At 44.0% G+C, this 72,089-nt stretch overlaps 1 non-coding gene and 1 pseudogene across 1 annotated transcript; one reads left to right on the top strand and one right to left on the bottom strand.

Moving 5' to 3' along the window:
* Nucleotides 1-30,936: 30,936 nt before the first annotated feature.
* Nucleotides 30,937-31,552, bottom strand: LOC131766877 (large ribosomal subunit protein eL18 pseudogene; annotated as a pseudogene).
* A 14,155-nt stretch (nucleotides 31,553-45,707) lies between these two features.
* LOC131746726 (U6 spliceosomal RNA) lies at nucleotides 45,708-45,813 on the top strand. The gene has a single exon (XR_009332625.1). It is a non-coding gene; the product is annotated as a U6 spliceosomal RNA (small nuclear RNA).
* The last annotated feature ends 26,276 nt before the right edge of the window (nucleotides 45,814-72,089 follow it).

Raw genomic sequence — 72,089 nt, 5'->3', positions numbered from 1 at the left:
AAAGAGGTTGATTTGATCATAGCCAAGGTGCTGATGCCTTTGACCTAGACTCTCCTGGGCTCCTAGACTCTCATTGCCTGGCCCCACCCCCCCCAGGTCACAAGAGTGAAGAGCTTTACAGAGTTACCTCATTTCGACTGCGCAACACTTTGAAGTGTTATTATTATTTATAATCATCATTTTACAGATGAGGAAAATGAGGAACAGAGGTGTTAGGTAACTTACCTGATATCACACAGTAAGTAGTGACTGTGCTGGAATTTGAATGAGTTCAGATTAACTCCAACGCCTTTGCTTTACACTCATATTCCCTGAACTAAGCTCAAATTTGCTACAGTGTAGGACTCAGGGCCTTAGATGGTGACTGTCCCTCCAGAGCCTGCCTTTCCAGGGCCCCGCGTCCCTCCATGTGCACTGACTCTGTGGAAGGGGCCCTGGCAAGTCTCTGGCTCAAGACTGGGGATGCTTCACCTGTCTCCCCAAAGGGGTCTGGGCTCCCCGTCTTGTCCCCTCAGCCCGTGTCCCTCCCCAGCTCTGAGCAGGCACGGTGGACAGCTGTTCATGGTGTCTTCTTGGATGATCCTTCAGCAGCCACAGAGCTCTTCAATCTTCCTCTCGATGTCACTGCACTTTCTCAGCACTGGCAGTGTCACCTTGGACTGTGAAGGCGCAAACAGTCCTACAGTCATAGGGAAAAATAGGCAAAGAAATTACATTTCCTCCGAGACCATTGTGAAACGTGTGACTTACCACTTTTGTGTTGAATTGCTTCAGCTGTGACTTGCAGGACCCAGATTCCATTTGTGTTGAAAAAATGAAGGCAATTGGTACAGGGAAAGGAGCTGACTGGGAGAAAGGACACCTGGGTTCCAGTTCCAGCTTGGTCGTCAGCCTGTTTTAAAACCTTCAGTGGCTTCTTTTGCCCCTAAGATGATTCCCAAACTCCTTGAAGTGGGGAACAAGGTCCTGCACCATCAGGGCCTAGACATTTCTTGTGTATCTTCCCATGGATGCCCCACTGTTCCTCTGAAGGCTGTGCTCTCTCTCCTACTTCTGACCCTCATAGTTGTCCCTGGAGCTGTCATTTTGCTCCCTCTTTGCCCAGAAAATCCTTACTCGTCCTTCAGCTTAAATGTCACCTCCTCCAGGAAGTATTCTATGATCATCACTGCTAAACGAGGTCAAATTGTTAATACTCCCATATCACCGTGAATGTCTTTCAATGTAGTATGTATTGCAATTTCATGTATTTTTTCCTGTCCATTTGTCTGACCCTCTGCAGTGGAAGCTTCCAGAGGGCCACTTCATCTGTCTTGTTTACCACTGTTTCCCTAGTGCCTAGCATAATGCCTGACACAGTAAGTGTCGAAAAACATAGACTGCATTAGTGAGTGACTAAACAGATCAGTCAGGATTCTTAGCTGCAAGCAACAAAACCATACATGCCACATTTAAGGAGAAAATAAATTTATTATATGGGGCTGTTGGGTAGCTCAGCAAATCACAGCACTTTCTGGAGAACCGGGCTCAGGATCACACAGCAGAACAATGGCCAACCACAGTGTAGGACTTGTTTGGTGAAGACACCACTGCCACCTTCCGTGAGAGCAAACCCCCGTAGCTGAGACCACCACCATCCCCAACCATGGATCCTGATCTCTCCAGCAAGAATTGTTCCCTGGATCCTCTGGGAACTTGAACTTGCTGAGACACCCCCCCTCCCTCTTCTTTATGTTATTAACTCCTGATTAAGGGACTGAGGCTGGTGGCCTGATGCGCAGAGCCAGGGTCATGTGCCCACATCCTAGCTGCAAGGGAAAGGGAGCACTTGGCATTTGCATGTTCTTGGGCGGGGGATGGGCTCGGTTTCCCAGCAAGAGTCAGTGGGAGGGGAATTCCTAGGAATGGAGCACACGTGCTGGGTAGTTCACAAGAATGGGAAACCATTACAGCAATGGTCCAGTGAATGAGTCAATAAGCAAAAGGCCTTAGGCAATTTCTGTCCCTTGTCACGACCTCAGTTTCTTCATCTGCAAAAGGAAAACTTACTAGTCATTCAGTTCCCTTCTGGCATTAACATTCTATGGTTCTAGCTTTGAGTTGTTTATTCTTCTACCACCTGATGGCACAGAGGGTACAACCTGATCCAGGGAGAGGGGAATCTCCCCAAAGTCCTTCTATCAGACAGGACAGCCTGGGTTATACCACAGTAGCAGACTAACCCCCAAATCCTGGGATGCAACGCACCAGAGGAGAGTGCTACAGTAAAGAAGGGGCTTTGCTCTCTAGAAAGCGGAGGGGCTTTCCCCCCACTTCTGTTGGCACTTTCTTCGGCTCATAGGAAGCAGTGTTACCTTGAACTCTTCTGAAGGAGCATGGGATCAGAAAGGCTAAAGAAGAAACTAGCTATTCCACCAAAGAGGTCAAATTCAAAGGCAAGTAGCTTCACAGAGGAGGGGGGTTTGTGAGCAGTAATACTGATGACGATTTGTTCTTTGATTCATCCCTTCCTTGAGGAAATATTTATGGAGCCTCCCCTATGTATCAGGTACTATGCTAACCACAGGGGATATGATAGTGAACGGGACAGAAAAGGTCTGTAAAAGCTCTTTGAGATTATGTTCTAGTGGGGAGGAAAGAGAAAAAATAGGTAAATAAGTAATTAACAAAGATGCTTTCAGATGTTGATCAGTGTTATAAAGGCATTAATCAGAGTGGAACAACACAGAAGGAAGTGTAGAGGCAAAAGGCACTTTAGCGCGAAGGTCAGAGAAGACCACCCCCTGAGATGACATTTAAGCTGAAACCTGGTTAATAAAAAGAGGGAAGAACAAGCCAGGCAGAGAGAACAGCCAGATGAGAAGACTCAAAAATAAGAACAAACATGGCTGGAAGACTGTAGAAGACAAGGTCAAGGAAGTGGGTAGGATCTTTAAGCAAGGACTCTACATTGATTCTAAGTATAACGTTTTGAGGGGAGGGTGAATGGACTGGCTTTAAGCAAGAGAGTGACACGATCTGACTTGATTTTGTGTTTTTTCAAAAGATCACTTTGGCTGCTGGGCGGAGAATGCATTGTAGGGGAGCAAGGTAATGACACAGCACATACAATCCCTAGTTCAGTAGGAATGAAATAGCCAGCAGAGAGTCTTGGCTTTAGTTGCTGTTGCAGACAGTAGATGCTGCTGGTACTATAAAGAGTTATCATGACCAGGGGCAGGGAGGAGGTTTTTGTCTGTGAATCCCTAGAGGAAAGTCATCTAAAAGTCCTTGTAATAGTCAGAATAGCATAGGCTACACTGCAGTCTCCAATTAAGCCCCAAGCCTCAGAAATTGCATGAACAATGTTTTATCACTCGCTCACACCTCATGCTCATTGTGGGTTGGCCTGAGGTCTCTGCATCTCGCACTCACTCAGGGGATCCAGGCTGACTAAGGTGCCACCCTCTGTAGCCTGGTCTTTGTCACTGAGGCAAGCAGGGGAAGAGCACGTGGAGAGATCGCACACATACCCTTCTGTATTTTGTCACCATGTCTCACATCCCATTGCTCAGAACCAGCTCCATGTCTCCACGTAACTACAATGAAGCTAGAAAGTGTGGTCTTCTGTGTCCTCGGGAGGAAAGGAGGACTGGATGTGTATTGGCACCAGCAATGTCTGCTATGGGCCTGAAATCAGAAGTGAGTTGTCTTCTGGTAAAAAGAAAAAACAATAATTAATAAATAAAGCAGGGAGGAAGGAGGTGGGTGGAATCCATATAAGAGAGCCACAGAAAGATGGATGGGAGACCAAAGAACTGCTCAAAGGAAAAATAGAGCTGCTTTTCTTCTGGGATCTCCAATGTGAGTTGGGAACAAAAAACCCACTTGTTTTCGGATGGATATGGATCTGGCTGTTACACGATGGGAGGGGCCAGGCACTCAGTGCTGGAAGGTCATTCAGTACAGAGTCTCCAGTCGCCAGAAAAGTGCACTTACCTCCATGGCCTCCCTCACCAAGCTTCAGTTTCCTTGCTTCTTTCTGAGGTTTGCATAGGTGCGTGCACACATGCTGGAGACTTTTGTAAACCTTTTTGCAGTATTATGTGATCTTTCTGTTTGACACTTGCTCTGTATTATCAACAATACCATTTTTCGGTAATAATCATGGCTGCATTTTTATCACTACCTTCAGAGCATTTCACATGTCATAGCTAATTTAATCCTCAAACAATCCTATAAGGTAGGTACTATCATCATCACCATTTTACACATGGGGAAACTGAGGCACGGAGAGAGTAAATAACTTGCCTAAGTATAACAGCTAAAGGTGGAAGAGCTGGGAATGAAACCCAGAGGGCCTGGCTCTGGAGCCCCTGCTCTCAAGCTGTAGACCACACTGTCTTTGATACAGAATGTGCCACATGAGACACCCCAAGACCCATGCTTGCTCCAAAGAGCACTTTCCCCAGGAGGAGTGGAGGAGAGCAGAAAAGCCTCTTCAGCCACATTCCTGAATTGGTGACTTGTGATTTCATAGGAGAATGAGCCATCCCCATGTATATCCACGCAGAAACCAGCCTGAACACCATACGTAAATAGCAGGCCTCTGCGTACTTGAAAAACAGCCAATAATAAAATAAGTAGAGAGAAACAAAGGAAACAGCTTAGAAAGTCTTCTCCCTTTTCACTTTTTCTACTTCATATTGTTTTTTTTTCCCAAAAAGTTATTTTCAAACATCTCCTACAAGGAAGACACTCAATTAATGTTATAAAGGAAAATAAGGACAGGAAATTAGGAGTATATATCATCATCTCTTCCCTCCAAGAATTCGCCATCTGCTCAGGGAGACCAGACAGAATCACATGGCAAATGTAATCATTTTAAAAGAAGAGATAGCTGTACAATTAATTCTAAACAAAACAGTGTGATTTATTGTTGAATAAGTGGTCCAGATGATGAGAATTACGGAGGGCAGGGCTGGAAGCAGACTGGAGGTGGTAGCCCTGAGCTGCGCGATCAACGAAGACTTGGAGCAGGAAGAGGAATCTGAATCAGGTTTTAAAGGATGTGGCAAGGACCAAATTAAGCTGATGCTGGAGCTGGCTGCGCTGGGGCACTGAGACTGGAAGGACTCTGTCAGCTCTATCTAGGGTTGGAGGCCACTGGACAAAATTTTCACCATACACGGGCTGGGCAAGGGTCCCTGGACAGACCCTGCCCTCAAGGAAGCTCCCACCATGCGCCGAAAGCTCTCAGAATAGCAAGTTAAGAAAATAAGCAGGAGCAGGCCAAAGACAGGAAAGAGAGAAAGATGAGTTTTATGAGTCCACAGGCTCTGCTGAGCCCCTGTTAAGTCCTAAGGCTGCCAGATTCTATGCTTTGGAAAATTTGTTTCCAACACACACACACACACACACACACACACAAATAAGAAAAAACAACAATAACAAAAACCTACACATTTCCCTGTTGCATGAGTCAGAACCCTCATCCCTCTCTAATTGGTTTTAGAAAGAAAATAAATGTATCAGAAGTTATTAGACAGTTCATAGAATTTCAGAGAAGGCCAGAGAGCTGGTCTTCTACCCTGCCTAGCCCACTTGAGGACAGGGCCCCTGTGTTCAGGACCCAAGCGCTGAAGCTTGCTTCGTAGACCTGAGGCATGGAATCCCATTCCCAGAACCTCTGTCACTGCTGCCTCTGAAACCCTGATGGCCCTCCACCGCTCTCCACCTCTTGCTAATAGCATGGTTTCCCCGTGGCGCCTCCTTCCTCTCTTCCGAACTGCTTCTCTTAGAAGCAGCTGATTGCAGGATCCTAGGTCACATGCCTACTCAGTAGCTAGGACAGGGGTTGGGAAAGTGAGTTCTGATTTCTGTCTTGGGAAAGCAGGGTTCATAATGGGGGTAATTACCAGGAGGGCCACACATCCTGTTTTCTTAGGAGTCTCAGCTTTTGCCTGTTGTCCCAATATAAGTATGAATAATACCCTTTTTACTCTCAAAAGTGCTTCGGCTTGGATCATAAATTATATCAACATCCTAATCATTGCCAATAACAGTCATTGGGTTCAATGATCACGAATGTCCTGCTTTCCCTTCATTCCCGATACTTTGCCCTTCTCTTTCGAGAAGCATGTTCTGAATGTGTGAAACCCCTTCTCCTATTGCAGAGCAAAGGGAAGCTATTAATATGTGTACTCAGGGAAAGCCCACAACAGGCATACTTCAGGGACCAAGCCTGCTAGAAGGAGAGGGAGAACTTTTCTATGTGAGGTGAAAAAGCCAAGTGAAAATTCAGAGGAACAAAGGAAAATGTGAGCAACCAGCTGGCCAGGTTAGTTGGACATCCAGGGTGGGGACAGCTCATGGGGGGCCTTGAATAGCGAGGAAAACACTTTAAATGTTATGCCCGGGAAATAGACATACGAAAGTTCTCTGAACGGGGAATGACTTGACCCAGTCCAGTGAGTGAGAAAGAGGAGGGCCAGACAGACCTGAGTTTAAAGCATGACACTGTACAGAGTGAGAGATAGAACAGAAAGTTACTTAACGTCTCTGAATTTCTCATTTATGAAAATGGAGAAAATGAAAGCCTCCTCTTGATATTGTTGGGAGAATGAATTAAAATGTAAAGTTCTCGACACAGCATACAACTCCACAGTGAGTACTTGGCAGATGTTAGCTACCTGAACTGATCCCCAGGCAGTATTTTGCTGAGCATAATACAGCAAATGTATGCAGAGCAACAGAAAAGGGGGAGAAGCTGGAGGCAGGGAGGCCAGTGGAGAGGCAGCAGGGTGGAGAGACCCATGGAGGAAGGATGAACTGTTGGGAGCTGAGATAAGGAGTCAGGCTGACAGCAGGCTTCCCACCAGGGTGACCAGTAAGCCCGTGGTGACAGCCCCAAAGTGCAGGGTGATGGTAGGTGGCTGGTTTAGAGAGACTCATGAGGAAGAGAGAGATTAAGAACTAAATTTGAGACATACAGGATTTAAAGGTCAAGACTATCATCTAGGAAAGTTCTCTAGTAGGAGAGCTAGAGCTCAAAAATTGCCTGCCCAACCCCAGATCAAAGAGGAAGTGTAATGAATAATAACAGAACATGTGTCATTAAATGCTGGGACAAAGCTACAGAGCTTTTGTCCATGGTCTTGGCAGAATAGCCTATATACACACTTGAATGGCAGGCCCACTGTGGTCTTAAAGGGCAGGAAAGGATGTTCTCAGTATGTAAGCAGGGTACCTGGGAGGTCCACTTGGTTTGTAAAAAACAGAAAGCTCATATTAAGAGGTGGGTGGGGCTTCCTTGGTGGCGCAGTGGTTGAGAGTTCGCCTGCCGATGCACGGGACACGGGTTCGTGCTCTGGTCCGGGAAGATACCACATGCCGCTGAGCGGCTGGGCCCGTGAGCCATGGCTGCTGAGCCTGCGCATCTAGAGCCTGTGCTCCACAACGGGAGAGGCCACAACAGTGAGAGGCCCGCGTACCACAAAAAAAAAAAAAAAGAGAGAGAGAGAGGGGTAACATTATGAAAAAGATATAGGGCATCTCACAGAATGAAGGATCAGAGCACAGCTCGGGCTCTCCTTTCTCTCACCATCATTCTTGCATTCTCTCCCTCTCCTGGCCAGCTTCTTTTGGATACTTGTCCCATTCCCCAACTCTACCTGGCTTCTCAGCTTGAGAGCCCACCACCACCCAGCCAGTTTCTGTGTCTGCTCGGTTAAGTTACCAATATTGAGTAAATATCTAATAAACTTGAGATCACTAGGAAAGCCTGTGGGAAAGGCAAGCCATGAAACCATCCATTTTAAGAGATCATCAAGCTTTTTAGTGCATTCTTCTGTGCTCCTAAATGGAGCTCACATTGGTCTGGTCTTTGTAAGACAAGGAGATTGCATGGTGCGGGAAACAGCATAGGTTGCAAAGCTAGGATGTGAACCCAGACCTGCCTGATTCCCAGACCCCTTTTCAAAACCTCTACATTGCAAATACAGTGCAGAGGTAAAAGCTTGGGAGGCATATTTAGGGATTAGTCATTAGGCTGGAGCATTAAATGTTGGGGGGTGGGGGCCCAGGCGGGGAGTCAAATTTGAGCCTAAAAGGGTCACATCCTAAGGAGACAGAATTCATCCTGAGAGCAATGAAGAAGCCACGAAGCTTTTTTTAATAGCATTTTTATTGAGAAGTAATTCACACAGCATCAAATTCACCCTCTTGAAGTGTACAATTCAGTTATTTTTAGTATATACACTGAGTTGTGTAACCATCTATCTAGTTTTGAAAAATTTTAATCACCCCCAAAAGAAACCCCATACACATTAGCAGTCACTCCCCATTTTTCCTTCCCCTCAGCCCCTGACAACCACTGATCTACTTTCTGTCTCAATGGATTTGCCTACTCTGGACATTTCATATAAATAGAATCATATAATATGTATTTTTTGTAACTGGCTTCTTTCATTTAGCATAATGTTTCCAGTGTTCATCCATGTTGTAGCATGTATCAATACTTCATTCCTTTTAGTGGCCAAATAATATTCCACTGTATGGATATACCACATTTGTTTATTTACTCATCATCTGGTAGACATTTGTGTTGTTTCCACTTTGGGGCTATTATGAATAATGCTGACATGAAAATTCATGTACAACTACTTATGTGAACATAATATTTCATTCTCTTGGGTATATATCTAGGAGCAGAATTGCTGGATCACATAGTAACTCTATGTTTAACTTTTTGAGCAATTACCAAACTGTTCAAAAAGTAGCTGCATCATTTTACAATTCAACAAGCAATCTGTCAGGGTTATAATTTCCACACATCCTTGTCAATAGTTATTGTCTTCCTTTTTTTGTGTGTGTGTGGTACACGGGCCTCCCACTGTTGTGTCCTCTCCTGTTGCAGAGCACAGGCTCCGGATGCACAGGCTCAGCGGCCATGGCTCACAGGCCTAGCCTCTCAGCGGCATGTGGGATCTTCCCGGACTGGGGCATGAACCCATGTCCCCTGCATTAGCAGGTGGACTCTCAACCACTGTGCCACCAGGGAAGCCCTATATGATTGAGGTAGGGATTCAACTTCATTCTTTTGCATGTCCCTGTCTAGTGTCCAGCACTATTTGTTGAAAAGACTATTCTTTCCCCCATTGTATGGTTTTGAAATCAATTGACATTCATATACGGGTTTATTTCTGGACTCAATTCTTTTCTATTGATCAATACATCTATGCTTATGCCAGTACCACACTGTATTGATTACAGTAATAATAAGTAATAAGTTTTGTAATAAGTTTTGAAATCTGGAAGTGTGTGTACTATTACTTTGTTCTTGTTTTTCAAGATAATTTTGGGCATTATGAATCCCTTGTAATTCCATATGAAGTTTAGGATCAGAAATTTAGAGTTTAGAACTTTGTCAGTTTCTACAAAGAAGTCAGCTTACATTCTGATATGGATTACATGTAATCTGTAGATCAGTTTGAGGAGTACTGCCATCTTAACAATATTAAGTCTTCTGATCATGGACATAGATGTCTTCCCATTTATTTAGATCTTCTTTAACTTCTTAATTTTTTTTATTGAAGTATAGTTGATTTACAATGTTGTGTTAATTTCTGCTGTACAGCAAATTGATTCAGTTATACATATATATACATTCTTTTTTTATATTCTTTTTCACTACGGTTTATCATAGGATATTGAATATAGTTCTCTGTGTCATACAGTAGGACCTTGTTGTTTATCCATTCTATTCATAAAAGCTTACAACTGCTAAACCCAATCTCTCACTCCATCCCTCCCCCAAACCCCCTTCCCCTTGGCAACCACCAGTCTGTTCTCTATGTCCATCATTCTGTTTCTGTTTCATAGATAGGTTCATTTATGTCATATTTTAGATTCCACATATAAGTAATATCATATGGTATTTGTCTTTCTCTTTCTGACTTACTTCACTTAGTATGATAATATCTAGGTCCATCCACGTTGCTGCAAATGGCATTATTTCATTTTTTATGTCTGAGTAGTATTCCATTGTATATATGTACCACATCTTCTTTATCCATTCATCTGTCAATGGACATTTAGGTCGTTTCCATGTCTTGGCTACTTTAAATAGTGCTGCTATGAACATAGGGATGCATGTATCTTTTTGAATTATAGTTTTATCTGGATATATGCCCAGGAGTGATATTGCTGGATTATATGGTAATTCTATTTTTAGTTTTCTGAGGAGCCACCATATTGTTTTCCACAGTGGCTACACCAACTTACATTCCCACCAACAGTGCAGGAGGGTTCCCTTTTCTCCACACCCTCTCCAGCATTTGTTGTTTATAGACTTTTAAATGATGGTCATTCTGACTGGCATGAGGTGGCACCTCATTGTAGCTTTGATTTGCATTCCCCTAATAATTAGTGATGTTGAGCATCGTTTCATGTGCCTGTTGGCCATCTGTACGTCTTCTTTGGAGAAATGTCTATTTAGGTCTTCTGCCCATTTTTGGATAGTGTTGCTTGTTTTTTGTTGTTGAGTAATATTTTTCAATTGTTTTTCGGTGTAGAAGCCTTAGATTTTTGTTAAATGTATTCCTAAGTATTTTATTATTTTATTCTATTATAAATGGAATTTATCTTAGTTTCATTTTTATATTATTAATTGATAGTGTGTAGAAATATAATTGATTTTTATATATTTATCTTATGTCCTGCAACCATGCTGGACCCATTCTAAGAGTTTGTGTGTGTTCACTCCTTAATATTTTCTATATACAATATCATCTGCAATAGAGACAGTTTTACTTCTTCCTTTCCAATCAGAATGCCTTTCTCTCCCCTTTTTTTGCCTATTCGCCCTAGCTAAATCCTCCATTACAATGTTAAATAGAAGTAGTGAGAGTGGACATCCTTGTCTTATTCCTAATCTTAGAGGGAAAATTATCAGTCTTCCACCATTATGTTAGCTGTGGGATTTTTGCAAAGGAAGGTCCCTTCTACTCCTTTTTTAATTGAGTGCTTTCATCTGAAAGGAAATTGTGTTTTGTCAAGTACTTTTTCTGCATCTGTTGAGGTGATCATTAGTTTCTTCATTCTATTAATGTGGTACATCATACTGATTGATTTTCAGATATTAAAACAACTTTTCACTCCTGGAATAATCCCTACTTAGTCATGGTGTATAATAACTTTTATATATTGCTTGATTCATCTTACTGGTATTTTGTTGAAGATTTTATGTCTATATTTATAAGGGATTTTGGTATGTAGTTTTCTTACAATGTTTTTGTCTGTTTTTGGTATCAGGATAATACTGGCCTTATAGAATGAGTTGGAAAGTGTCTCTTCCTCTTTTATTTCTTGGAAAGATTTGTGAAAGATTAATATGAATTCTTCTTTAAATATTAGATAGAATAGACCAGTAAAGCCACATGGACCTGGGCTTTTATTTCCCCCTTTTTTAATTTCAACATCTTTATTGGAGTATAATAGCTCTACAATGGTGCATTAGCGTCTGCTGTATAACAAAGTGAATCAGCCATACATATACACATATCACTATATCCCCTCCCTCTTGCATCTCCCTCCCACCCTCCCTATCCCACCCCTCTAGGTGGTCACAAAGCACCGAGCTGATCTCCCTGTGCTATGCAGCTGCTTCCCACCAGCCATCCATTCTATATTTGGTAGTGTATATATGTCCATGTCACTCTCTCACCTTGTCCCAGCCCACCCCTCTCCCTCCCCGTGTCCTCAAGTCCACTCTCTATGTCTGGGCTTTTCTTTATTGAATGTGTTGTTGTTTTTAACTAATTCAATATTTTTAGTTATAATAGCTCTATGCAGATTTTCCATTTCTTCTTATGTCAGTTTCAGTGGTATCTGTCTAGGAATTTGTTCTTTTCATCTAGATTATCTAATTTGTTGACATGCAGTTGTTCATAGTATCACTATATAATCCTTTCTATTTCTGTAAGGTTTGTAGTGATGCCACATCCTCTTTCATTCCTGGTTTTAATAATTTGAATCTTCCCCTTTTTTCTTGGCCAGTTTACCTAAAGGTCTGTCAAATTTGTTGATACTTAAAAAGAACCAATTTTTGATTTCATTAAATTTCCCCATTGTTTTTCTATTCTTTATTTCATATATTTCTGCTCTAATCTTTATTATTTCCTCCTTTCTGCTTGCTTTGGGTTTAGTTTGCTCTTCTTTTACTAGTTTCTTAAGGTGGATGCTTATGTTATTGGTTTAAGACCTATCTTCTTATTTTTTTAATTGGAGTTATAGTTGCTTTACAATGTTGTGTTAGTTTCTACTGTACAATGAAGTGAATCAACTATATGCATACATATATCCCCTCTCTCTTGGACCTCCAACCCACTCCCTCATCCCACCCATCTAGATCACCCCAGAGCGCCAAGCTGAGCTCCCTGTGCTATACAGAAGGTTCCCACCAGCTATCTAGTTTATACATGGTAGTGTATACATGTCAATCCCAATCTCCCAATTCATCCCACCTCCCCTTCCCCCACCCTGTGTCCACATGTCTGTTCTCTACATCTGCTTCTCTATTCTTGCCCTGCAAATAGGTTCAATATAGGTGCTAATAGCTACAAATTTCTCTAGACACTGCTCCCATAAGTTTTAGCATTTTGTGTTTTTGTTTTCATTCTTCTCAAAGTATTTTGTAATTTATCCTGTGATTTTTTTTTCTTTGATCCATTGGTTACTTAGAAATGTGTTGTTTAATTTTCATATATTTGTGAATTTCTCACATTTCCTTCTGTTATTGATTTCTAATTATATTCCATTGTGGGCAAAGAGCATCGTTTGCATACTTTTACTACTTTTAGATTTCTTGAGGCTTTTTTTATGGCCTAATGTGAGGTCTGTCCTGGAGAATGTTCCATGTGCACTTGATGAGAATGTGCATTCTGCTATTATTGGGCAGAATTTATAGTGAATTATAGAATTCTGCTTTATAATGTTGTTCAAGTCTTCTATTTCCTTGTGAATCTTCTTCCTCGTCGTTCTATCCGTCATTGAAAGTGGGGTATTGAAGTCTCCAACTATTATTGTTTAGTTGTCTATTCTCCCTTCAATTGTATCAGGTTTTGCTTCATGTATTTTGGGGCTTTTTTGGGTGCATGTATTTTTTTAAATCTTTTTTGATATTCTCTATTTGATGACACATGGTTCTCATACTTTTATTTAATTCTTTGTAAGAGTTTTCCTTTAGTTTTTTGAACATTTTATAATAGATTATTTATAGTCTTTGTCTAGTAAATCTAACATCTGGACTTCCTCAGGAAGAATTTCAATTGACTGTTTTCTTTTCCTGAATATGGACCATATTTTCCCCTTTCTTTGCATGTCTCAAATTTTTTGTTGTTGTTGAAAACTAAACATTTTATATAATATAATATGGCAACTCTGGAAATCAGATCTCTCCCATGCCTGGGCTTGCCATTGTTGTTGTTTTTTGTTGTTGTTGCTGTTACTGTTTATTTAGTGCCTTTTCTGAACTAATTTTGTAAAGTCTATATTCCTCGTCATGTGCAGACACTGAGGTCTCTGCTCAGTTAGCTTATTGATTATCTAATGATTGAACAGAGTTTTCCTTAATGCTTTCAACCAGTAAAATTTCTCACATCTTTTCTGAGGGTCTCTGTGTATATGTTGATGCACACCTTCACGGCTCTGGCAATTTACAACTCTGCCTGAATGCTTCATTTCCTGCTTATTCAGAGTCCCAAGACCTGCTAGAAGTAAGAGATTGGGGCCTTCTCAAGTCAGTCCTGGGGATACACACAGCCCTGCACATGTGTGTGTGGCCTTCTTAATCCCCAGGAGTATGTCAGAGCTTTTCAAAGCTCCCTATGGACATCTCATTCATGAGATTTAAGGTTTGGGGCCAGGCTCCTATTTGCCCAGCAGGCATCACCGCCTCAGGTAAGTGTGATGTTAAACAATTGCCTATTATTATTTTTGACAAATGCTCTGCAGATAAACTGTCTCACTGAGAAAGCTCTGAGTCAGATCAAATAAAGACAAGTCCTGTGAATTAGACTTTTCCAGGGAGCGGCTGTACAAGTCAAATCATGACAGTTCTCTGATGATGGAGCTTCTGGGGATCTCCAAACTCATACTTCCCCATTCAGTGACAGCTAGGCTGCTGGTTTTCACAGCTACTGTGCTTATGGTGCTGCTGATTCTCAAGGCTACCACAGAGCTGGGGAAAGAGGCATGGGAATAGAGCAAGTTAAAATGCCACAAAGCTCGGGACTTCCCTGGGGGCACAGTGGTTAAGAATCTGCCTGCCAATGCAGGGGACACAGGTTCGATCCCTGGGCCGGGAAGATCCCACATGCCATGGAGCAACTAAGCCCACACACCACAACTACTGAACCTGTGCTCTAGAGCCCGCCAGCCACAACTACTGAGCCCACGTTCTGCAGCTACTGAAGTCCATGCGCCTAGAGACATGCTCTGCAACAAGAGAAGCCACCGTAATGAGAAGCCTGTGCACCACAACAAAGAGTAACCCCCTCTCGCTGCAACTAGAGAGAAAGTCACACGCAGCAACGAAGACCCAGCGCACCACAGGAAAAAAAAAAAAAATGCCACAAAGCTCATTATTCTGCTGAGATTACACCATTTTTCTTGAATAAACACTCTGGACTGTTGCAAGACTTTGATTAACTTACAGAGCTCTGAAAATGTAGATCTTGACCATTTTTCCAGTGTTCTTATTGTTTTTATGGAGGAGCAGGTTTGGGGAGGTTCTTACTCTGCCATTCTGAACATGTTTTCTTTCATGAAATGTTTTAAGTGGGGACCTAACATTGTCAGATCTTCATTTTGTTAAAATCTGGCTGGTCTCAGCATTGAGAATCAATTGGAGGATGGGACAGGCAGCAAGAGGATGGTTAAGAGAATCTTACTAAGGATAAGTAACGGTTGCCATTCCCAGGGCAGTAGGAGTGTAGCTGTAGAGAAGTAGATCAGTCCAGGAGACTCATGTAAGATACTCTTTTCTTTCCCCCGGTCTAGTCAGTCAACCAGGAGCTGAAATAGGACTCACACTCCAGCAGACAAGCAAGCCCAGAGGGAATCAGCCCAGACATAATACAGGGAAGAGCACTGCTTATCTCTGGGCAGCCCAAGAAGGCTTTCTGAGCAGGAAATCCCCAGTGGGGGGTGAAGTAACTCTTGGGAAGGGGCAGTGAGGGTTGACATGAGGGGCTGGGGCCTGCGTGCTCCTTGGCCTCTGCTGCAGGGTCAGCTGGAGGGCCGACCAGAGCTTTGCCATCTGGAACCCTCCAGAAGCACAGATTTTCTCAAGAGGCAGCCCCCAGGTGCACCGTGCTCCTGGAGACCAGTAAGGAGCCAGGTAAGAGTGAAGTGGGCTGCTTTCTTCATTTCTTTCTTTCCCAGGCAATTCTCTGAACAAGCTTTTGTATGTCCCAGATGTTCCTGCCTTTGTTCGGATTTAATCCTCCCTATTTATTCCCCCCAGTACCTGTTTATTATGTTCCATTTCTCTTTAGGAGCTGGGGCTCAGCCGATCTGCCAAGCCTGATCTTATCTGCACTTGGGCAAACACAATCGTGCCATGCCTTGTCATCCAGCTCCCATGTGAAAGAGCCAAAGAAGGAGAAGAATTAAAAGCAGCACCCCAAAGAGATTTAAAAATAAACATGAAAACTGCTCCAAGCCCCATTCAGAGGCTCTCACAAAGTCCTTCACTAGAGACACAATGAAGCCCACTCTCAGGGCCCTGTCCCTCTGCAGCTGCAAATCATGTGGCCTTGGCTCTTGATTCCTGCCTTGAAGAAGGAACTGCGGCTCTGGCCAGGGCTGTGAAGACAATGACACAGAACTTCTTCCCTGCTCAGATTCAAAATTTGGGAATCTTGCAGCCATTGGAGATCATAGCTTTCAGCCTTTGATGGGGTCCCTGAGTCCAACAAGGAGAGGAGGAGGGTCCAAGGCCTCAGAGTGAGCTGAGTCCTCAGGAAAGATTAGGACACAGGCCTCCCGTTGACCCTCTAGCCCTTCCTCTAACAGCTACATACACAGACATGGACGTTGAGGATCCCTGCAAGAGCAGAAGATTAAACCACTGAAGAAAACAAGAGATTTTATTTCTTATCACCCTTCATCAGACAGATCTACAAAGGCCAGCCAGCCAATTGTACTGTCTCTAATCCGGACCTCTGGGGATAGCCCTGGACCTGGAGCCACCAGGCCCTGCCAGCCCCACCTTTGGGAGCTGAGAGCAAACAGGGTCTGATTCTTCACCATGGGTTGGAGCAAAAGCTTTGGAGGCAAGTCACAGTGAACCCATCCCCCCACCACCTGGGGGAGGGGGAAGGGCCTCTCCTAAACTGTCTCCTGAACCCTACTCACACTCTTTGTCCAACCCTCCCACATCCCCACCTCAGCCTAGGACAAGAGTGAGATGGGGTCTCAGGTGGGCTTAGGGCCAACTCCTTGGCAGGAAATGTGTTAGTTCCCATAACCCACTGCACCCTAGCTCCTTTAATGGTCACATCAGCTCTCCAAGGTAGGAATCAATATCTCTGTTGTGGGCATAAGTCTACCAACACTATGAGAAGTTACACAAGTTGCCCAAGATCACACAGCTAAGAACTGGCAGCTCTAAATTTGAGCCCTGGTCTATTGGATCCTAAGCTGAAAACATGCCCAGGAATCTCCAAAGCACCAAGATTCCCGCTGGTTGGTCCTCCCAAGACTGTCCATTCTACCCACCTGGGACGGACAAGCCTTGTGGCTGCCCGGCCAGGGTGGGGTGGAGAGATATGTGGTGCTGTAGTGTTCTGCATGCATCCCTCGGTCACCACAAATGGCTCGTTTTTTAATTTTTATTTTTATTTTCTTTTTGCGGTACGCGGGCCTCTCACTGCTGTGGCCTCTCCCGTTGCGGAGCACAGGCTCCGGACGTGCAGGCCCAGCAGCTATGGCTCACAGGCCCAGCCGCTCCGCAGCATGTGGGATCCTCCCGGACCGGGGCATGAACCTGTGTCCCCTGCACTGGCAGGTGGGCCCCCAACCACTGCGCCACCAGGGAAGCCCAAATGGCTCGTTTTATAGCAGTGGCTGCGGCAGAAGCTTCAGGCGCCTTTGCCTTGCAGGATTGACATCAATCCTCATTCAAATCAAAGTCCTCTGAAACATGCTCCAACGGAGGGGAATTTTCTGCTAAGTAAGGTCTTATTCACCCAGCTCCCAGCTCTCTGGGCCCGGGCTGAGCTCAGCAGCAGCAGGTTCTACTCCACACTGATGAACCCACTTAAATACTGATTAATAGGCATTGCAGCACTGGCCCAAGCAGACTCCAGGCTCCTCCAGGCTCCTCAGCCACAGAGCCCAGAAGCTCAGCCATATCCTCTCCGACTCTCATTCCAGCCCAGTCACTGAGTAGCATTTGGATGCTCTGTGGTCTGAGGGTGAGGAGATGGCAGTGGAGGATAAAAAAGGGGAAATTATTATTCCTTTTTTGCAGCTTCTTTCTTACCAGGCTTTGCAGGGTTTCTGAGGATGGAGCAGACAAATGACAAGCCCCATCGGGAAGGAAGGGGAGTAGCTCTGTCCTCTACCATGGCTCCCAGCACTGCACAGAGAGGACTGGGTGACTCCTGCCACACTGAAGGCAACAAGAGAAGTCATCCAGACTTTAGGTTGAGACTGTACCCCAACAAAATGTCATTTCAGCTCTAGTGTAGCCCCAAACATGCTTTGATGTCCCAAATCCAATCATTTCAGCCATATACAAGTTCAATCTATGTAATTCTCAGAGTTTAAACTTTTACAGCTGAAAGAATTCTTAGAGAGTTGCCGGTCCAAGCTCATTTTATGTCTGAGGAAACTCAGGACCAGAGAGGGAAAATGTCGTGCCCAAGGTCACACAGCTAGTAAGCAGCAAAACCAAGGCTCATACCCAGATCTCCCAACTCCCCGTGCATTGTTCTTTCTCTTATTCTGTTTCTCCCTCTCTCAAGAATACAAAGATATCACTGACAGCCAGAAAGTAATAACCACATTTACATGATTTCCCAGTTTACATATTGCAATATATATCAAATTGTTCTTAAGTGATTTGTTATTAAATAAGATCAGAGAACTCAAAAATAGATTTCTGAACTCTGGTAAATAAGAATACACCACACTTATTCATCTGTCTTTTCAACAAATGCTAGCTAGGCACCTGCTGCTTGAATGACATGGTGCTAGGTGCGGGGTCTACGGGGTAAATGCATCAAGCGTGGTCTCTAGCCTCACCAAACTTAGAGTCTAGTAGGGAAGACAGAACAACCTCACACACACACATGCAATTATAAATGTTGCCATGCAAAGAACTGCTATGACAGAGCAAAGGGCCAGCACAGGACCTTGGGGATGACCTGCTTTATGTTTGGAAGATTGTGGAAGGTTCCTTTGAGGAGGTGACATTCAAGCTGAGACCTGAAGGATGAGAAAAGGCCAGTCATGCAAGGGGACAAGAAGGAGTGATCCAAGCAGAAGGAATCAAAGTTGGATTTCTTATCATAGACAATGAAGTGAAAATATTTTTAAATTAATATGAGCCCATTATTTTAGAGACTGGAAAGCTATTCCATTTCTTCACCTAATTGCTCTGCTTCTTGGAGATGGTGCTTTATTGATCAGCCTTTCCACGTTGCTTGTCACAGTTTTGTATCATTTGCTCAATTTGTGGCTGAAAAGAGCCCTCTCAGAGGTTTGGAGGGACTGTTCATTTCTCTCCCCAAACCCAAACAATGGCTAGCAGAGTTGTTCAGCACATAGACTCCAGTAAGAAGACCCAGGTTCCATCACTTCTTAGTTGTGTGACCTTGGGCAAGGCGCTTCCTCTCTGAGCCTCCGTTTCTTCATTTCTGTAATTCAGGATAATAAAAGCACAATCTCAGAGGGCTAAAATAGTGTGTGTGAAGAACCTAGCACAGTATCTGGCACATAGTAATTACTCCAGAAATGTTACGCACTGTTATCATGGTAAGCCACATTCAAACAAATTAAACTACCTTATACATGCAAGGGTGTTGGTTAATGCTTCTTCAGTTTTTTCTTTCCATGCACATTGCAGCAAAAAGCAGATCCCTCTGTGGTTGTGACTGAGGGCTTGTGCTTAGAACTACATGGGCCCTGGCAAGATGGGTAAGAAGTCTTGTGTGGGAGCCGGGGGCGGGGGGAGGTCTGAGACCTGGAGTCAGAGGTGAGATCTTTTAAACTGGGCGAGTGTTGCTCAGGGCAGAACCCCAGGGAAGGTGTCAGCCCTGGGGGATACCAACATGGTGACACTTACGAAATAAGGAAAAAGAGAAGACCCAAGAAGTGGAAGCCAGAGCCGGGCTGGCAAAAGCTACAGTTGCTGAGCTGGACTGTTCAGGACTCAAATACAAGCCAGCAGAGAGCAGGAGATCCCAGCCATTGGGGAAGACCCAAACAGGGCCTTATTCAGGATGAGGGAGAGTGCTAAGGAGGTCTGGGAAGGTCTGAGCTGGCTAGCAGGTGGTTTCCCTGAGGGTCAGCACCTCTATGCATCAAAGAATTTGGTTAGAACTTGTCCTCTCCACCCACCTTGGAGACATTTATATCTGTACCTGAAGAAACAATCACATCTGACAAGAAAACTTAGGGTTCATCCAGGAGATCCTTAAAGTAATGCACTTTGTTGGATATGTTTTTATGTTCTCTCTCCATTGAATGATACTTGGATTTCCTCTCTCTCCCCTCCCCCACTCCCGGCTCCCCAGCTTGGTCCATAGCATCTTCTAGGTCAGGGGTCCCCAACCCCCGAGCCATGGACGGATACTGGTCTGTGACCTGTTTGGAACCGGGCTGCACAGCAGGATGTGAGCAGCGGGTGAGTGAGTGAAGCTGCATCTATATTTACAGCCGCTCCCCATCACTTGCATTACCACTTGAGCTCCACCTCCTGCCAGCATTATGCTGAGCTGTATAATTATTTCATTCTATATTACAATGTAATAATAATAGAAATAAAGTGCACAGTAAATGTAATGCACTTGAATCATCCCCAAACAATCCCCTCCATCCCCCGTCCGTGGAAACATTTTCTTCCACAAAACCGGTCCCTTTTGCCAAAAAGGTTGGGGACCGCAGTTCTAGGTCATGCCTGGGATTTGCCTTAACTGACTCCCAAATCTTGCCTCTTACATCATGGACCACATTCCAGGCTTGCCAAAAGCTTTTATAATTGCCACACCTCCTTCCCTGGCATTAGCCAGATCCAGGCTGAAATGCTCCAAGTCCAGCTCATCTAAGTGGCTCTCCTGAAGTCAAATGCAAGGAAGAGTTTCTGCTTTAGCCAGCTGGCTAGGATTAACATTCATTAGGATTTCTTTAGGGCACTCCCTTGGCCTCCCCCTTCACATACCCACCAACTCCTGGGACATCTCCACTAAGCTCTGGAGCTCCTTGGAAAACCATCTGAGAGGCTGCTTTGATCCAATGCCCACATTCTATCCTTAGGAAAACTAAGTCTGGAGTCATGGTCTCAGCTTCATCACAGCCTATACTCCATGTTCAATCCTTCCTTGAAGTTCAAGCAAGACAAAGACAGAAGAGCCAAGGAGGGAGGTCTCGTTCTCCACGGGGGGCTGCCCATCTTCCTCTTGTCTCTGCCTTCCCAGATCCCAAAGCTACCTCTTCTCATGGTAAACCAACCAGTACATGAGTCAGTTCTGCACTGAGGTTCCAGATACACCCTCAGCACCCAGCTGGGGAGACTCAACAGTGAGTCACTGCGCTGGCCAGTCCCCCAGATCAACTCTATTTCCTTTTCTAACCTGCTCCCTGACCCAGGAATCTGACCCTGATACTGGGTTCAACCAATGGGAGTCACTGCAAGGTAGGAGGAGAGAGAGATCGGGTCATTTCTTCTCCACTCCTTCCTGCTCTGGTGCCATGCCTCTGGAAGTAGCTACATCCCTCTGTGATTAACCACTCTCACCATCCCCACCGGCTCCAGCTCTCACTGGGCCCCAGTATCGTTCTTTCCTCCCTTTGTCTCTTTGACCCTAAGTGGTGTGAGCTCTCTGATGCTGTGCCTCTCTGGGTGGCCCCTTGTTGATTCCTTTAACTCTGCCCATACCTCTATAAGTAGTATGATCGTAAGAATTTCTACATTCGAATCATCCAGGATGAATTCTGCTTCTCACCAGGCTCCAAAATGATGCAATCACATTCCCCAGACTCAAGGCCTAATGGCTCAGCCTTGGCAGCATGAAGCCTGCCTGTCAAAGCCCCAGGCTGCACCAGATCTAAGCTCTGCTACAAGACCTTAGGCGTGGGGTGTAGGCTTCCCTGCCCTACACCTGGCATCACATCCTCCCCAGGACTTCCCTTTGATGCCCAGATACTTCCCAGCTGTCCTTGATCTAGTGAAAGGCCTTGCCTCCCCAGTCCTACCCTGTGGCCTCTCCTCAAAACTCCATGTTGTCCAGGCCAGAGCCAGCCTCATATCCTCATGGCCTAGGCCTCCATGTGGCCTTGGCTCAGACACACCCCCTTTATGCCTTTTCCATACCCTTTGCTGGACCCTCTCATGGACTTTTCAACCAGTGCTCCAGGGCACTGCAAAGAAGGTATCCCCTATGGAGTTGTCAGAATACTGAGAGGAAAAGCAGATGAGTATAGTATATGGAAACCAAGGGAGGAAAGAGTCTCAAGAAGGGGGCGATCAGCACAGAGAGAGTATAGAGAGTAAGTTCATATACAATCACAGTAGACTCTGCAGTCTGGGTTTGGAACCCGAATCCTCTGCTTGCTAGATATATATGACCTTGAACAAGTCAGATGGCCTCTGAGCCCCAGTTCCCACTACGTACAAAAGGAACAATGATGGTGCCTACCTCCTAGGGTGGTTCCATTATGTAACCAAGTTGTAAAGCCCCTAGCACAGTGCCTGACACATTCGAACTCTTGGTAAGTGGTAGCTCTAACTCTGAATATTAATTCGCTCAGCAAACACTCGTGGGCACTCATGAAATGACCCAGCCAATGAGGATGCTGAACCAAGATGGGCTCTAGTCTCAAAGAGATGACATCAATCACTAAACTTCAAGGGAGCAAATGCTGAGTGGCCTAAAAGAGGCCCAGAGGGTGACTACAAGAGTCCTAAGAAGGGAAAATCCCTGTTGTTGCCAAGGTATGCGTTAGCAGAGCTCCAGGCACAGAAGCTCACCCCGGAGGAGAGACCCTTTGAGCCAGGCCTTGAAGGATAGATGGACCAATAGCTGGGAAGAGAGAACAGGCTGGGCAAAGGCCTAGAGGGAGGACGCTGGACAGCCAAGAGAGGTTCTCAGGGCTCCCTGCTGCCCTCTGGTGCCAAGCTCAAGGGTAACTGGTCCCGAGTCCAGACAGCAAAGTCATGGCAGCCGCAGCTCCCAAGCCCGCTCTCCCCGTCACAAACGCTGGGACAAGATCATTAGGTGATTATATTTTTAAGACCCAAATTGTTTTATTTGTTTCCCTGCCAGCTTTCATGAGGCCATCAGTCATTCCCCACACAGATAACATTTCTTATGTACATTGACAGAATAAATTACATGGTTCTCATCCGGCAAATCAACATTACAGGGGAACATTATCTTTTGCAAAATGCTGCCTTGGCATATCATAAATCCTAAACAGGTTTATTACATCTGTCTTGTCATGGATTCATTTTATTGAGAAGTGGGGTTTTTTTCCAGATTAATAATCACATTAATAGATGAGATTCTTTTTAGAGGATTGTTTTCTTGGAGAAACCAAAGGAAGAATTTCACAGCTGCAGAGCCTTGTTTCACTGGTGAAGTAAGGCTGTCCTTGTCATGCTCACAGAGTCCTCCAGGACTGGGAACTGGGAACTCTTGACCCCCCCACCCCGGGGACTTTGAACCAGTCCGTGACTCCTCACCTCTGATTCCACAGCTCTCTTCAAAGGACATATCCAGAAGCTTCCAAGAGGGTGTCAAACATGTATTGTTATATGAAACGAATCAAATGAATATTTAATGAGTAACTAGTCTGTGTGCAACTGACAGACCAATGGGGGAGAGAAAGCTAACCCACATGGAGCACGAAGAAAACAATTCAGGAAGCAATATGGAGAATCAGGCTTCTGGCCTCCCTCCATGCTTGGGTGGCTCAGCCACCCCGGGATGGGTGACTTATTGACTCTGGGCTTCTTTCTCCTCTTTTTGTTAAGTGAAGGGATTGATATAGATCAAGGGCTAGCAAATTATGGCTCACGGGCCAAATCCAGACCCTCACCTGTTTATTAAACAAAGTTGTATTGGAACATGACCACACCCATTCATTTATATTTTGTTTATGGCTGATTTTGTGCTGCAATGGCAGAACTGAGTAGCTACAGCAGAGACCGAATGGTGTGAAAAGCCTGAATTATTTACTGCCTAGCCTTTTTTTTTTTTTTTTTTTTTTTTTTTGTGGTACACGGGCCTCTCACTGTTGTGGCCTCTCCCATTGCGGAGCGCAGGCTCCAGACGCGCAGGTTCAGTGGCCATGACTCACGGGCCCAGCCGCTCCGCGGCATGTTGGGATCTTCCCGGACCGGGGCACGAACCCGTGTGCCCTGCATCGGCAGGCGGACTCTCAACCACTGCGCCACCAGGGAAGCCCCTGCCTAGCCTTTTAACAGAAAAAGTTTGCCAACCTCTGGCCTAGGTAAACTCTGGGTGGAAGATTTGAGATCCGAGTAGTGGGATCCATACTGAAGTGCTCATAGTAACGTTGACTTGAGCCCACCGTGCTAAGTGCTTTCCTTACATCATCTCATTTATTCTCAAAATGCCTCCATGACAAGATCCTAGTCTATGGATGAGGAAACTGAGGCTTAAGTGGTCTGGTGACTTTTCTAACATCACCCAGAGGCAGAGGCAAGCTGGGAACTCAGGCCTGTCTGAAGCCAAAACCCTTGTCCTTGCCTGTCCAGTGAACGTGTCACCTGGAGTCTGGAGATGGTAATCAGTGAGGGTTGAGGAGGCTTCTTAGAGGACCTCTCATCTGGCACATAGGACTTTGACGCGTGGAGAGGAAGGAGGAGGAGCTCCCAGCAGTGGGAACTCCTGGGGGATAAAGGAAGCGATTGTTATGTATCACAGAACTAGCCCTGGTGTAAGGTGAGAGAATGGCCTCCCACCAGTGCCCCGGGTGGGCATTGCCTCACTCAAACCTTACAGTCACTCTGAGGTGGGTGCTCCTCTGCCCCCCTCCCAGCCCCAGAGGCAGGCGTCTGCCCACGGTCAAGGTTCCCTCTTCTCTCACGTGTATTGAGTGAGTTTTTTCACCATGTCTGGCTCTCACCTGGGCTAAGGGAGAGAGCTGGTGGGATACTTAGGCCTTTTTTATTTTATTTTATTTATTTATTTTTTATTTTATTTTATTTTTTTTGCGGTATGCGGGCCTCTCACTGTTGTGGCCTCTCCCGTTGCGGAGCACAGGCTCCGGACGTGCAGGCCTGGCGGCCATGGCTCACGGACTTAGTTGCTCCGCGGCATGTGGGATCTTCCCGGACCAGGGCACGAACCCATGTCCCCTGCATCGGCAGGCGGATTCTCAACCACTGCGCCACCAGGGAAGCCCTACTTAGGCCTTTAAAGTGAGGTCACTCAACCAGGGGGCAGGAGGCATGGGGGTGGCAGGACCCAAGGGGAAGGCTAAACTCGGGAGCAAATTGGAGGTTATCAGAGTGGCTGACCATGACCTTCTGGGGATCATCTCTCAAGCCCTTCTCTGTTCCCATCAGAGAAGACTTTGTGCCTGTATGATGGGCAAAAAGGCCCCACACTCTCAGCGGCAGTTACCCCTCTGACTCGTGGTCCCTACTCTCCCTTCCATTACTCTGCTCCAGCCACACCTCTCCTGTCCCCCACACCAGCCCCCTCGCTACACAAGCCCAGAAGATACTCTTCACACGGTGGCTTTCGTGAAAGCTGTCCGTGGAGTTGGGTGACTCAGCGCCCCTTTGCACTTGCCTAGAATACTCTTCCATAACATATCCAAGGGCTGGATTCCTCAGCTCCTCCAGGTTTTTGCATAAAAGTCATATTCTCAGTGCATCCTTCCTGACGTTTTATACAAAATTACATCCTCCACACCACACCCTCCCTTCCCACCTTTCCTGCCTTCGTTTTCTCTATATCATTTACCTCCACCTGGTTTATTTGTTTACTGTGTCTACCAGTGCTCCCTCTCTGCCCCCAGTAGAACATAAGCTCAAGGAGGGCAGGATTTTGGCTCTTCTATTCATTACTATATCTCTAATACCTAGAATAAAGCCTGGCACATAGTAAGGGTTTGTTATATAATTGTTGCTTAGAAGCTTAATACATCTTAACATTCTTTTATAACTTGCTAGATTTGGTTTTTTGGACAGCTATTTCATTTTTCTAATACATACTCAGTTTCCTCCTCTGTAAAGTTAAGATGGAAACAGTATCTTCTTCACTGGGTGTTATTAGAAATAATTGAAAAACAAAACAGAAGAAATGTAATATCCTTGGCGCAGAGGGTAGCCAGAACCTCACACACAGCAGGTGCTAGGAAGATGTGTCCCTTCCCTTCTGAGGACAATCACTGAAATCAAACATGACTGCACTGGAGTCAAACATACCTGCAGGTATACCTGCATACCTGACTGAAGTCAAACATACCTGCACTCATACCTTGACCTTGAAGTCAAGACCAAGACTGCATCCATCAGGCTCTGGTGTCAGACCACGGGAGAAACTCAGCTTCACTACTTACTAACAATATGACTTAGGAAAGGTCCTTCACCTCTTTGCATCTCAGTTTGCTCATCTGTATAATGGGTTATAACAAAGTCGACTTCATAAAGTTGTTTGGGACGTTGAATGAGGTAAATCATGAGACTTACTTGGCATAAGACATGTCCCATATGATCTCAATAGATGTTAATGATGAGGAGGAGGAGGATAAAAATCCCCAAGAAGGCTGCCTGGGAAGGGGTGTTGGCCCAACCTTCAAATCCTCTGGTCCTTGTCCTCTTGGCAGGGAGTCAGTTCCTGACAGATCAGGCCTGAGCAGGTTAATGTGCAACGGCTTCTCCCCCCGTCTCCTTTTTTAGCACTGAAATCTGTCCTAGCACCTCTCATTATCCACTTCATCAGTCTCAAACCATTGGCTAATTGCACTCCCCAGCAACCCCCTCATTCCCTGCCTCTCCTACAAGCTCAATAACACACAGCTGCCTCCTTCTTTGGGGCCCCACTGGGAAGCTGTAGACAAAATATAGCAGGCGATACCCCAACTGCCTTCTCCAGGCTCCCTTTCCCCCATTGGCCCCCTGCTCCTCTCCCTCATCCCCACCTGCAGGAAAATGGCCCCACAAGAGCCATGCATGGAGGAGGGATAAGGGAAATGGAGTTGCAATAAGATTTCAGGGTTCTCTCTGGCTTTTATGTCTGCAACACTCTAACTCCTAACTGGTTGTGAACCTTGAGAAAGGAAAACACAGGAGCTTGACATTTATCCCAGCTTTCTGCCAGTGGGCACTTTCCAGACCTCAGCACAGAGAGTGGCGCCCAGAGAGAGAGCAGAAGTCCTGCTGGGGGAAGAAACAAGAGACTGACATTTGAGGCAGCCAGGGCAGCTGGAATTGGTGGGGCAGGTTATAGGAGAGTTGGAAGAGGCACAGGAGAACCAGGATCTGCATAGGGGTTTTATTGAGTCTTTGGGTACAAAGCTGGATATGTACAGAGTGAGAATTTGTGCTGCCTGACAGAGAACAGCTCTTGGCATAGTGCGAGCCAAACAGAGGTTTTGGAGGTCACACGGTGCTGGAAGATTGTGGAATCTGACCATCCAGAGTGGAGAGATTTTTCCCGAACAGCCCGGGCATTCAGCAGAGACTCAAGGGAGACGAGACATTAAGGACTAGTCTATACTCACCCTATCAACGCCTAAAACCAAGAAATGGCAGGCCTAAGCTGATGTACCGGTACATTAGCTATGCCTCTCAGAAAATAAACCACAACATTCTTTAAAGGAAGACAACAAAAATCTAGACCTCAACAATACAGCATCCACCATGTCAAGTATACCCTTTTTGTTATGCAGGAAAACGTAACCCATAACCAGGAGAAAATTTGTCAGTAGAAACAGACCTAAAGGTGACACAGGTGTTGGAATGAGCAGTAAAGGACTTTAAAACTGCCATTATAAATGTTTAAGGATTTAAGGGAGAGTACTATGTAGTGAATAAACAAATGGGAAATCTCAATAGAACAATGGAAACTACAGAAGGAACCAAATAAAAATAACAGAACTGAAAAATGCACTGTCTGGAATTAAAAATTAACTTGATGATGTAAACAATAGATTGGAAAAATTTTTTTAAAGATCAGTGAATTTGAAAACACAGCACTTGAACCATGAAAGCTGAAGTACACAGAAAAAAAAAAGAATGGGAAAATGACCTGTGGAACAATACCAAGCAGTGTAACATAAATGGAATTGAAGCCTAAGACAGAAAAGAGAGAGACTGGGGTTGAAAAATATTTTTTTAATAATTACTATCAAGAGAATGAGAAGACAAGCCACAAACTGTGAGAAAATATTACAAAAGATGTATCTGATAAAATATACCCCAAACTCTTAAAACTCAACAATAAGAAAACAAACAACCCAATTTAAAATAGGAAAAATATCTGAACAGAATTGTCACCAAAGATGATATACAGTGAGATATCTCTATAAAACAACAGTGAGATATCACTATACACCTATGAGAATGGCCAAATCCAAAACACTGACAATACCAAATACTGGTGAGTTTGTGGAGCAACATGAAATCTTATTCATTGTTGGTGGGAATGCAAAATGGTACAGCTACTTTAGAAGACAGTTTGGCGGTCACTTATAAAGCTAAATATAGCCTTATCATATGACCCAGCAATCACATTTCTTGGTATTTACTCAAATGAGTTGAAAACTGACACTTACCCCAAAACCTGTACATGAATGTTTACAGCGACTTTATTCGTAATTGCCAAAATTAGAAAGCAGGACTTCCCTGGTGGCGCAGTGGTTAAGAATCTGCTTGCCAGTGCAGGGGACACGGGTTCGACCCCTGGTCCGGGAAGATCCCACATGCCACGGAGCAACAAAGCCCGTGTGCCACAACTACTGAGCCTGCGCTCTAGAGCCCTCAAGCCACAACTACCGAAGCCCGCACGCCTAGAGCCCGTGCTCCACAACAAGAGAAGCCACCGCAATGAGAAGCCCACAAACTGCAACAAAGAGTAGCCCCCATTCACTGCAACTAAAGAAAGCCCGCGCGCAGCAACGAAGACCCAACGCAGCCAAAAGTAAATTAATTAATTAAAGGAAAGGAAACAAGATGTCCTTCAATAAGTGAATGAATAAACATACTGCAATACACCCAAACAATAAAATATTATTTAGTGATTAAAAAAACAAGTTATCAAGCAGTGAAAAGACATGTAAGAAACTTTAAAACATTACTAAGTGGAAGAAGACACTCTGCAAGGCTTACATATTGTATTATTTCAACTATATGACATTTTGGAAAAGGCAAAACTATGGAGACGGTAAAAAGGTTAGTGGTTTCCAGGAATTCGGGGGAGGAAGGGTTAAATAGGTGGAGCACAGAGGATTTTTAGGGCAGTGAGACTGCTCTGTATAATACTGTAATGGTGAATACATGTCATACATTTGTCAAAACCCTTAGAATATATAACACCAAAGAATTAACTGAAATGTAAACTATGGACTTTGGTTGATAAAGATGTGCCAATGTTGATCGTTTTTAAAAAATTTTTATTGGAGTATCATTGATTTACAATGTTGTGTTGCTTTCTGCTCTACAGCAAAGTGAATCCATTATACATATACATATATCCACTCTTTTTAGATTCTTTTCCCATACAGATCATTACAGAGAACTGAGTAGAGTTCCCTGTGCTATACAGTAGGTCCTTTTTAGTTATCTATTTAATATATAGTTGTGTGTATATGTCCATCCCAATCTCCCAGTTTAGCCTGCCCGCCTTTCCCCTCGGTAACCATAAGATTGTTTTCTATATCCGCAAGTCTATTTCTGTTTGGTAAATAAGTTCATTTGTACCATTTTTTTAGATTCCACGTATAAGCAATGTCAAGCGATATTTGTCCTTCTCTGTCTGACTTACTTCACTCAGTATGACAATCTCTAGGTCCATCCGTGTTGCTGCAAATAGCATTATTTTGTTCTTTTTTATGGCTGAGTAATATTCCATTGTATATATGTGCCACACCTTCTCTATCTATTCCTCTGTCAATGGACATTTTGGTTGCTTTCATGCCCCGGCTATTGTAAATAGTGCTGTAATGAATATTGGGGTGCAGGTATCTTTTCGTATTATGGTTTTCTCCAGGTATATGCCCAGGAATGGGATTGCTAGACCATCTGGTAGCTCTATTTTTAGTTTTTTAAGGAACCTCCATACTGTTCTCCATAGTGACTGTATCAGTTTACATTCCCACCAACAGTGTAGGAGGGTTCCCTTTTCTCCACACCGTCTCCAGTATTTACTGTTTGTAGATTTTTTAATGATGGCCATTCTGAGTGGTGTGAGATGATACCTCATTGAAATTTTGATTTCCATTTCTCTAATAATGGGTGATGTTGAGTATATTTTCATGTGCTTTCTGGCCATCTGTATGTCTTCTTTGGAGAAATGTCTATTTAGCCCATTTTTTGATTGGGTTGTTTGTTTTTTTGTTATTGAGCTGCATGAGCTGTTTGTATATTTTGGACATTAATCCCTTGTCAGTCACTTCGTCTGCAAATATTTTCTCCCATTCTGTGGGTCTTCCTTTCATTTTGTTTATGGTTTCCTTTGCTGTGGAAAAGCTTTTGAGTTTGTTTATTTTTGTTTTTATTTCCATTACTCTAGGAGGTGGGTCAAAAAAGATCTTGCTGTGATTTAAGTCAGAGAGTGTTAATGTTGGTCATTAGCTGTAATAAATAAACCACACTGATGCAGAATGTTGATGGTGAAGGAGGTTGTGTATGTATGATAAGAAGGGATGTGTGGAAACTCTGGACTTTCTACTCAAGTTTGCTGTGAACCTAAAATTGCTCTAAAAATAAAGTATATTAATTTTTGAAAATACTGAAAAAGTTTCATATATCATGAATATGTCCACCCACAAATCCAAGAAGTTCAACAAACCCCAAGCAGTGTAAATACACACACAAACACACACAACACCATCAAAGCACATGACAAAATTTCAGAGAAAAACAGCCCCCTCTCCCCCACAAAAATGCCTACAGATAGGAGAATGAAGACAAAAATATATGACTTATCACTGATTTACCACTAGACACAAGTTAGAAGGCAAGGAGAACTTAAAGTGCTAGAAAAAAAATAAACTATCACCCTAAAAGCCTATATTCAGAAAAAAAATCCTTCAAAAATTAAGGTGAAATAGAGACATTTTTAAATAAGCCAAAGCTGGGAGAATTCATCATTAGCTGATCTGTATTATAAGAAATGTTAAAGGAAGTTCTTTAGGTTGAAGAGAAATGGTACCAGATGGAAACTAGGATCCCCATCAGGGAATAAAGTATGCCAGAAATAGTAATAAATATGAGTCAGTGTTAAAGACTTTTCTTAATTCTTAATTTCTTTAAAAGAAAAACTACTGCTTAGAGCAAAAATGATACTACATTGTGGGAGTTAACATATGTAAAAATAAAAATAAATGTCAAAATTAGAACAAAAGAGGGGGAAAATTAAAATCTACTGTTGTAAGATTCTTACATTGTATGTGAAGGGGAATAATATTAATTCAAGGTAGACTTTGATAATTTAAGAATGCATATTGCAATGCCTAGAAAAATCTTTTTTTTTGTTTTTAGCATCCAAAATCTTTTTAATAACACGGTAGGATCTGGGGTTAGTTTTTGTAGCCACGGCTAGCCCATCGGCCTCTGGCACGCTCAAACTTCCAGCCCTTGGAGCATGTATAGGGTTTGGTGTGGCTATGCGGAGTTCCTGGGGCCTTGACAAAATGCCTGTACACCTTTCGGCCCTTGCAAGGACCAGAGAGGAGGACAGTGCCAGAGCCCTTGGGGGAGTCCAGGGCCAGCTTGTCGAAGATGAGGATCTTGCCCCTGGCCTTGAGGATGCAGCTCCGGGCTCAGCTGCTCACTCGAAGAGCACACACCTTCACTTTGGGCACCTCCTGGAACATGCTCATCATTGGTTATAGCCCCCACAACCACAGCTCTTTTGCCTTCCTGGCCAGGAAGCTTCATCTTTCAAATCATCCGGGAAAGGGACAGAGGTGGCCAGTTGGTGTGACCCATGAAAAACCTCTTCAGTACAACTTGATTGAAGGTGAAGTTGGTTCGTCTGGCCAGAAACCTGTACAGCTTGACCAACAGCCTTAGGTAGATGTCCTGGCTCTTGCACTCCTTGTGTGGAAACTTTCGGTCCTTGTTGTGCTGGATGTCAACTCCCATGATGGCTCCTCCTCCTTAGCCAGATCCAGAAAGAGAGAGCTAGAACAATCATTTAACAAGAGATGTAGATTTTTTTAAAAAACTAGATGAGATAAAAATAGAATACTAAAAATTCTCAAGAACCCAAAAGAAAAAGGAAAGGAGGGAAGAAATTTTTTAAATAACAAAGTGGAAAAACAGATATCTAATGGCAAAATGGTACTTTCAATCCAACCAAACCAATAATTATATTGAATGTAAATGAACTAAACACTTCAATTAAAAGACAAAAATTGGGCTTCCCTGGTGGCGCAGTGGTTGAGAGTCCGCCTGCCGATGAAGGGGACACGGGTTCGTGCCCTGGTCCGGAACTTGTGCTCCACAACGGGAGAGGCCACAACAGTGAGAGGCCCGCGTACCGCAAAATAAAAAAAGAAAAAAAAAGGCAGAAATTATCTGACAATAAAAGAGCAAGACCCAATTATATCCTTTTATAAAAAGACACACACTTTAAATATAAAAACACAGAGAGGTGAGGGATAAACTGGGAGATTTGGATGGACATATACACACAACTGCATATAAAATAGATAACTAATAGGGACCTACTGTATTGCACAGGGAACTCTACTCGGTTATCTATAATGACCTATATGGGAAAAGAATCTAAAAACAAGTTGATATATGTATATGTATAACTGATGCACTTTGCTCTAGAGCAGAAAGTAACACAACATTGTAAATCAACTATACTCCAATAAAATGTTTTTTTAAAAGATTTGGGGCAATTACAGTAATGACTGTAGATTAGATTAAAATATTGTATTAATGTTAAATATTCTAAAATTGCTAACTTTTTGGGTGACGTAAGAGGATATTCTTGTTCTTATGAAATGCATACTAAAACATTAAAGGGATAAAGAATCTAATGTATGTAATCTACTCTCAAACGGTCCAGAAAAAAAATGAATATAGCTAGAGGAAGGTAAGGCAGATTCTGCAAAATATTAAAATTTGATGAATCTGGAAAAAAATTCTTAAATAAAAATAAATAATAATATAAACACAGAGAGGTTAAAAGTGAAAAGATGCGCTAATTAAAAGAAAGGGTATATTAATATCAGTTGAAGTAGATTCAAGACAAGGAATACCACTAGAGGAAAGGAGGAAATTTTCATATGATAAAAAGAGTCAAATAATCAAGAAGACAGAACAATCCCAAATATGTATGCATCTAATAACAGAGCTTATGAACATGTGAAGCAAAAATGGACAGAACTAAAGATCTGTGTGTTTTACTGTATGTAAATTATATCTCCATAAAAACCTAGAGGGATTCCCTGGGCTTCCCTGGTGGCGCAGTGGTTGAGAGTCCGCCTGCCGATGCAGGGGACACGGGTTTGTGCCCCGGCCCGGGAAGATCCCACGTGCCGCGGAGCGGCTAGACCCATGAGCCGTGGCCACTGAGACTGCGCGTCCGGAGTCTGCGCTCCGCAACGGGAGAGGCCACAACAGTGAGAGGCCCGCGTACTGCAAACAAAAAAAACCATAAAAACCTAGAAAATATTTTTAAAAGACAGGTTATCTGGTACAGAAATAGGTCTGGGGCTCAAGGTCAAGACATTACCTGCAGTCAGAGTCCCAGAGGGTTGTCCCAGAACTCTGAAATCCCTCCTGCCTGCAGCCAGGGAGGAGCCCTGGCAGCTGGCTCAACACAGAGCCAATGGTCACAGAGGAGGGTAAGAAATCATACCTGTGACAGAAGCAAGAGACAAGGGCAGGGAGCTGGTCAGAGCTTAACAGACACCACTAGTAGGTAGAACATAGTGTAATGTCCTATCTCAGCCCTTTTATTTTCCTCATAATCCTTACTACAACTTGTAACCATTGAGTTTATCTATGTGTTATCTCAGTTGGTGTCCATCTCTCCCCTAACCTGTAAATCCCATGAGGGCAGGGACCATGTCTATCTTTTCCACCATCTTATCCTAAGCCCTGGGCACAGTGGCTGACATATAGGAAGGCCCTTGACAGTTGACATTGGATAAATGAGTGAATAAATGAATGAATGAGGACATAAAAGAAAGGGAATGAGAGAGGAGGGAGAGAGGAAGGGAGGGAAAGAAACAAAAAAGAGAGAGAAACAGGAAAAATCTATGTCCTACTCCCCCTAGAAGGGCTAAGGCAGTGTCACGAAGAATGGGAAGTCAACGTACAAACCCTCAGATCTCTTTTTCCATCCCAAAGTTTCCCAGGAACCCCTGCAACCCCTGACTAGGGGTTGCCCTGCTCCTATTCCTGTCCTGCCACCTGAGCCCCTGACCTCAGCAGGACCCTGAGGACCAAGGGTCTCAGTGGAGATCCTCTATGGCTCCTCCCAGCACGTTCTCTCTGACTTCAGTGTGTCCTGCACTAAATCAGACCTTTGTCTGCCAGAGCACAGTCTCAACTCCCCAGGACAGGAATCGACAGTTCCTAATTTGCTGCCTCCCTACCCCATCTCCACAGTAGGCCATTTCCCAGACAATAGCCATTGTCACTGCCTTTGTGCAGGCCCAGGCATCCTGAAATTGAGTCTCCAATCTCCTCACAGACGTGCACAGGAAATGGAAAATCCATGCCAGTCCCTGCTGGCACACCGGCAGTTGATTCCAAAGCACACAGGACCACTGCTCCCCGGGGTGCAGAGTGGACAGATAAATAACTTGAGACAGGCTGAGCAGAGGGAGATCTAACTCCCATGACCAGCCCTCCAGGGTAGGATCAGCACCTTCCTGGGAGCTGAGGACCCCCACAATCCCCTACTAGTAGCACCACTCACAGCAGGACCTGATCAGCTAGGGTCATCCCTGGAAAACCTAGGGACCCCAGAGTTCCAGAGTCCTATTTATAAGAAGGCCTCCTTGCTTCCTGGCAGAACAAAGGATTCAAGGAACTAGCAATCCTCAGAGAGGAAGATTGACCATAGATGCTCCCACCCTTTGAAAGCGCAAAGGCAACCAGCGGTAGGAGAAACCCCTCCTTTCCATTCCTCAAAGGGCAGCCTGCAGATGCTTCTGACTCATGCTTTAAAAACTCTGACTATTGGTCCACAGCTGCATTAACCATAATCCTAAATATTTCGAGACAATCAGGGAAATTTTATTTTGAACTTGGTATTAGACAATACAAAGGATCTTTTTTGTTGTTAATTTTGTTAGGTGAGATAATGCCTTGTTGTTATGTAAGAAAACATCGATTTTTTTAAGAAATGTATCCTGCAGGATTATAATGATGCAATATTCAAGATTTGCTTTAAAATACTTTACTACAGAAAAATGAAAGAAGGAAAACTATCATAAGGCAGAATCCAGGTTTAGCAAGATAAGATGCTATGATTGATTAAAGATGTCTGCCCTAGGCAGGGGATATGCAGCAAGGGCAGGAAGTGGAGGGGAGTACAGGATATCAGCTACATATTTGCCATCCTGACTGGCCCTTTGTCTGTCAGACAAATGTCCACTTTGCCTTTCAGGCCTGCTTCAAAGAATACCTTAGTTATGTATTGATTAACTGGGAGTTAATACGTTCTTACACAATTCAGTCTCTTTTTTTTTTTTCTGTTTCTGCTCTAAGACAAGCCAAAAATGAGAGCCAACAGGGCCTTGGCCTAACAATTGCTATCATTAATTAACTTTTATATGAAAGTACTGATTTTATATTTTAGATTCAGCTAAATGACTTCCCATTTCCTTACTTCCCAGCAGGAAGTGATATTAATAACTGTAATTTATTGGAGGCCCACCATTGTGCCAGGCTGTGTGACAAGCGCTACACACACATCACCTCATTAATCATCACCCGTGAGCTAGGACTGTGTTACCCCCGCATTTCAGGTCCAAGTTGGAATCATTCGCACAAGGTCATACAGAGGATACACAGTTGAGTCAGGCTCTCTGATAGCAAAGGCAGTGCTGGAACGTTGTAAGTTCCCACCTCCCACTGAACGCCTGGACTAGGCTCTTATAAATTTTTTAGCCACAAGAGAGCCGGGACTTTGTGGATGAGAAGGCCAGAGAGAAAAGAGGAGATCAAGTTCCAAAGCTCAGCTGCTGAGAGCCGGTAACCCCGGGGGAATCTCTGCTCTAAACAAGAGAGGGAAAGAAGAAACACCATCTGCTAAGGGCTTTCCCCAGCCCCCCATGGAACCCCTCTCCTCCTGGTGCTCAGAGCAGCTACTCAGAAGCCACCAGGGAGGGACTCCCTGCTGTGAAGGTTCCAGGTGGCTAGGGCCACTTCCCTGAAAACTCAGCCCTCTCTGGGGCCAGCATTCTGTGTATTAGCAAAATGATGGGTGAAAACTTGGGGATTCAATCAATGAAATCGGGGAGACAAATTTGGGGTTCCTTTAACATAATTCTAATTGGATGCAATCCTTAGCTCAGGGTTTTCTTATTTCACAACGGCCATTTGAATCAAAACTTTTGTGTGTTGCTAACATATATATATGGAATCTAAGAAAAAAAATGTCATGAAGAGATTAGTGATAGGACGGGAATAAAGCACAGACCTACTAGAGCATGGACTTGAGGATATGGGGAGGGGGAAGGGTAAGATGTGACGAAGTGAGAGAGTGGCAGGGACATATATACACTACCAAATGTAAATTAGATAGCTAGTGGGAAGCAGCCGCATAGCACAGGGAGATCAGCTCGGTGCTTTGTGACCACCTAGAGGGGTGGGATAGGGAGGGTGGGAGGGAGGGTGGTGCAAGAGGGAAGAGATATGGGAACATATGTATATGTATAACTGATTCACTTTGTTGTAAAGGAGAAACTAACACACTATTGTAAAACAGTTATACTCCAATAAAGATGTTAAGAAAAAAAAACTTTTGTGTGAGTTTGGTTTTTTCTGTGGGTTTTGAATTTTTACCAGTAACTAAATATCTTACCTGCCATGCTGTGGGAGGGGTGTGCCATCCACACAAAATGCAAAATTCCAATGTGGGCATTACACATCTGGCTCATGCAAAGAATCTGATATTCTAACTGAAATGATATTTATTTAGAAAGAAGGAAAGGTTGGTTGCTTTTCTCTAATTCTCTGTGGTTTTCTGCTTCTGTTCCCCCCGCCCCCTTAAAAAAGGACTCCAAGGTTTTCCCAGGAGTCAGTGAGAATTGCTGTAATAATTTGGTGGTGGAAGTTAGTGAATGTAATATGAATGAGTTCAAACTTAAGCAGGTCAGGGATTTCAGCTGAAATGTTGGGAATGAGGCTTTAGCTCGTGGGAATTGTCCAGTTTGAACTGGCTCAGTGAGTAGGTCCAATTGCAGTATTGGGTACAGTACAGATAACCTGCTGCATTGAAATGCTGTACCTGCATTTGTGTGGGTTGTGGTCTTTGATATCCTTCATTGGCTATATGGCTCTCCATTAAGAATTTGGGAAAATACTGAACTAGAGAAACAAATGGTTAAGACATTAGTTTGTCCCACAACTATACTCAAGGTCTTAAAAATAAGCCCCCCATGCTCCCAAATTCTACAGCCTTCCAAAAATCGTCCTTCCCCTTAAAATCTGGGTAGCGATAGTCTGAGTCCCCAAACGGCTTAACTGTAAGAAAGACTCACACTTTCTCAGGTTCTCTCCCCAACGATCTCTGAAAACCCCTGAGGAATACTTCCATGTCCCAGGTCCCATGTCCCCTCAAAGCAACCCTGGTTGTTGCTAGAACATTAAGCAGCTGTCTGACTTCTGGTCAACTTGTTCCTTCCTTCCTGTGTTCATTTCTCTGGATTATTTCTGCTCTCTTAAAAGTCCCATCCCAAATTCCCCCCAAGCACAGAAACCAGATTGTAAACCAGATGGTAACATTTAACAAAATTTTACTGAAGCCTTAGGGGGAGCAAAAGGGAATTACAGTGCAGAGGGCTATCTCCCCCCTTGGGCTCCATTGGGCTGCATCGCTGGAACCACCAGCTCCCTTTCCACAACAGAATTGTTTGTCTCTATCTTCCCTACATTAGTTAAGATCCTCACCCCCATCCCAGTCTCCTCTGGGGTCCAGCAAGAGGGGGTCAAGGTGGGTGTGGGTCGGAGGAGGAAGACTTTTGGTCTCTGCTTCCCATGATCTGCAGACATGCTAACTCAACCCAAAGTGAAGACATAGCCTTAACACCATCCTGAAGAGCAGCTGAATTCCTCACTGCTTCCAAGATGCCATTTCAGCAAAGAATGTTTCGCCTTATAGCTGTGAAACCGAAAGTCCCATGAAAGGATTTGTCTTAAATTTGGACGTAATTTGCCCTCAAAGTTATATACAAGTCTCCCCTTGTTGAAACAGAAATTCACTCGTTTTTAAAACTGAACCCTATCTGGTCACTCCTTGTCATCAATACTGGGGTTTGCCTTTATAATTTGGAGGTTATCAAACACAGCAGCCAGGAAGGACTGTAGTGCCTAAACTACTCTCTGTCTTTGTGGTCTGTCCTTTCACACCTAAGTCTTCCCAACGGGGACATCCTGTATGTGTGCCCCTGTGCTCCAGATATGGCTCTTTACATGATGCTACCCTGCTGGGTCCAGGGTCCCAGGAGGAATGAACAGATTTCGATCAGGCTGGTGACACAAACTAAAGAAAAGGCCTTTGAGCGGTGCTGGAGCAGCATGTATGGTCTAAGGAGAAACAACACAAGAAGTGGAACTGTCTGTGACAAAAGGTAGGACAATGTAACAGAGTTTGGCCCACATTGAAAGAAGAGTGCCAGGGCAAAGCTCTTGACAGCACCCCAAAGCCAGCATCTTTTTAGCCTCTTCTTTGTGTTGTTGTATTGTGTTATGCTCACAGGGGACCTGGCCTTGGTGTTCCTCTAGGGTAAAGTATGAGTTTTTCCTTTTTAAAACCTTTCAGATTCTTTGTCCTGATGTGTCTTAATCTATACTTCTCAAACTAGGGCATATTCTTTCCTTCCCCGGGGATATGTAGCAGTGTGCTAGAGGTGCAGGAAATCACAGAACACTGCACACATCCATGGCATGTGGATTTAACTAAAAAATGGCTGGGGGTGCCATTTTGAATTTTTGCACTTTTACATGTCTTTTTCACAAGGCAAAGTCGGCAGCCTCCTGCTTTTCCATTTCATGTTATTTTATGTTTTTTTCATGACAGCTTGGAGATTTTTTAAATGTTTAATCAAAGGAATGCATTTGAGGGCTTCCCTGGTGGCACAGTGGTTGAGAGTCCATCTGCCGATGCAGGGGACGCGGGTTCGTGCCCCGGTCCAGGAAGATCCCACGTGCTGCAGACCGGCTGGGCCCGTGAGCCATGGCCCCTGAGCCTGCGCGTCCGGAGCCTGTGCTCCGCAACGGGAGAGGCCACAACAGAAAGGCCCACGTACCGCAAAAAAAAAAAAAAAAAAAAAAAAAAGTAATGCATTTGAACATAGTTTTAAAATCAAATCATACAAAAAGCTTCTCATGAAAAATCATAATGCCCTGCCCTATTCCACCCCATCCCCAGACTAGCTGCCCAGATGTAATGACTTATAACTCTTTATAACTCTCGCAGTTGTTTTTTCTACTAGCTCCCTCCACGTGTCTAAATAATATGTTTAAACTGTTATCTATTGATCCATACATTTCAGACATTCTCTACTGATTTTGAATTATGATGGATGTCGGTTTGGCTCCTTTATTCCACCAATCTGTATGGTCCCCTCCAGCTATTTCACAATTTTTAGTTAAATAATTGGTGTTGTAAAATAGACATTTGCTGGTTGTTGGCAACCTAACCTCCATTCTCTTTCCTCTTTTAACCGTACCTTGATTTCCATTTGGGTACCCACTGTTCCCCTACACAGTCACCACTTTCCTTGGAAACTGACATGATCTCTGGCTACAGGGTTGGGCCCTGACTGGCTAAACCCCATCCCCCAAGCTACAGTGACTGATCAAGAGAAGGCATGTAACCCAATATTGACCAATGAGATGCTTTCTGGAGGAAACTGGGACAGAATTTCCTTGTTTTTCTGCAGAAGTCCCTAGGGAAGTATTCTCTCCCTGATGGACTGAACCCTAGAAACCCCTAGAGGGTACTGGAAGCTACCTTGCACCCATGAAGAAAGCCGGTATTACTTTGAATAGATATTGCCAAGGGGAATGATGGAAATTAAAGATTTTAGAGAGCTCCTGAATCAAGCCTCATCTGGAGCCTAAACTACCTTCTAAGTTGCCAATCATGTGAGCAAAATACTGAAATTCCCTTTATGGCTTAAGCCACTTTGAGTTTTCATTTACTTGCAAAGGAAAAACTTCTCACCAATGTAAGGGTTTGCAACACTATGATCACACAGCAAATTATTTGTGGTTTCACTGCAGAGCTGAGCAGTGTACAATTACATATCCTTTCATGTACACACTTTTGGGTAGTTTTTAAAAATTAGTACTTTCACTTGCAAAATTTTCCATATGCATATTCTTAATTCTTTCCACATACTCATCTCCAACCTCCTCCTCCGCACCCAGCTGGTGGTCCTCTCTGCTGTCAGCCTGTACCTTCTTTCTCTTCAGTGTTTTCCTGAATTGCATCCCTTATTTCCTGGGTGCCATGACATCTCCTCTTTTGGATTACTCAGGATTTGCTGGGACATATTCTTAATGTTTTCTATGAAAGAGTTTTAATCAGGCAAGTTGTCTGTGGATAGGTGAAGATGTCTTAATTCTGCCCTCACACTGAACTGATAGCCTGGCAAGGTATAAAACTCCTGGTTGAAAAGTATATTCCATAAAGTTTTTGATGCTATTGTTCAGCTGCTTTCTGGTACCCAATGTTGCTACTGAGAAGTCTGATGTCATTCTGATCCTAGTCCTTTGCATATGAATTCTTTTGTATTGTTTTATATTTGGAAGCTTTTAGGGAATCTCCTAATCCCAGGTTCTAAAACCTCTCTATGATGTGCCTTAACATGGGTCTCCCTTCTCTCATTCTGATGTGTCCTCTTTAGGAAGTGCGCCTTTTTAATCAGGAGGCTGGCATCCTTCATTTGGGAATTTTTTTTCATACAGCTTTTCCTCTGTTTCCTTCCCTGTTTCTTCTCTTCTTTCTTCCTGGAAACTTCTTAGACAGAGGTGGGATTTTTAGGGTTTATTCTTTATGTTTCTTCTCACTATCCTCATATTTTCCAAAGCTTTGTCTTTTTGTCTTATTTCCTTGACTTGGCCTTCCACCTATTTTTATTTGAACTATCATTTTATTTCAATGAGATCTTTATAGTATCTTGTCCTTGTTTTAGAGATGCAATACCTTCGCATTGCTCTCTGAGAATATTTATTAGAACTGGGTTGGTGGCAGTTTTGGAAGTTTTCTTCTGTTTGCTATATTATCTCTGCTTCTCCCAGATTGCTTTATTCAGTTTTGCTTTTTTACTTTGGTTTCTCTCTTTCAGGATGAAGGCTTTCCTCATTTGTCTGGTGACATTTGATTGTCTGTCTGTGTTTAAAAACTGACTGAAAATTCAGAGACCTGGCAAGATTCATGCACAGCAGGCTTATATTAGGGTGGTGAGGAAGGAACCTAGCCATTGCATGGGTGGATTCCCCAAATCATGGAGGTCTTTTCTCCAGGGAAATTCAGTTTCTCCAGAGAAAATCCTTCTTCTTTCCTATCTTTTTGGGGATTAAGCTGGTCTGCACACTAAGCAGAGAGAGGTAAGGCTGATGGTAGAATTATTTCACCTGTAGACCTTCAGTTAATTTTGCTGAACCTCAGTTCCAAATTTCTTGGGTTTAATTTCTCCAAATAGTCTTTGGAGACTTCTGTGTACTGGCATTATGTACACAGAAGTGGGAAATTCAATGATTTATTCCACATTGAATCCTCAACAAATCCTCCAGTTTGTAATTCCACCCCTCACCCCCAGCCTGCTCAGTAACCAGTGCCTCTTCATCCTGGGCCATCCAGAATTCCATAGGATGAGTCAGCTCTCTTCTCATTCACATCCCACTCTGCACACAGTGGATATTGAGGGCTTTTGTGTTATGTAGATAGTGGCTAGAAAATAAGTAGTTTTTGTTTTTCCAGGAGCCCAATTGTATTAACAACATAGTTAGGGACTTCCCTGGTGGTCCAGTGGTTAAGACTTCGCTTTCCAATGCAGGGGGTGTGGGTTCAAACTCTGGTTGGGGATCTGGGATCCCACATGCCTCACAGCCAAAAAACATAAAACAGAAGCAATATTGTAACAAATTCAATAAAGACTTTAAAAATGGTCCACATCAAAAAAAAAAAAACACAATATAGTTAAAATAATATTAGGGTTAGATATTGCTAAGTGATCAGGGAAAGGGAAAAGACCGTAGAAAGCACAGTTAGCACTGACATCACTGGCCCACGTGGCTAGCCCAGGATAACAGAGAAAGGAAGACTATAGGGTGGAATCTGCTCAAAGGTCACAGAAAAATGCATACCTAGATGTTTTAAAGTAAATTTGTCATCTTTTCTTTTTAACCTTTAACAGATAAAAGTTAATTATACAGATCATTTAACTTCCTAACAAAAATATACTCTGTTAAATATTTTATTTTCAAGATGTGGGAATATGCTTATTTCAATATCCTGCTGCAATGAATTCCCAGGGAACCCCCAAATTCTGGATCATATGGCTTTGGTTTCATTCTTCTTTTATCATTTCATAACACAATGATTTAAAAGTTATATCTTCAAATGGGATTATGGATCAAAACAGGAAAGCTGGAGCATTAGTTTGAAATTAGTGAAATATTCCAGCCAGATAATGAGGAAAATTCAGAACTCCAAAGCATCAAGGGTTGTGGTAACTTTGTTCTAACCGCTGAAGTTCCCCACGAAGATTTGAGGATTATCAAGATGTTACCACAATGTAGTAGCAATTGGGGGGGAAGTGCAGGATGGCTTAAAGCTATTTTAAACTTGAGTTTTATTGTTGTGAACTGCAATTGAGCCTAAAGTTTAGCATCTCTGTTTCAGGAAAACCTGGAGCAATAGCTGTGTGAAACCATCACTCTTGAAGTGACATTTTAAATCCAATATACAACCTATTAAGAAAGCTAAATTTAAAATTAGTGACAATACCAAGCACCAAATGCTGATGAGGATTTCTCATACATTGCTAGTGGGAATATAAAATGTCACAGCCATCCTGGAAAATAGTTTGGCAGCCTCTTAAAGCACTAAACATACACTTACCGTTTGACCCAGCAATCACACTCTTAGGCATTTATCTCAGAGAAATGAGACTTACGTCCACATAAAAACCTGTACTTGATTGTCCACAGCAGGTTTTTTGTAAAAGCCAAAGACTGGACACCACCAAAATGTCCTAAAATCGGCTAATGGTTAAACAAACATCTACACCATGGAATACTACTCAGCAATCCACAAGAAAGGGACTGTCAACACACACAACAACCTGGATGGATCTTGAGAGCATTATGCTGAGTGAGAAGAAAAGCCAGTCACAAAAGGTCACATACTGTATTATTCCATTTATACAAAATTCTCAAATCACAAAATTACAGAGGAGGACAGATTAGTGGTTGCGAGGGGTTGGGGAGGGGGAGAGGTGTAGACAGGACAGTGGATAGGAGAAGAAAGGGAGAGCACAGAGGATCTTTGTGGTGATGGAACAGTTCTGTATCATGATTGCAGTTGTGGTTATATGAATAATACATGTGATAAAATTGCATAAATATACACACATAAGTGAGGGCATGTAAAACTGTTAAACTCTCAGTAAGGTTTGTGGATTGTAACAATGGTTTTGTTACAATGGTTTTCTGGTCTTGATATTGAACTGTATATAGTTACATATGACCACGTCTTTGAAAGAACCTGGATGAGGGGTACAGGTGATCTCTATATGTTATTTTTGCAATTTCCTAAGAATCTATTGTTTATTTTTATTTAGTTATTTATTTATTTTTATTGTAGTATAGTTGATTTACAATGCTATGCCAATCTCTGCTGTACAGCAAAGTGACTCAGTTGTACACATATATACATTCTTTTCCATTATGGTTTATCCCAGGAGATTGGATATAGTTTCCTGTGCTATACAGTAGGACTTTGTTGTTTATCCATTCTAAATGTTATAGTTTGCATCTACCTACCCCAAACTCCCAGTCCATCCCTCTCCTTCCCCAAAGCTTTTTTTTTTTTTTTTTTTTGCCACGCTTCATGGCTTGTGGAATCTTAGTTCCCCAACCAGGGATTGAACCAGGGCCCTCAGCAGTGAAAGTGCCAAGTCCTAACCACTGGACCACCAGAGAATTCCCTAAATCTATAACTATTTCAATTAATCCCAACTGAGTTAGAGAAAACAGAAGGTCTGTAGTGGCCCACATTAAGCAAGAGCCCATCAATACATGGCACAGTCACCAGTCAAACATGCTACAAAAGGAAGGATTAGGAAAGAGAGGAGGAACTGAGGGAGGAGGCAGAAAAGAGGAAGGTAGAGGAAAAGACAAAAATGATGGTAAAATATTAAATATCCTGACAAAGTAAGCAAAACTCAGACAAAGACTTCAACATGGAAAAAGTATAACTCAAAAAAATAAAAGCATATTTCCCATCAGTGGTGAGTGTTACAGATCTTAATTAGAGTAAGAATCAATAAAATAAGAGCTTAAAGATGAGACTAAATAGCAGATTTGGATGAAAAGGGAAAATGAGAAGCTGAGGGGAAAAAAATCAAGATTCAAAACAACAACATGAAATCTAACAAATAAATTAGAAAGAAGAAGGAATGGAGCTTAAATTTTAATTAATAACATGAAGAAAAAAATTATCCCAGGACAATAAGAGAAGAAAAACAAAAAGTTTAGAGCAAAAATGCATCAAAAGAAGAACGATTTTGTCCATGACATAAAGAACCCAACACAGGTAAGATAGAGCTAACTCAGAGATATAATACAGAAAAAAAATCCCTGAAATAAAAGAACCAAATTTTCAGATTGAAAATGCATATCATATACTACGGGGAAAACTGTTACAGAATATACAAACAGAGACACAATCTAGTTAAATTATTGAACTTCAAAGGTGAATAAATAACTCTACAGGCATTCAGAGAGATAAAACAAGTCACCTCCAACTGCTCATAGCAACTTCAATGCCAAATAAAATGGAGAGGTAGCTAAAAAAGAAAAATCTGAGGGAAAGAATGTAAGCATAAGAATATTATACCCAGGCAAATTATCATTCAACTATAAAGGCAATCAGCTGACATTCTCTAACATGAGAAAACTCAGGGAGTATAGTACCTCTGAATCCTTCCTGAAAAAATACTCTGTTGAAATTCAAGAACACAAGAAGGAATCAAAATACAGAGTATGGAGATGGCAACTTTGAAAAAGCCCCATGGTGAGCACCAAATTCATATAAATAGTGAACAATAACGTAAATGGTCCATAATATCTACTTTATAAATCTGGACAAAGAAAAAATAGTAAAGCAATTAAAATCAAGGGGTGAGGGAAGAGGTTGAGAAAAAGTGTGAGGTGCTAATTACCTTATCTAAAATGTGATAAGACTTCTGTCCACAAAATTTTAAAAACAGGATTATGTAAGTAAGATCTACATAATGGCTCCCATCTTTTAAAGATTTCCATATATTTCTTAATCTAAAAGGCACTTTAGGAACTTGTATATCTCAGAGTAAGGAAATATTTATCTGAAGCTTAGCATGTCTTCAGTTTCCCTTCAGTTATTTTTCTGTTGAATTAAAATAAAATTAATTTTTATTTTTATTTTATAATAATATGTACAATATAATCCCATTTCTATAAAATTATTTCTATCAACCCATTTTTTTCTGTCTCTCATATGCAGAGAGAGATAGTTGGAATAGTATCTAAAGTATTAACACTACTTATTTCTGGCTAGTAGGATTTGGGATGATTAGTTGCTCTTTAAAAAAAAAAAACTTTTCTATAGTGCTTCAACTTTTAAATGAGGGTATATTACTTTTATGAAATGACAAAGTTACTATTTTAAAATAATAATAAATTCACACAGGTACATTTTAAATAATAATTGACAGATTTTTTTTGCAACTTGAAAAAAGAGAAAAGCCACCCTCTGGTGAAAAATCGCAATCAATCAAGCAAATTTAAAAAGTGTCTAAAGCCTCCTTCAAGGTCAGTTTAAAAATCATCTTGGGTGCTTGCTCCGGCAGCACATATGCTGAAATTGGAACAATACAGAGAAAATTAGCATGGCCCCTGTGCAAGATGACACACAAATTCATGAAGCATTCCATACTTTGATCCAGCAATTACACTTCTGAGTACATAAACAAAAGAATTCAAAACAAAGTCTCGAAGAGATAGTTGTACATCCTGGTCTATAACAGCATTATTCACAATAGACAAAGGTGGAAGAAACCCAAGTGTCGACTGATGGATGAATGGATAAACACAATGTGGTATATACATATGATGGAATGTTATTCAGACTTAAAAAGGAGCTCAGTAAAAAAGAAGGAAATCTTTTCACATGCTACAACATGGATGAACCCTAAAGACATGCTAAGTGAAATAAGCCAGTTTCAAAAGGACAAATAAGGCATGATTTCACTCATATGAGGTACCTGGAGTAGTCAAATTCATAGACACAGAAAGTAGAATGGTGGTTATTAGGGGCTGGGAGGACAGAGGGATTGAGATTTATTGTTTAATTGAGTATAGATTTTCAGTTAGGGAAGATGAAAAATTTCTGGAGATGGAGGATGATGATGGTTGTACAACAATGTGAATGTACTTAATGCCATGAAATGTACACTTAAAAGAAGGCTAAAATGGTAAATTTTATGTTATGTATATCACATTTTATTTTTTTTGCAGTACGCGGGCCTCTCATTGCTGTGGCCTCTGACGTTGCGGAGCACAGGCTCCGGACGCGCAGGCTCAGCGGCCATGGCCCACTGGCCTAGCCGCTCCGCGGCATGTGGGATCTTCCCGGACCAGGGCACGAACCCGTGTCCCCTGCATCGGCAGGTGGACTCTCAACCACTGCGCCACCAGGGAAACCCTGTATATCACATTTTTGTTAAGATCACCCTGAAAGGAAAAGCCCACGTAATTGGGGAGGGGGAGAGAAGATGAGGGACTGTAGATATGACTGAAGGTTTTGTGTCAAAAGAGGCAGCCAAGCTAGAAAAAATGTCCTTATAGACTGAACTGTAAAATAATACATTTTATTTTTTAAAATATTTAATTAATTTATTTATTTGGTTGGTTGCGCAGGTTCTTAGTTGCAGCAGGTGGGCTCCTTAGTTGCGGCTCACGAGCTCCTTAGTTGCGGCTTGCCAGCTCCTTAGTTGTGGCATGTGAACTCTTAGTTGCGGCATGCATGTGGGATCTAGTTCCCTAACCAGGGATGGAACCCAGGCCTGCTGCATTGGGAGTGCAGAGTCTTAACCACTGCACCACCAGGGAAGTCCCAAATAATGCATTTTAATGTGTTCAAAAAGGCATGTTTGAGCAGCCAGTCTGGAGACCAAGGTGAAGTGGGTTCTTTAACTTTCAGTCATGTGACTGAACAGATGTTGATGTTTAGAGCATTTTATTAGTCTTTGTTTACAATGTTTATAACGATGATGCCTATAAGATGTTCAATGCAAATTTCCTGACGTGAAATAACTGGTTAAGAAAATTTTAACAAGATAATATGAGCTTCTGAGCAAATCACGGTATCGGTTGGAGAAAGTGAACAGATGGAGGTAAAATTCTGCACAATTGCAGAAGTGGCAGGAGTGGGTTCGGACACATCCTGAATGAGGCAGAACCGTTGCCTCAATTATGGTAATGTTTCCCCTCAAAGGGTCTGCCTCTTGATTCCCTTAGTAGTCTCAGTGGGGAAGCAAAATGGGTAAATTTTGTAATAAGGAGCGGTTTGAATACTTATCTTGTGGAGAGTGCCTTGAAAAGTTTGTCCTAACTCACTAACATATGCCAGTTTTGCAAGGAGAGCTGATGGTCAGTGTTTCTGAGACATCAAAACCTAGTGTGTGCATGCCGCAACTACTGAAGCCTGCATGCTCTAGGGCCCATGTGCCATAACTACTGAGTCCACATGCTACAACTACTGAAGACCACACGCCTGGAGCCCATGGCAACAAGAGAAGCCACTGCAATGAGAAACCCACGCACTGCAACAAAGAGTAGCCCCCACTCAACGCAACTAGAGAAAGCCTGCACACAACAATGAAGACCCAATGCAGCCAAAAAAAAAAAAAAAACCTAGTGTGAAAACATCAATGAGTTGGATGAATTTGCTTTTCCCCCTTCATGATAAAGTGACTCGTAAAACCAGCTTATTGAGCAAGTTTCTTTTTTCAAGGTTGAACCTACTCATTCAAAATCTGTAAGGTCAAACTATGGAGGTACTCTATTAATTATCACACCAAGGCCTGGAATTAATTATGGGGATGCTCTGAACTTCAGGCAAACTGGCTCTCCAAGTTGCTGACATAGCTTTAGGGCAAAGTAATCAAAGTGCCCCAACATCTGCAAAAAAGCTTGATCTGATTTTTTCTTCCTTTCTTCGGTCATTGTCTTAGTAAGTGAGATTGGACTTCTGCTTCCAGAAAGATGGTGTAGACATACTTTTCCCTATCCCTCCTGCTAAGTATAGCTGAAACCCTGGACATTATATGCAAAACAAACATAAGACTCTGAAAGGTGGAGAGAAGATGACAAGCTGGCTAGGGACTTCAGGACCCAAGGAATGACTCGGGTGAACTCCCTGGATTTTCTTTTTGCCTCATATAACTCACTGGGTGTTGGAGAAGCTGGCAGCCTAGGAATGTCAATGGGTGAAGATAAAAGAAACCTTGAGAAAAGTCTGCTCTCTTTAGACAAAGGATCAAGAAAGGTCAACCTAGCAAGACAGAAAACTTCTAGAGAATAACTGCTCTACTCCAACCAAACATCAAAGAAAAAGTTTAGCCCCATTCCCATGCCCACCAGCAAAGGATGAGTGGGGAGCCTAGACTTTCATCCTCATCAGATGATAATGAGGGGTTCAACCCTCTCCTATCTCCCTCTGGGTGTCAGAAAAGGTCAAGTGGAGAACTGGGACCTTCACCCCCACTAAGTGGTAATGAGTCTTCTCTATGCTGTGTCATTGGAGATAACATGGGCAGCCTGGATTTCTGCCCCCACCCAGCTGTATCAAGGTGCTCCTCCACCTTCCTGCAGAGTTGGTGTCAGAGAGACCTAGTGAAGAGTCAAAACTTTCACCACCATCCAGAATTAATGAGGCCTCTCGACCACCACCATGACCATCACCACCACCACCAACCACATCATGTTAGTGGAGGCCACATGGGGAGCAGAAACAAGGCACTTCTACCTCTTCCAGACGAGGTGGTATCAGTAAAGACCTTGTGGGGAGCTGGAACTCCCACCCCCACACCATGGTAACAAGTAGTCCTTCCCCCACTGTGATGTCAATGTATGTTGAATGGGGAACCTGAACTTTCATCCCCACCTGACAGTAACAGTATAGTACTCTCTTTCCCCCATTAGAGCTGCGTCAGATGAAGCCAGCTAAAATAGATCATTGAAATAAGATCCAGACTCTCATAACAAACTACCCAAAATGTCCAGGTTTCAATTAAAAAATCACTTATCATACCAAGAACCAGGAAACTTTCAACTTGAATGAGAAAGATAATCAACAGATGCCAACACTGAGATAACAGATGTTAGAATCATCTGACAAGGATTTTATAGCAGCCATCATCATAACAATGTTTCAACAAACAATTACAAATGCATCTGAAACAAATTTTGTAAAAAAAAAACAACTCAGCAAGTAAATAGAACATATAAAGAAGAACAAAATGGAAATTTTAGAACTGAAAAATACAATAACTAAAATTTTTAAATTCAGTGGATTGGCACAATAATGGAATTGAGAGAACAGAGGAAAGAGCCAGGGAACTTGCAAAACAATAGAAATTACCAGATCTGAACAACAGAGAAAATAGACCAAGGATAAATTAATAAAAAAGGAACATAAGCTCAGGGTACTGTGGAACTTTAGTAAAAGATCTAACTTTCATGTTATCAGAGTCCTAGAAGGAGAGGGAAAAGTAGGTGGGCTGAAAAAAAAATATTCAAAGAAACAATGACTGAAATTTCCTGAATTAGGCAAAAGACACAAATGTACAAATTTAAGAAGCCGCAACCTCAAGCAGGAAAAACCCAAAGAAACCCACACCAAGATACATTATAGTCAAATTTCTGTAAACTAAAGATTAAAAAATAAATAAAAATCTTGAAACATAGAAAAGAAAAATCTTATCTATAGGGGGGAAAAATTTGAATGACAGTGATTTCTCATCAGAAACCATGGAGGCCAGAAGAAAATGGCACAATTTTTCATAGCACTGAAAGAAAAGAGATATCAAACTGGGAACCTATATCCAGCAAAAATATCCTTCAGAAATGAAGAAGATATCAAGATATTATCAGATGAAAGAAAACTAAGAAAATCTGTAGTCAACAGATATACCCTTAAAAAATGACTTGGAGATTAGACAATAAGGAAATACAGAAATGAAACAATAAAATAATGTATCTTGGAACATCGGGGAAGAAAGAACAATGAAAAGAGCAAAAATATGACATTCTTTTTCTTGAATTTTCTAAGTTACATTTGATGGTGAAGTGAAAGTCGTACAGTGCAAATCACCGAATGTAGAGAAAAATTTTAAGACAATTATATTATATATGGGGGAGAGTAGAGGCATACAAAGAGAATTATCACTCTCTATACATCACTCAAACTGACAAATGTTGACACCAGTGGACTGTGATAAGTTATATATACATAATGTGATACTTAGAGCCACCACTTTAAAAAAATTATACAGATATACACTCAAAATAACATAGATGATTCAAACTTAATTCTTAAAAATGTTCAAGTAACACACAGGAGGGCAGGAAAAAGCAAACAAGGAAACAAAAAAAAAAAAACAAGAGAAAATGAACAGAAAACAAAAATAAATAAATAAAATGGCAGACTTAAGCCTTAACAGATTAATAATTATATTAACTATAAATTATCTAAATATACCAAGTAGGGCTTCCCTGGTGGCGCAGTGGTTGAGAGTCCGCCTGCCGATGCAGGGGACACGGGTTCGTGCCCCGGTCCGGGAAGATCCCAGATGCCGCAGAGCGGCTGGGCCCGTGAGCCATGGCCGCTGAGCCTGCGCGTCCGGAGCCTGTGCTCCGCAACGGGAGAGGCCACAACAGTGAGAGGCCCGCGTACAGGAAAAAAATAAATAAATAAATAAATAAATAAATAAATATACCAAGTAAAAGATGGAGATTAGCAAGGATGGGTTAAAAATATGATCCAACTATATGATATCTATAGGAAATTCACTTCAAAAATAACAGTATAGGCGGGTCAAAAGTGAAAGGATGGAAAAAGATATATCATGCAAACTTTAATCAAAAGAAAGTAGAAATGGCTATATCAATAACAGATAAAGTATACTCAGAGCAAAGCAAATTATGAGAGACAGAGATAGACATTATATAATGATAAAAGGGTCAATCCACCAAGAAGATATAGTAATCCTAAATGTGCATGCTCTAAAGAAAAGAGTTGCAAAATATGTGAAGTACTACATAAAAGGAATTGTATACCACGATCAAGTGAAGTTTATTCCAGGGATGCAAGATTGGTTCAATATTTGAAAATCAACCAATGTAATTCACCATATTAACAGGTTAAAAAATGAATACAATAGTCTTTTCAACAAATGATGTTGGAACAATTGGATATCCACAGGCAAAACAATAAACCTTGACCTAAACTGAGCACTTTGTATAAAAAATTAAATCACATGTATCATAGACTTAAAACATGAAACTATAAAACTTTTAGATGAAAACGTAGGAGAAAATCTTCTGGATCTGGGGGTCAGTGAAGAGTTCTTAGACATGACACAAAAGCATGATCCATCAAAGAAAAATGTTAATAAATTGGACTTCATCAAAATTATAAAATTTGCCTTAAAAAGAAAATGTTAAGAGGAAAAAAAGATAAGCCACAGACTCAGAGAAAATATTGCAAACAACATATCTGTATGTCAAAGCCTTTCCCAACATCCTTACCAGATAGTAACTTATAAGTTTGGAATATTACTGTTTTCTCAGCATGCGTTAAAAAATATTCCTAAACTTCAAATATGAATAAACTAAGGGGGAAAAAAACGTGTCCACACAAAACATGTACACAGTTGTTCATAGTCAAAAACTGGAAACAACCGAAATGTCCCACAATCAGAGAATGATTAAACAAAATGGTACGTCTATACCATGAAATGTTATGCTAAAAAGGAATAAATTATTGATACATGCAAAACTTGGATGGCTCTCAAGGACATTATCTAAGTGAAAAGAGCCAATCTCAAAAGTCTCATACTGGAAGATTCCATTTATATAATGTTATTGCAATTACAAAATTATAAAGAAGGAGGATAGGTCAGTGATTGCCAGAGGGTAGAGACGGTCACAAGCAGGACATGATGATAAAGGGGTAGCATGATGGAGATCTTTGTGGTGATGGAATAGTTCTGTATCTTGATTGTGGTAGTGGTTACACAAAGCTACACGTGATAAAAATTACATTGAACTATATACACACTCTCTATCAATGTCAATATCCTGGTTTTGATATTTACATAAGGTGTAAACAATGGGGGAAACTGGATGAAGGGTTCACTAGAACTCTCTCTACCATCCTTGCAACTTCCTGTGAATCTTAACTATTCAAAATAAAAAGGGTTTTTTAACATAAATAATACTGATAGTGGATCTGAGACCTTTTCAGACTGCTGTGAGTCTAGTAAATTGACCTCTTTGCAAGATACACCCGTGGACATTTCCATGCATGGCAACCTGAAAATCCTGCCCATGCCACTTCTTTAGCAAAATTCTAGGCATCTTTCTTCAGTACTTATGCCAACATAGCTCATAAAGCAATAAAAAACTTAAACTGTTGCCATTTGTGTCCCTGTGTTTAGGCAAGCCTGAGTGCAAATTGTGAGACCAAGGCAGAGAAAATAAATCGCCTGGATCCTTAAACTGATGGAGAGTATCGCTTCATTATCTGTGACATCTATTGGTGGCATCACAAATACAGTACCACTAATACAATTGCAATCTGCTGCCTATACTCTTAAATTGAAAGAAATGCTGAATTTCTGCTCCAGGTTATTTAAAGTAAATATTTTTTTCCCGACCAAGTTCACAGGGTCCCTGAATTCTTTCCCCAAGTTAAGAATACCTGAGTATTCTTTCAACTGCCTTCCCACAAGTTTTGGTTTGTTCCAATTTTTCATTCCTGTTCTATTCAAAATATTTTCTATTTCCATTGTGATTTCCTCTTTGACCTGAGGGTTAAGTAGAAAAGTATTGCTTTGCATCTCCTTCAAACCCACCGTATATTCCTTGCAAATGTGCTTTAGAGGTGAAGTTCTGTAGAGCTTGGAGATAATGGAAGCTCCCTTGGCAAAGTTGACTCAAAAGTGCGCTGGAAAAATGCCAGTGGTAGTCTGATAGGGATTGCATTGAATCTGTAGATTGCTTTGGGTAGTAGAGTCATTTTCACAATGTTGATTCTTCCAATCCAAGAACATGGTATATCTCTCCATCTGTTTGTATCATCTTTAATTTCTTTCATCAATGTCTTATAATTTTCTTCATACAGGTCTTTTGTCTCTTTAGGTAGGTTTATTCCTAGATATTTTATTCTTTTTGTTGCAGTGGTAAGTGGGAGTGTTTTCTTAATTTCACTGGCATTTTTCACAGAACTAGAACAAAAATTTTCACAATTTGTATGGAAACACAAAAGACAGTGAGTACATACTGCAACTTTCCAGTCCTCGGTTTCCCTATGTGTGCAGAGAGGAGGCTAAGAGAGCTACGACGTCCGTGATGCAAACTGCCGAGTAAGTGACGTAGCCACTTTGAGCCTCGGTTCATTCAGACACACATGCGACGTGATGATGCCTGTCTATGCCCAGGATTGTTGCAATAAGCAGGTGATAGTGGGCGTGGGAAAGTGTGATACTGGGAATCACAGAGATGTGACATGCTTTCCAAGCCACCCCAGCCTGAGAGGTAGGAATAAGCTCACAGTAATAGTGATAAGCTATAGTGATAAGCTGGCATTTCTTGGCTCTGCCCTCCACCCTCTCTAGGAGAATTCCACACACCCCCCCCACACACACCCCACCTTAAATCCCCAGGACCTCCCAGGAGTATCTCGTGTATAGTCATACCACTGTGTGGCCTCTGCTACATTATGACTCATTGAAATGATGCCCCCTTTTCCTGCCAGCCCCACACATGACAGAGGTGCCATCTACACCCTCTCAGGGCATTGGCACTACCCTGTCGACATCCACTGTCTGCTCTGAGGATGCCAATATCCAGGGCATCGCTGCTGCATGTAGCAAGGGGTGCAGACTCCCTTGCCAGGGTGCAAAATTTAGGGCTGTTCTCCCTCTCAGGGTCATGCAGGGGCCAACCACGCACTTTCACAAGACCCACTGTGAAGGCCTCCTTAAATTTTACTTCCTAGATGTCTTGCTTGTGTCACTCTAGTCCCAGTCTTGCCCATTACAGCCAGAAATGTTGACCACGTGGTCAATACCGTGAAAGCTCGGCATTTCACAGCAATCATGGATGCAATGGTGACTCTCAGGAACCTGACGTCAGTGATTGACTGTAAGAAGTAAGCCCCGATAGCACAGGGAACTATATTCAATGTCCTGTGATAAACCATAATAGAAAAGAATATTTTTTAAAAGAACGTATATATATATATTAACTGAATCACTTTGCTGTACAGCAGAAATTAACACAATGTGGTGAGTCAGCTATACTTCAATAAATAGAGAAAAAGAAAATTAAAAGAAGTAAGCCCTGGAAGCCACTTTTGTAATGATGCCGTGCCCCCAACCCTAGCCGACTGGGGCAGGAGAGACACCTGATCAAGGAAAACCGGTCAGATCTCTCTCTCTCAGGAATTTGGAATGAGGGTTGTCAAATGCCAGTTGGTTTCTGCAGGTGACTGGAGCTACGCACATAAACCTGGGGTCTGGGAGGTGCCCTAAGACACTCTGGGTATGCGGAAGCCCAGCAAGGTCATGTACAGAGAGATGAGAAAGGAACAGAAGTGAGAAGTGGAGGAGCTCCTGACTCTTGGTCCTCTGGGCCCAACTGCATTCCTATCTTTGGCTTCCGGGAGACACGCCATGGCTTTACAATATAGTTTCCACCCAGGCCAGCCCACGGGGGCTTCTGTTACTTGCCGCCTAAGAAAGTAGAGAAATGGAGTATTTCTCTCTCTCTCTCTCTCTCTCTCTCTCTCTCTCTCTCTCTCTCTCTCTGCCTTAGTTCAGCCTCCTGGCCCCAGAACTCGAGCCAGCCCCAGGGGCTGTGCTGAGAACTAAGAGAAGACGTCCCTGATGAGCTCAGATCTCCCCCACAGTCGGCCCACGGCCTCAAACTGATTTTACCATCTTCTCCTTCTTTTAAGGTGAGTTTTTCCAGGAGGCTCTTGAACGTTTGTGTAGGTCGATCCCCAAGCCTCTTTCTTTCTGTTTTTCTACTTGCAGTCCCAAATGGGTCTGAATCCCAGGCTCAGGACCACAGCTTAGGTGCTAGCTGGGGCCTGGCCACCGTGCTCCCAGAAGTGTGTTCTCTGAGTGGTCTCACTCATTAGGATTCTAGGCAGAGTGCCGAATGCCTCTCCCCTTGATGAAATTACCCACTTATACAGCTGTCTGTCTGCCCGCTGGCATGCAGCTGGAATTCCAACAGGCCTGCAACCTGCTCTGAGGGGCCCGGCAGGCGAGACACCAGGCACCAACCATTCACTTAGACTAAAGTAAGCCCAAGCCCAGCCTCCTCCCAGCCGGGCTGGGTGAGAAACAAAGAGGGAGGACAGAAAGGAGCAGGGAGAAGTGGCTTTTGCCTTCCCCACTACCTGGTCTGCCCCTAACTCCCTCACACAAAACACCCCACCCCCTGCAGGTCAGGAGCCCTTTCCTGTGTGGGGCTGGAGAGATGGTGAGAGTAACTGTGATCCGAGTATTTCAATTCTCTATGGCAACTAACAAACCACACCCAAACTTAGGGACCCAAGACGTCAGCCATATTGTCAGGGTTGATGCTGAGGGTTAACTGGACTCAGCTGGGTGGTTCTTCTGCTTCTGTAAAGCGCTCGTCTGGGGATTAGACTGGGCAGGGATATGCAAGCTGGCTCATTCACATCTCGTGTTCCATGGCAGTGGATGGAAGGCTGAGCTTCTTGTCCCTTTCTGTGAAGTCTCTGGTCTTCTCCTCTACATGGTCTTTTCACATGGTCTCTCAGCTCAGTACTCCAAAAAGCACAAAAGGAGAAACTTCAAGACTTCCTAAGGCTTAGGTCAAGACACGGCACAGCACTCCTTCTCTGCATTCTCTTTGTTAACTGAGTCACAGGCCAGCCCAGACTCCAGGCGGGAGGGGACATGCAAGGGCACTGGTACGAAGAGGTTTATCAGGCATCATCTCTGGAGACTAGCTGCCCCTCCAAGAAGAAACCCACGATTTGACCTTGGAAGTTTACAAGCCATCTAAAGAGACAAAGACTTGCACAAATACTCAAATGTGGATGCCCTGTCATCACATATACCTTCTCAGTGGGGACACTTAGATGCTGAGATACTCACCTTCACACACAGAAGAACATTCACAAACACCCTCACCTTCACACTAATAGGGCCAGGCACACACGTACACACACACCCCGACATCCCATGTTCTATACATCTCTATCCAACCTCTCATTTGTGAGCCTTCAGTTAAGACAGGATGATAAAGTATATACTCACATTTGCAGCTGAAGGAGCAAACGCATTTTGTAACAGACTCAAGATTCAGTTGGGTTGGATGGCTAACAAGATAAACTCCAGTCGGGATAGGTATAGAATGGCCATATAATTTATCTGCAAATAGGTCACATTTAAGAGTGAAAAAAAACACTAAAACACTCTCTAGGGTTGCTGGGACATGTCACCCTAGAGAGGTATAAAGTCCTGGATGTGGATTTAAAATATCAATTTCACAAGCACAGTAGAGGCTAATGTAAGAGCGCCCACATCTGTGACATCCATTCAGGTACATGTTCCGATCAGGAGGCTCCATTTTTATTTTAGAAATGTCCCATCTACTCCGCCAACCGTCAAAACATATGAATAGCTGAGAAAATCTGTACATGGGGGTCCTTGTCAGCAAACACAACCTCGAACTCTCTGCTGCCCCTTCTTTATCAAAAACTTTGCTGAGAGAAATGATATTCATGGTGGACTGCCTGAAAGACAAATTGCCCATCCATTCTTTTAGCGAATCTAAATTCCACCCTTGGGTAAAATTCAGTGTAGTCCATCAGAAAGCCAGGCACATGGGCTTCCTTGGTGGCGCAGTGGTTGAGAATCCGCCTGCCGATGCAGGAGACATGGGTTCGTGCCCCGGTCCGGGAGGATCCCACGTGCCGCGGAGCGGCTGGGCCCGTGAGCCATGGCTGCTGAGCCTGCGCGTCCGGAGCCTGTGCTCCGCAAAGGGAAAGACCACAACAGTGAGAGGCCCGCCTACCACAAAAAAAAAAAAAAAAAAAAAAAAAAAAAAAAGAAAGCCAGGCACGTAACTTAGACTACTTACTCCAGCCTGTCTCTCCTACCCTCCCTCACTCCTACCCCTGAATCACTTTTTAAATTGTACTTTGGTGCTAGAGCTTTGGAATTATCGCTTCAGTTTGCTTTGGGACACTATAAGAAATAGCTGTATGTAACCTTCTACTGCATTGAATGTGGGCGTAGGACCTGGAAATGGTCTACCACAATATCTTACTTATGAAGACCAATGGAGAAATTTTCAGATGTCAGTATCAGAAAAATTTGGGATTCCGGAATTCCCTGGCAGTCCAGTGGTTAGGACTCTGCACAGTCACTGCCAAGGGCCCGGCAGTGCAGCGCCACCACCCCCACAAAAAAAGTTGAGATTCTCCTAAGCAACTAGTTTATTTAAAACTTAGGAGCATTGTAAAATTCTTAACAGTTTACATTGTAAACATTTTAACAGTTTGGCTTCCCCTTTTTGCCTTGGCTGCTGGAAAACTCAGAGTGAAATTTAGGGTCCACCTCCAGCAGCTATACAGAACCACATGATGTATATTTCTGCGTATTTCATGGTATTTATGTCACCTTGCCCCAGCTGTCATGAGCATTATAATCGATGCCCCAGTATGTATTCCAGCCCATATGATTAGTAAAAGCCAGCCATGAAAATTCTATTTCCCTTGTGCACGATTTGTTCAGGAGTGGTCAAGGGACCTCTTTCCAGCTAATAACAAGTAGTCAGGGAAAGTATGCTTGGGGGATCTGGGAAGAGTTTCCACTCTTAAGAAGAGGGGATCTTTCTTCTTCCTTTGGGCATTATGATGTCTGGGTATGATCCCCAGAAGTGCTATGAGTCTGAAGATTAAAAAAAAAAAAAAGAAGAAGATAACAGAACAGAGACAGAAGGAAGGTAGGTCCCTGGGTCACCCTCTCTGGACTTCCTGTTACATAAGGTAATAAACGGGGTCATTGTTTAAAACTCACAGCCAAACTCAGTCTAAATGACACACCCTGGCTTTGTTCTTTACTCACCTCCTTTCACCCTTGAACTTGGTCTCTCAGCTTATTTTCTATCATTCTACGTTGTAAGTATTTTTGCAGGTCACTGCAAAAGACCTGGATGTCCCCTAGTAAACAAATTCTCTCCTCCAGGGCAGAGAGACAGATAGGAAATGTGTAAAAAGAAACAAATTAATTTCCAATAGTGAAAGATATCAAGGGAGAAGGATGAGGTAATGCAGTTCCTTTAGACGGAATAGTCGAGGAAGGACTTTTTGAGGAAGATGTTTGATCTGAAACGTGAAAGGAAAGAAGGAGGCAGCTGTGAGATTCTCTGGAGAAGGAACATTCTAGGTGATGGGACAGCAAATGCAAAGGCCCTCACGTGGAACTAGCTTGATAAGTTGGAATAGTGTTTGTCAAATGAGGAACCAAAACCTATTGGTGGGTTGCAAAACTGACTGAGTGGGTCAAAATGGGTATTCTTCAAATAAAATTAAATGGAACAGAATAGACTAAAAATATCAGAGTGCATTGAACCTAGTAAGGATTAATATTTTGTTTAGTTACACTTTTGTTTCAGTTGTATAGAGAAGGATGGTTCACTGGATAGAATATAAAATGAATTTCTTACTGAGAATTGTAGGTTTGTTTTTTTTTTTTTTTGTGGTAGGCGGGCCTCTCACTGTTGTGGCCTCTCCCGTTGCGGAGCACAGGCTCCGGACGCGCAGGCCCAGCGGCCATGGCTCACGGGCCCAGCCGCATCCGCGGCATGTGGGATCCTCCCGGACCGGGGCACGAACCCGGGTCTCCTGCATTGCCAGGCGGATTCTCAACCACGGCGCCACCAGGGAAGCCCGAGAATTTTAGTTTTAAAAAAGAAAAAGAAACTCACTGTGCAGGAAGAGCAGAAGAAAAGCCAGTGGCTGGGACACAGCGAGCCAAGGAGAGAATGATGAAGCTGAGGCTTCTGCACGAGAAAAAGATCCAGCCCCAAATGAGAGACCTGAGCACGGGGGGGAAGGCAGGTGATACTGGGATCATGGAAACCAGAGAAGAGAGGCTCCGAGAGGAGGAGTGGCGTGATGGCAAGAAATGGCCATGGGGTCATTTAATGAGCTCGACCAAAGTGATTGCCATGGAGTGCCTGGGCCAGAGCCTGAGTGGAGAGGGTTAAAGAGCGTATGAGACGTGAAGAACTGAAGTCAGCAACTGAAGAAACTCTTTTGAGAGATTTTGCCACACTAAAGAGCGAAATAAATGGGGTGGTGGATGAAAGAGGCATGGTGCCACTTGAGAGGGAGTGATTAACCCCCCACCTGACTTGGTCCTATTCAGGTCCCCTGCAGATCATGTTCCTTTCGGTTCTAGCCCCACATCCCAAGGAACGTTGAGAAATTGAGGAGAATCCTCCAGCATCTCTTTCCTCCGAACCATGTGAGCTCCTCAAAGATGCAGGATGGGTGAGTTTTACGATGGAATAGGAAGAAAGATAATGTTGGGAGAGCGAGCCACTTTTGCTTTAGAGCCACATGAGAATCCAGGACCAAGACACAGACCAGGTGACCTTGGACAAGTCACCCGACATCTCTAAGAGTTAAGCCTTCTCCGGATCAAAGGCACGGTCAGACCCATGTTGTAAGAAGAAGTAACACACAGAAAGGGTTTCACGGTGTGTGAAGCAGTCACTAGGCACACCTTTGTCCCTGATTGTATTACTGCTGGGGAAATGGACATAAGGGGCAAGTATATGGCACAAAAGCCACCCCAGAGGCAAGAGGATGAATGAGCAGGCAGCAAAACCAATGTGCATACCCCCGCAATGGACAAAGCCCTCACTCCTTAACCAGACCAAGTGGGTAGCTCAAAGTCAGGATCTTCTCTTGGGTGTGCGTCCAAACCAACTGCAGAATAAAGCTCAGCTCCTTAGCTTGGCGTCCAAGCTCTTCCCAGCCTGGCCCACAGCCTGGCACAATGGTATCATGACAAAAAACACAGCTCTGAGTCATCACCAACAGGTCTTCCCAGCTTTGTAAATTCTGGGTCCCAGAATTCCCGTCAGTACAAGCAGAGGATAATAAATCTCGGGGTTGGGGTGGAGGTGAGGATTAAATAAGATAGCTAGGGTAAGACATTTGTCACCGTGTCAGGTACACAGTACGTGCTTAATAAATATGTTGTTGTCATGAATGTTTTTGCCACTCCTCCTAAACCAGCCTTCTCACCCTCACCCAAGTCTGCCAGAGCTCTTGGAAATGCTGGCCCTTTGTTCCTGCTCTGTCCTCCCTGGTGGGGTTTCCCTTCTCCCACTTTCCTGCTCAGCAAACTCCTACTCATGCTTTTAGGCCCAGTTCTAAATGTCACCTCCTCCAAGAAGTCTTCCATGACTCCCTGGGCAAAATGAATCTGCCAATATGATGCTCTCAGAGTTACTTGGTTTATACCTCCATTATAAGGCTTTGACACTGTGTTATAAGTAATTCTTTACATGTCATCCTCCCCCTCCCCAACTAGATTCCTCGAGGGTAAGAACTGTACCTATTTATCTCTGTATCCTCAATGCCTTGCACAAAAGAAGATGCATATTGAATGAATCAATGAAAAAGTGCATGGATATGGACAGATGGACAGACGGATGGATGGATGGGTAGGCGGACAGTGTGGAATCTTCCTGTCCACGTCAGCCACAACCTCAACCTTATCCTCCAATGTCTCAGGCTGGCCCAAGACCCAGTGATCACACAGTTCGCCTGGACTGAAGAAAAACTGTGGACTCAGAAACCCGGGAAGCAGAATTTGGAGCATCCCTCAGAGCCAGAGAAAACCACTCAGGAAGAGCCAGGCTAGGCACAAACCTGCAAGGAGCCTCAATGGGAGAAAATGATTTAATTATCAGAGTGTCACCAAACAAATCGTATGCCTCATTTGGGGGTTCTTAATGCTTATAGTAATTAACATGACGAAGATTTTTTCTTCTCTCTTCTGTTTATATTTAGTTCAGCCATTCACAATAGAGCTAACATTATTTCAACTCATTTTAGGGGCTCTCTCTACATTGCCCCTGCATTTCTTCCCCAGCGCTGCTGCCCAAATGCAATCTTTAACTTCAGAGACAGCCAAATGCAGGACAAATTGGAATCAATGCTGCCTTTGTCTTCGCTAATAAGTGGCTGCCACGCAGAGGAGTGCAGAACCACTAATTGGCTGATCTCAACAGGGAAGACACAATGGTGGCGAGAACGCTGGGGGATTAATTATAGGGCTGCCTCCTGCGAGCCCCAGCTTCTGCTGCTCCTAGCTGGCAGTGCCACAGGGGTGGGCTTCTCCACCCATCTTTAGAAACAACAAGTTTTCCAGCTGGAACTCTCTGGCACTGGAGATTCAGACCAAACACCCAACACACACAAAGGTCAAGGGAGAGAAAGGCGTATAGTGAGCAGGTGGCCACCCACGAAGGAGAAGACTAGAGTGTGTGTGTTGGGCGGAGGTGGGGGGGGGGAAACGAGGGGTACTTCCGGGGGTAGGGAAGATGTGTGTGCTAGTTCATGAGGGAGGCATGACTATCCCCCTTCCACACGAGGAAGTGGAGGCCCAGAGAGGTGTGGGGTGTGCCCCAGGTATGATAGGTTAGCTTTCAAAGGAGGCACAGTGCCCCCAGCAAAGCAGCCAAGCTAAGAGTAAGGACTCCTCTGAGCCTGGATTTGAACTCAACTTTGCCTGGTTGCAAAGCCCATGCTCTTTGCACCACTCTGGAAGACTTTCCTCCACCATTGGTCTGTCGCCTCTGTGACCTCATTTCATTGTCCTTGGGGTAAAAGAATTACCTCCTAAATGTCCCTGTTAAAATGTAAATGCATCCACTGAGTGGAGGAGCCCATGAATCATGCATCTGTTAGCCCAGACTTGCTGCTTAAATTAGGCACCCGAAGGGGAGAGCAGGTTCCTGAGGGAATGAGGCACAGGAGTTTTGATACGAGGAAGCGGGCCCAGAGGGAACTCCGGGGTCATCTTGGGAAGGGGGTGGGGAAGTTCCAAATCTGGACAGAAAACACCAAGGGGCTTGCACCAAAGGCAAACTGGGTCAAATGCAACAGTTCAAAACCAAGTTTGGTGTTCTCGTCCCCAAAGCCACTCTCCCTCCCAATTCTACATCTCTGTTGCTTCACCTGGAAACCTGAGATGGGTCCCTGACTCCTTCCTCTCCTCTCGACCCTGCCTGATCTTTCTATTCTACCTCCAAAGCCTGCCCTTGCCTCTCCATCCTTTCCATCTCCTTAAGCTTGACTTCACATTTGCCCTGGGTCAAAGTAAAATTGTGCCGGACACTTGCTGAAAATGGCAAGACAGATTTGATTGGGGCAACTGCAGTAGGGGAGAAAGACTTCAGTACAGCTCAGCCCCAAATACAGCAGGGGCAACTGGGGATTTTTAGCCAGCAGGTAGGGTGAGAGGGTCAATGGATAGAAAATTACCAAGAGGAACTTGGTTACATAGCAAAGCTGGGAGGATTCTTGCTAAGGTGACTTGGCAGAATTCTTGCTCCCTGGGCCTAGCAGACCAAAGATGGCAAGCAAAGGACTAAACCAGTGGAGAAGAGGGCTCAGAGGAGCTTGACTAAAGCTGGTCAGAGTCCTTATCCCTTATCTCTGAGCCCTCTTCCCGCAGGCTCACCCCTCCAGCCCATCCTCCTCCATACACAGTCAGAATTGTCTCTCCAAACTCAGTCTGATCCCATCTCTTTCCCACTTTACAGCCTCCACTGGCCTCCCATCGTCCTCAGGATAACATACAAACTCCTAATGTGATGGGCCACATAAGGCCGGTCAATCATAAACAGAGTGCCTCCCAGAAAACCTGACCCAAAAGGAAAGAGGACTCCTTGGTCCTTGACTCCAGGTCATTCCTGATTGCACTTGGGTCCTGGGCCTGGAAGGGTTAAACACATCAGAACAAAACCTCCCCTAGCTGGGACCTCACCATGTTACCGCAGAACTCTTTCGAGTTTCTAAACTCTTCCTTGTGTTTTATCTCCTTGGTTTTCACAACCTCCCTAAGTGAAGAGTGGCAGAGTTTTCTCACCATTTCACAGATGAGGAATCAGGATCAGGGTTGTTAATTGACTTGCCCAGATCACACAGCTAAGAAATGGGTTCAGCCAGCATCCAAACCCAGTCTTTTGGGCAACGTGATGTTGTAATTGCCCCTTTCCCCCACTTGATGATAAGCTTCGGGAGGAAAGTTCCCATGTGTGTTTGGTTTACCCTTTTGTCCCCATGCTTAGCAGTGCCTGGTACATAGAAACCCTGCACAGAAAAGGCAATGACATCACTACTATCTGTTGAGGGCTACTTTGTACTGGTCTTGTGCTGAGTGTGTTGAAACGTCATTCTTTGCCTAACACTATTATCAATCCCATTTTACAGATGAAAAAACTGAGGCCCCCAAGCACTTAAAAAACTCACTCAAAGCTGCACAGTTAATAAAGTGTTGGAGCAGGGATTTTCACCTAGGTCTTCTTGACTGCCAAGCCCATGGTTTTCATCTGTACTCTGTACTGACGGCTTAATAACTGCCACGTAAATAAATGAAGGACTTGGGTTCTTGAGTTCTTTCTAGCACGCTGTGCTTTCATCTGAGCCCATCACCTTCTCACTTTCCCCCACACCTGACCTCTGGGCTCAGCTGAATGTAGACACTTTGCAGGCCAAAAAAAAAAAAAAGATTTCCCAAATATTAATGCTTATAGCCAACGTCCTTTGGTAAAGATTATTTCAATGTTTTCAGATATTAATGTTTTTTGACTGGTCTCCTTTCTAAGCACTTCTGAGTAAACACATCTATCTAGGGCTGATTGATTCTTGCAATTGGGCTATATTAACCTAAACTAGGACATTCTGAGTCACATATTGAAGAGGAGAAATGGTTCGGGGTATGTATATGTGAGTGTGTGTTAATATTATTTTTAAGTTTCCTTTCGTGCTCAACTCCAGAGAAATATTTGAAATTCAAATAATGAGGTATTCATAGTGAGTTGGCTTCCCTTATGCCCAGGGTAAAAATCAAATAAAACGCTAGACTTTTTTTTCCTGCCATTATATGGTGCTGACTTTCCTTTCTCATTATGTTTACCTCCAAAATTTGAATGAGAGTAAAATTTTAAAGGAATTACCACAATTCTTCAGTACATTTGCAAATCAATTAAAAGGAGCCCGATTATGCTCCTGCTTTTTGCAGGGAGCCAGTCTTCCCAAGCCCCCAGGAACACTGCAGCCCACAGCTGCCTGCAAACAAAGAACAGCTGTCAAGTCTAGAAGCAGGTTTGACATTTCAGCGCTCACCTCCAGCGGCCAATGCCACACACACACAAACACACACCCGCTGAACCAACCCCTCACTGGGCAGCTCTGCTTAACTACCAGGAGCCGGGTCTCCCACAAGGTGTTAATGGTGCCAAAAAGCACACACTGTCTTTGGAGTCAGAGACCTGGCTGTGCAGTCCCCAGTCTGCTCCCTCCTGGCTGTGTGACCTTGGCAAGTCACTTCACCTCTCTGAGCCTCACTTTCTTGGGCTGCAAAGTGGAAACAACAATGCCTCTCCCAAGGTTGCCCTGAGAATGTGATCTAGAGAGATATGCCTCCCACCTGCCTGGCGCACAGTGGACCAGTGGGGTTTACCTTCCTCTGTCGGAGCTCAGAGGCGGGGGGGGGGGGAAGGTGAGATCATCTATTCATTGATTACCCCAGGCCCCTGATGTGGTTTTTGTCTCATGCGCCCAGGTCCTACTGGCGAGGAGGTTCCAGCAAGACCTAGAAGTTAGGATACTACCTCCTCCAAGAAGCCCTGCCAGATTGCACCTATATCATCTCCTCCCTTTTTTTTTTTTTAATATGAACCTTTTTTAAAGTCTTTATTGAACTTGTTACAATATTGCTTCTGTTTTATGTTTTAGTTATTCGGCCGTGAGGCATGAGGGATCCTAGCTCCCAGAGCAGGGATCCAACCCGCACCCCCTGCATTGGAAGGCAAAGTCTTAACCACTGGACCACCAGGGAAGTCCCATTTCCTCTCTTCTTAATTCCCGCTGAATTATGGGAATCTCACTCTCTCCTTTGTATTTCGTACCATATGCGTACGTCTTCCCTCTCCACAATGAATCAATTCCGCTAGGGCAGGGACAAAAATATGATGCCTCTTTCAGCCTACCAGAATTTGTTATGGTTTCAGTCGACTTTCTGGCCAGCAGGGCTTTACTTGTGCTGTCCCTTCCGTCTGAAGCACCCTTGATTCCACTTTAAGATGGATCAGCATATATGCCTGGACCAGCTATGTTTGCCCCTGCAGATTCAGGTGTGGAGAAAATGTCCCACGTTCTGTTTTTCTTTGACTCAGTCTAAACTCAGCCCCGAGCTGAAGCTCAGGGGCTGACTTGGGGGTCTGCCCATCTCTGGACAAGCAGAAGCAATTTACTCCCGAGGACCCAAGGTGCTTCCTGCGAGGAGACTTGAACTCAGTCTACCCTGTCCCCATCCCCCCGCCCCCCAACCAACGCTGGCAAGGCTGCCATTCTGTCCTGGAGGAGGAGGGAGGCCCCAGAGTAGTGGGGCTTGGACTCTGTGACAGAGAGGGAAGTGGCTCCCAGGAAGAGACTAGAACCCATGCATGCTTGGGTGCAGGAGGGCACGGATGGGGTAAGCCTGACGCATGAGGTATGGGATGGGGCGACAGAGCCCTAAGGAGAAGGCAACCACTTAAGCCCAAGCACTACAGCACGGCCTGGCTGACCACGTCCAGGGTCCGGGCCCCGAGGAGAGGCCAGCTTGGGAGGGAAAAAAGGTTAGAGCACAAAGGACAGGATGCTGCAGGCCACTGGGCTGGCCCCTCCGTTCTCTGTACTTCAGCTTCCCATTCAATTAGATGATTTTGAATAGGTGACCTCCGGGCATCCTTGTAACTCTAACATTCCTAGATCCAAGAGGGTGGGGGGTACAGCATGACTGAAGGTATGACTAGTAGGGTCAAGACACTTCCCATTCTCCACCCAAGCAGCCAGATGACCTTGAAAGCACCTTCATGCCCTCACACTCCCAAGGGCTGGGTGCAAAGCATGGTCCAACCGCTTTGCTGCTACTGAGAACACGTGTGCTAGATACCGTGCCAAGGGCTTTGCAAGTATCCCTTGTCAAGGGAGGTGGGCAGTTCAGCTCTGATGGGCCCAGAAATGCCCAGGCATGGCCCCTCTTCTCTTCACAGAGGCTCCGGGCTGATGGGAAGGAAAACAGGTGAAAGGCAGGACTGGCCCACCAGGCCCTCTTCTCTGAGTATATGGCAGTCCTTCCTTCACCGGGGCCCAGGTGAAGGGAGGCTCCTGCCCGCCAAGCCTCCTGCCCTAGCGTGTTGGGAGCCTGGTCCCCGGGCCCCAGCAAAGGCGGGCCCAGGTCCACGGGGACGGCCCGGCCAGGTGTGCAGTGCTGTGCTAAGCAGCCTGCCAGCCCCAACAGATGGCAGAGCGGAATCGCCATCCATCACAGCCGTAAGTGGCCAACTCCCCTCCCGGAGCCCCAGACAAATGGCTCTGCTCCGCTCCTCCCTCCCTCCCCCGGTCCCTTCATCCACCACCCCTGCCAGGCAGCCGGGTGGAGCCATTTACTCAGCGAGTCCTGCGTGCACAGTGAGGGGCAGGCACACAGAGACACATCCATCATCGCTGAGAGCCAGCAGTCCGCTCCACACGGCAGTGCAGAGGGTGCCAGCCGTGTGTGTGTGTGTGTGTGTGTGTGTGTGTGTGTGTGTGTGTGTGTGTTGTGTGCGCGTGCCATCTGCCCAGCAGACCTCAGTGGGCCTCATCCACACAAGGAAGGGCATGTTTTTGCCCCTCACCAATGGCCTGTCTGTCTGCCTCTGCCCCGGCTTAAGCCCCAAGGAGCAAGATGAGCAGACAACTTGAGGCTCTGGGATGGGCTGGTCTTCAGCGTCTGTGTCCATCTGTCTACAGGTTAGGCCCTGTGGCGGGGTACGGGTCAGGCCAAGGGACTACCCAACAGCAAGTCATGTGCCAGGCCTCTTGGCGGGTCATATGGGCGAGAACATGGGTCAGATCACGAGTCACACCACTTAGGCTACGAGTCCCCAGTTGACATTCAGAAATTAAAGCCATTGAATGGATTAGGTGACTTGGAATCTCCATTCAAAGGCTCTGCCCTGAGGAGGAGGGAAGCGTGGATGCGAGAGGTGGTGCCAAATCTCACTTCTCAGCCCTGGAACCCTGGGCTAATGACTGAACCTTCCAGAACCTCAGTTAACAAACTGGACAAACTGAGTGATACCTACCCTGAGGCCTGTGTGTCCACCAGGCACTTAGCTGAGTGCCTAGACGGGAGGAAGGGCTCAGTACATGGCAGTGATGAGCCCCAGGGCACCAAGCGACTAGGGTGCTGGCTAAGCACCTGTGAGGTGGGGAGGGGAGTGGTCAGTGCAGCGGGCAAAAGGGGGGCTTTGGTACCCCCCAGTGAGGGGACAGGTAGGAGGCCATGTGGGGCAAGAATGGGGCAGAGCAACAGACATGAGCAACTGAGCCATTGAAAGAACCTGCTAAAGTCCCTTAGGCTGGCCTTCTCCTAGCTACCGGGCTCCTGAGTTGCACGTGTGAGGACATATGAAAGCACCTGGGTCAATTCTGTGAATGACCCAAAACAAGACAGGGAGCTCATTCATTTAAATGGCACATCCCAGGCTCACCACTGATGGGTCGGCACTAAGGCAGCCCCTTAATTAGAATAAATCAAACATCCTGCCCCTACTTGCCAATATCAGAGTCTCCAGCACAAAAGATGGAGGGGCCTGAATTGGCAGAAGTTCTTGTAAACATGAGCTGACAAAGTCCTACACGTCCTTCAAGGCCCAGATCATCCCTCAGCTCCCAGGCGAAGCCTTCCGCAGACACCCGCTTCACACATACTTCCTCCTAGTGCCTGACACGCTGGAGCCCACTCCCATTCTCTCTCCCTCACCGTAGGTAGTCTGCTCCTTCTCCTGAGGCTGCAACTAGGTCTGATTCTTACCTCTTACTCATATCCCTAGAGACTCGCAAAATGCCTAACACACGTAGGGAACGCGTGAGTTAATGAATGAATGAATTCACTGCAGTTTTAGCGGTCCCAAGCTCTAAATGAGCCAAGAGAGTTATAAGGCTCCTTTAAAAGTGTGACCTTAGTTAAGCTGCATCAAGAGAAGTATTGTCACCAGAGCAATGGAAGAGAGTGTCCCTCTCTGATCTGTGCTACTCAGAAAGAATGCCCAGAAGAGGGAGATGAGAATCGAGGTAGAGTCTAAAAAATATGTGCCATGGCAAAAACAGAAATATGGAACAGGATAGAAAGGCCAGAGATAAACCCATGCACGTATGGTCACCTTATCTTTGATAAAGGAGGCAAGAATATACAATGGAGAAAAGACAGCCTCTTCAATAAGTGGTGCTGGGAAAACTGGACGGCTTCATCTAAAAGAATGAAATTAGAACACTCCTTAACACCATACATAAAAATAAACTAAAAATGGATTAAAGACCTAGGTGTAAGGCCAGACACTACAAAACTCTTAGAGGAAAACATACGCAGAACACTCTATGATATAAATCACAGCAAGATCCTTTTTGACCCACCTCCTAGAGAAATGGAAAGAAAAACAAAAATAAACAAATGGGACCTAATGAAACTTAAAAGCTTTTGCACAGCAAAGGAAACCATAAACAAGACCAAAAGACAACCCTTTGAATGGGAGAAAATATTTACAAATGAAGCAACTGACAAAGGATTAATCTCCAAAATTTACAAGCAGCTCATGCAGCTCAATATCAAAAAAAAAAAAAAAAAAAACCTAATCCCAAAATGGACAGAAGACCTAAATAGACATTTCTCCAAAGAAGATATACAGATTGTCAACAAACACATGAAAGGACACTCAACATCACTAATCATTAGAGAAATGCAAATCACAACTACAGTGAGGTCACCTCACACCAGTCAGAATGGCCATCATCAAAATATCTACAAACAATAAATGCTGGAGAGGTGTGGAGAAAAGGGAACACTCTTGCACTGTTGGTGGGAAAGTAAATTGATACAGCCACTATGGAGAACAGTATGGAGGTTCCTTAAAAAACTACAAATAGAACTACCATATGACCCAGCAATCCCACTACTGGGCACATACACCGAGAAAAACATAATTCAAAAAGAGTCATGTACCAAAATGTCCATTGCAGCTCTACTTACAATAGCCAGGACATGGAAGCAACCTAAGTGTCCATCATCGGATGAATGGATAAAGAAGATGTGGCACATATATACAATGGAATATTACTCAGCCATAAAAGGAAATGAAATTGAGTTATTTGTAGTGAGGTGGATGGACCTAGAGTCTGTCATACAGAGTGAAGTAAGTCAGAAAGAGAAAAACAAATACCACATGCTAACACATATATATGGAATCTAAGAAAAAAAAAAGGTTCTGAAGAACCCAGGACAGGAATAAAGATGCAGACATAGAGAATGGATTTGAGGACCCGAGGAGGGAGAAGAGTAAGCTGTGACGAAGTGAGAGAGTGGCATGGACATATATACACTACCAAACGTAAAATAGATAGCTAGTGGGAAGCAGCCGCATAGCACAGGGAGATCAGCTCCGTGCTTTGTGACCACCTAGAGGGGTGGGATAGGGAGCGTGGGAGGGAGATGCAAGAGGGAGGAGGTATGGGGATATATGTATATGTATAGCTGATACACTTTGTTATAAAGCAGAAACGAACACACCATTGTAAAGCAACTATACTCCAATAAAGTTGTTAAAATAAATAAAAATTGAAAAAAAAAATGTGCCATGAAAGTATTCAAGAAAGCCAGGGAGAGGAGCCTCAGAGCTCACAAGAACTGTCTGCAAATACCTGATAGGTTGTCAGCCCTTTTCCTCGACTGCCCTGCCTCATCCCAGCCAATGGAGATACCAGACCTTCCGACATCCCCCTGGGAAGGGCAGAGCAGCCAGCAGGTGGAGTCTCCGGGCCCAAGGAGCAGCTTCTGGACCAGAGAGCTATCCTGAGCCACAGGCAGGCAACGTGGCATGGCTGGGTCAAGCAAGAGAGCTGGCAGATCTCCCTAAACAAATCAATCTACATTCCAAATGTCACTTCATTTCAACTTTATATCCCAAACTTACGTGTTTACTTCAGGGAGAAAGTGCTATTTTGTGGTTTCCAGGACAATGCAGTTCATAGTTTTTTCACACCTTTCCGTGCAGGTGACAGCTTGCTTACGAAACCTAATTCACTGCCATGCAGGGCTCCAAGCTGCACTTTAATACATGCACCAATAACACATCACAATAAGGTTAGAGACAGACACTCCTTCCCTCCGCCCCAAATAGGCATTTTCTGGATCCAGCCATCCAAGAAGAGAGCCATGCCAAGTAGACACCTCCAGCGAGTCCAGCAGTAAGGCAGGGCTCCCTGTGTAATTTCCTCTTGGACCAAGCACCGCCTCCTCAGCCCCTCCCCAGCTTAACTGCAGGAAGAATTGTTATGCTAATTAGCATTATTCACAGAGTTAACAGAGCACAGGGTCTAAATTTAGATCCCCTGTTTCTGAGGGCTCTGAACTCACTGGGAGCTGGCAAAGATGCTGGAGGGAGGGCAGGTCCCTGGAATGGAGGATGCTCAGCGAGGCTGTAGGATGGTGGAGGGGAGAGGCGAGCAGGGCTCCCCCCACCGCCTCATCTTCGGGCCCACCGGCATCTTTAATTGGCAATGGACAGCCTGTGGCTCTTGGCAGGGAGCGCCCTGAGAAGGGAAAATTCTCTGCCAAGGGAATATTGAGCAGAAGAGAAGGGAAACCCATGTGTGCCAGACCAGATACTCAGGTTACCGCTGGGGAGCCCAGCGTGGTGAAGGAGATCTGGCCTTTGTCCAAGTCTGACCCTTTGGCTTACAAGCTGAGTGACCTCAGGGAAGTTGCTGTGCCTCTCTGGGCCCCAGTGTCTTCATCTGTGGTGGGAATCAAAATACCTACTTTGCAGGGCTGCTGTGAGGGTTAAAGGAGTAATGACGCAAAGCCCCGAGAATAAGTCCTGGCCTGAAGGTAACAGTGCTGGCTGGATAATGGTGATGGAGGACGAGGAGGATTTGGAGGGGGACCACCACCACCAGCCCCACCCTGGGAGGAAAGAGTTACTGGTCTTGTTTTATGAATAAAGAAACTAAAGCTCAGAGAGGTTAGGAAGGCTGCCCGCGGTCAGGAGATGACAAAGAGATGGTTCTCAGACCAGAACTGTCTGGCTGTACCAGCGGCGTGGTTCACCAGCCCCGTCCCAGAGCCCTGAGCCAGGCTGGGGGGAATGGCAGTTCGGCCCAACTCTGGCCCACCCTCCTGTGTACCCACATGGCCTCATGGGAGGGAAAGACCAAGACGGATTCAACAAAGGCAAGAAAAGGCCAGGCTGGGTCAGTCCCGCCTCCTACCTCTCCATCCCTATCACCTCAGGGGTGAACAGAGGGGGCCTGGCCACCAGTACACCTGGGTCCCCGTGTACAGGTGCGCCACCCCTTGTCATAGAGAGTCTGTGGAGCATGATGGGTAAAAGTGTGAACTCAGCCCGGGCTGGAAGCCCAGCTCTGTGTGACTTGAGCAACCTCTCTGGGCTTCAATCTCCTCATCTGTAAAATAGTGATAAAAACAGCCCTGACTTCCCAGGGCTGTTGTGTGAATTTAATGAGTTACTCTGTGCGAGGCCCTCAGAACAGAGCACGGCATATATTAGAGGCCATATTATCCTAGTTGTTCTGAGATTCTGGAAATCTGGA

This window comes from Kogia breviceps, chromosome 1 (assembly GCF_026419965.1).
Source record: "Kogia breviceps isolate mKogBre1 chromosome 1, mKogBre1 haplotype 1, whole genome shotgun sequence".
Classification (NCBI taxonomy): Eukaryota; Metazoa; Chordata; class Mammalia; order Artiodactyla; family Physeteridae; genus Kogia; species Kogia breviceps.
The sequence above is the reverse complement of the archived record's forward strand: the minus strand, read 5'-3'. Positions and strand labels throughout refer to the sequence as shown.